Source organism: Citrus sinensis, chromosome 8 (genome assembly GCF_022201045.2).
Source record: "Citrus sinensis cultivar Valencia sweet orange chromosome 8, DVS_A1.0, whole genome shotgun sequence".
Lineage (NCBI taxonomy): Eukaryota > Viridiplantae > Streptophyta > Magnoliopsida > Sapindales > Rutaceae > Citrus > Citrus sinensis.
In genome coordinates this window covers 23,319,984-23,384,082 of record NC_068563.1, presented here as the reverse complement: position 1 = coordinate 23,384,082, position 64,099 = coordinate 23,319,984, and the positions used below count along the sequence as shown (strand labels likewise).

The window sequence follows — 64,099 nt, the reverse complement described above, 5'->3', positions numbered from 1 at the left end:
TTGAACAACATGCTTACTTGGATGACCAAGTCTATTATGTAAAAGACTAACTGAAACATTGCTGGAAGCATGAAAGCTTACTGGAAAACCAGACTTTATTTGCACAGACAAAGGGTTAACACAGGTTTGATGAGAAGAAAAAACTGACACCATAGAACTTGGTTGTTGAACTTTTGAATCAAAAGGAAGAAATGACTCTTCATATGACAGCAGCTTATACAACCCTCCTTCAACAATCCCCTGAGCCAGCAGTGTTCCCTTCACCTTGTCCTTTAGAAAACAGACATCAGATGTAAATTCAATTGTGATGTTACTGTCAACAAGAAGCTTGGAAACACTTATAAGGTTTTTGGTAATTTTTGGAACACATAGGGTATTATGAAGATAAATGCATGAACCAACAGAAGTATGTAAGCATGCATTCCCAATATGTGTGATTTGAAGACCTTGTCCATTGCCTACAAGTAAAGAATTTGTGCCAAAATAAATTTTACCATCAGTTAAGTTCTGGGCTGAGTTGGTAAGGTGGTGAGTAGCCCCACTGTCAAGATACCAACCCTGATCAGCAACTCCCTCAGATGTTGCCATGTAGGCTGATTTTGGTCCCTGATTTGGATGGTAGCCCTGAGCTGGAAAGTTGGGAGCAAAATTTCTATTAAATCTGTCTCTACAATCAGCAGCAGTGTGGTTATACCTGAAGCAAATCTGACACATAACTCCTCCTTGAGCAAAATTCTTTCTATTACCCCCAAAACCACCTCTGCCAAAGCCACCAGCATTAGAGTTTCCATTATTAAAATTACCAGCTAAACCTCCACTGTTAAAGTTACCACCACCATTATTAAAACCACCAGCAAAGCCTCTTCCAGCATTAGGATTTCCATTCCAACTACCTCTTCCTTGACCTTGATATCCTCCACCTCTACCAGCAAAGTTTTGATTCCAGTTTTGATTCCAGTTTCCACCTCCATTTTTATTCCAATTATTCTGATTATTACCATTACCTTTCTTTTGAAAATTTCCAGTTTGAGCTACATTAGCCATATAGTTGCTTTTAGCTTCTTTATTGTCAACAATCTTACTGTTTTCAAGTCTAGCCTCATGTGTCAATAACATAGCATAGGCTTCACTTAGATCCATAGTCAACATGTTTGCTTCAATGTAAACAACTACAGGATAGTGGGAGTGATCTAAGCCAGTGATAAGATGAGTGATTAGATCAATGTTACTTAAAGGACTTCCAGCCAAAGCAAGACCATCAGAAATTGTTCTAAGTTTTGTGAAGTATTCAGTCATAGACAGAGATCCTTTTCTTAGATTACTAAGAAGCATTTTAAGGTGAACCTTTTTAGCCATTGATTCTGATCCAAATTGTTTTTCCAGATTCTTCCATAACTCAAGAGTAGTTTGTGAGCTTACCACGAGACTTAGAATCTCAAGACTCATTGAGGACATTATCCAGCTGAGCAGAAGCTGATCTTGACGTTTCCATGCAACAAAATCTGGATTTTCACGACCTTCTCCACTTGCTTCACCAGATCCAGATCTATTAGGAAGAAATTGCTCTGGACAGAGTTTTGATTCATCGATGTAGCTCTCAAGACCATTCCCACGAATTGAAGAGAGTACTTGTTGTTTCCAGATCGTGTAATTTGTGCGATCAAGTTTGATTGGTGTGGTAAAGGTAAAGGATGTTCCAGACGAGACATGAGTTGAAGAATTAAAGCTTGAAGAAGCCATCACGTGGCTCTGATACCAAGTTGAAGATTATAAAATGTTTGGTTGACAGGAAACTTTCTTAAACTACAGAGAGAAAATATTTCAGACTGAATTCATTTTTACATAAGTTTTGATGACAATCTTGATGATACGTGTTCACTTAATGACAGTTGTTAATGATAAAAAAATCTTTCACATTCCTTTTCATATGGATCGAGTTGTTGGGATTATACGGCGAAGTTATTGATCCAGATCATTTCATTTGTTTCCTTTTTACCAAATCGATTAATTATTCACATCTATGAAGAGAAAAAAGATCTTCTTTTGCGTGATGATATCTTTTGCTTTGTTTAATAATTCACAAATAGTCAAAGCCTCAACTCATTTAACATACACACTACAATACTATGCATGGCTTTCTCTTTTTCTTCATGGTTTTACATTAGATGCTATTGAAACTAAATGATGTTTCAAAATTTGTCTTACAAGAATAAAAATTACACCATTAAATTTACAAGACACAATGGAAAGCAAGTTCCATTTACTATAGCGCTTCAAATTTTGAATTAACAAACGTGATAAGAGTCATCAGAATGATTTTATCTAGTCGAATGATGACAATGAATATGGATAAGGCAAAGTGATTGTCTGATCAACAATATATAAATATAATAAATAAGAGATAAGGGGCAAAAAGATCATGACAAGACAAAAGATTTTCCAAGTTGCTTCGATTTGCAATCAGCATTTTCCTGTTAATTGTCGTTTGTACGTCTGAAAATTTGAAGCCTTGAGCATTGTTAATGGTTCAATTTTTATGTATATTCATCTAAATATCGAACGCGATCCACGGATCACCAAGTTGGATTTGTTTGTTGTTTGTTTGTTTGCTTGCTTAGGACTCGCTTTTGTTATTTAAGATTTGATGCCTAGATTTGTTTTCTTTTCATTAATACTAAATCATCCTTAGCTATTGTTTTATTAGAGTTAAGCTGCGTTACTACGGTCCTAATTCGCGACGGAACTATGATTTTAGTTCGACAGAAGTTGAAATAAACTGCAAATATTGATTGTATTTGTGTCTTGTGAGAGAGAAAAAAATTAGATAAAACAAAAAAAAGTGGTTTATTTTTTGTCTCAATAAAATATGTATATATAGCTTAAAAACCAAAGATGTAAAATAATCATTAATACTACATCATCCTTAGCTTTTTTTTTTTTATTTAATAACTTAATTGAATTAATTTTGATCAGTTAAGTCATTAAACTTGTTTGTTTTTTCTATTTAATTAAAATATTCAGTCATTAAGTAATTAAACTATTTTTTTTAACTTGTTGCTTAATCTAAAGAGTATGAATAATGTCATTAAAGGATATTCTCCGAAATTTCCTTATCTAATCAATTAATTTTCATTCTTACCTCAATAAAATTTAATAATTAGTATTATTACACATTTCTATATAACTTGTGAAAATACGTAGTGGTAGACTATTATTGTCTTTATCTTTTCATTTTTTTCAAATTAGAATTATTTATCTTCATAACTTTTATGAATATTTTTCATATAAAAACGTCATAAACTATAATAAAATTGATTAACATATATAATATAGGATATTAAAGAGTTGTATTTAATTGAATATGATTTACGTTATAATAATATATTATCTTATTTATATTCTTTGATATGTTTATTATTTATTTAAATTTATAATTTGTAAGGATATAAATATAAAATATTAGTTTTTAGATTTTTTAAGTAAAAAACTTAATATTTATTTTTAGCAATTTAGACAAAAAAAAATAAACATATTATTTAGATTTAGACATTCAGGTCTATTCAGATTTTAGACAAAATAAATAAATACCGCCTAAATAAGAAATTTAAAGTAAAAAAAATGACTAAATTACATATGTGTTCAAAATATTACAGGTTAACATTACTAATTTCTACAGGTTAACATTATTTATTTCTTAATTTATTTACTTTATAGGTTACTGTCAAAAGGAATTAAAATTTAAAAAATTAGGGGCGGTCGAGATCAACTTAGTGTTATAAGTGGTTATGCCGCCCATCATAATTCAATTAACCCTAATTCAAGTCAGGTCTCGACAGATATTTGATTGCATGTTAATAATAAAAGTAACAATAAAAGAGAGTGAATTTAAAAAAATAAAAAATAAAGGAAAGAAAAGAATGGTGATATACACGCACATTTCCTCGGGAAGTGCAAGATGCCCATAAACTCAATGATTCATGATCATGATCATGATCGAAGGTGTATGATTGTGCTTGCCAAAGTGAAGAAAGCCAATAAAAAGTTTGAACTGAAGTTACCTTTTTTTATTCATTGACTTTGGCTTGGCATACAGATGATTTAATTTTGTGGGGCACTTTGCAAAAAAGATTGAATGATAAATCATCATTTTTAAGCACACTCAAGACATGCAAATTACGAACGCATGCAAATTTCTCAAGCAAGAATCTGGCCAGGCCTCGCAATAAGCACCGCCCAAAAAAATTTCGGCCGACAAAATTCTCAATTCAATGAAGACGTGTATATTAAGTTTCGTTGTGCAGTAGACAAATGCATCATTTGATTTTTAATGAGTATTAGAGATGTCGTTAAGAGATACTGTCGGTGGGGACTAAAATGTTAGGTTCTGGTTAGGGGTAAATGTTTGTTTAGTCTTACTATTTTGAATTAAAGTGTTCGTTTAGTTTATATATTAAAAAAAAAATTCTCAAAATACTATTTGTTGTTGAATATGTTACACTCTTAACCTTACTTTTTTTTTATATATAATAATGCCCTTGAAATAATATTAGGGGGATATTACTGAAAAGAAAAAATGATAATTTATCACATTAACCTTAAAAGTAATATAAAAAATTTACACAAACTTTTAATTTCTTATTGTATTTTTAGGATTAATTTGGTAAATTAACTTTTTATAAAATAATTATTAGTAAGATTGTTGTAGGAATATTAAACATTTCTTTAAGTTGGCTTACATTAATTTATTTATTAATAAGATTGTTGCACAAGATTCTTTCGTACTGATATTTATTAGTTAATTTACTAATAAATAATTTTTTAATTAATTTACTAATTTATATATATATATATATATATATATATATATATATAATTAATTAATGCAAGAACATTTGTTGTATTATTGAATATATATATATATATAATATTAATGCAAGAATATTGTTGGAATTGTATTATTGAAAAAAAAATAAAGGGTAAAAATACAACATATTTAACTATAAGAGTGTTTTAATCTACTTTTTAAAATATAAAAATTAAATGCACACTTAAGTTAAAATATAGAGGCTAAACAACATTAATCCCTCGATTTAATATTGCTATACTTATTATTTTGTCAGAACTTTTAATCAAAGCCTTCGATTTTGGCTGAAAAATGAATTATGAATTGTTTTACGTGTATACGGTGGCCTTCGTTTATAGAAAGGCTTAATCGACTATTTGAGTTCTGAATTTTAATTTTTTTATTTTTATACACAAGTTCTGAATTTTTAAAATCTCAGTAATTACAGAATTCAGAATCACGAAACTCATAATCACATAATTAGAGAATATCAGGATTACATAACCCATATTTAGTGGTAGAGATTAAAAAAAATCACAATATTGTTGTATTTTCATTTTTAATTTTAATGAAAATGGCCGAGAAATATGAAGCTTGGGAGGTCCAGCTCGGTCCGAAAGGCTTCTGGGACAACCGGACACTTATAGATAAATTGGACCTCATTTAGAAATTTGGTCTATATAACTAAATATCTTCCCAAAAATTTCTTATCATGGGTAGGGCCTTCTAAAGTGGGCCTACACCTGCACTATATGAGAGTGAGAGAATTTGCAAACGAATTTTGTCGCATTGAACATTATTTTCGAGCCACTATTTGAATTTCTCGGACTTTAAAATAAAATGATTTTATAGTCAATTTTTTTCTTTTCGACATTAGCTTAAAAATTCTTTTAAAAATAGTTCTTACATCATGATTATGTTACCTTATAAGTATATCGTATCCCATAGTCTAGGCATCGTTAGATGGTTAGATTTTATTAATTTTTATTGACTTTCTAATTATCTGACAGTGTCCACACTATAATATATGGTACCTTATTAAATAAAACAATTGAACTAACATCTAAATTTGAAACAAATAAATCACTTTGTAATTGGCCTTGTAAAACTACAATATGAGCAACATCACATCTGTATTTTGTGACCCATGAAATATAATTTAAAAATATAGTCATTCGAAATGTTCCAGGACGCATGATCAGGGAGAGAGAGAGAGTGAAGAGTTACACATATCATTTTCAAGATGAAATACACTTGTTATATTAAATTGATATGATTTCTCTATACTTTCTGAAGCAAACTTCAATTAGCTACCTTTGAGAAGGGCAGTATCAAATAATAATAATAATAAGGGAGCCCCTATATTACTCTTCACTATATTACATTTGCCTAATAATAATAGTAGTACTCTTGCAAGAGAAAAAAAATAAAGAGATAAAATGGCGTTATAATTTTATAGATTTAATTTATATATTATATGTCACAAGTATCATGTCACATCTACCTCTTTCGGCACACAAATTAAAGATAGCGCTGCAATATCATGAGTATGATTAATGATAGATATAAGATACTTTGTTTTGTATCAAAATCAATGATAAGTGTTCAAGTAATGATGACATTAATGACTTTAAAAGAAGCATCCTGTGTTAATTCAAAGATTCATTATGTCTTGAAGAATTAAATAAGGAAATATCTGGAGGTTTCCCGTGCCTAAGTAGTCAATTTAATTAGCTAAGGTCATCTCCAATGCATAACACTATTTTGGTGTAATACCAACACAAAAAATGTACCTTTTTCACACCAAATTACTATTTCATCTCTAACCCATTTACGCCAAATTTTACACCAAAAAAATATTCTTCTTTTTATTCCTTTAATTTTCAAGAATTAATTCAATTAACACAATAAATATTACTATTAATATAGATAATTAAGTAATAAGTAATTTTATATCGATTAACAAAAAAATATATAAAAAATAATTAAATTTGCATTTAATTAACTAAATTAGTACATTATGAAAATTAAACATTACATTAATATAGAAAAATACAATAACAATAAATAACAACAATAATATAGTATAATATTCATTTTGGCATTTTATTTTTATTATTAATTTTTGTGTTGAATATTTTTTATTTAAAATATTAGTATAATATTCAAAAATTAAAAAATGAAATTAAAATAACTTAAAATATTATATAAAATAGGACACATATGTAAATAAGATAAAGTAATAAGAATATTTGTGACTTTTTTTCCTAGTACCAAATACGGTGTAATGAATAGTGTTGCACCATATTTGGTGCAATACTATTTATTACACCATTTTGGTGTTGATTTTGGTGCTACATTGGATAAGCATTTTACACCATTTTTTATGTAAAAGGTGATTTGGTGATGGGTTTGGTGTTGGATTGGAGATGCCCTAAGCAATTATCAGTAGTCCTTAATTACCTATAAAAAAAAAAATTAACTGAGCAATTCTCTAGTCACTTAAAGCTCAGGGTTTCCACTAATTAATTAATTAGCATTAAATATAGTGTTACACGTATTAGATTTATTGATAAGCACCTAGATACGCCCATTGTTATCACATACATGGAGAACTCACAACTTTTTGTTTCATTTTCTCATAGATGATGAAACAAATCATTTTGATTCAATGTATTTAATGTGTTTGTCTAAAGGTGCTTGAAAAAAAAAAAGGGAAGTTTAGAATAGTTTATTTTGGACAGAACTATTTTTGTTATCTTAGAGTTTGATTTGATTATATATTTTGGTAATTTTTTACTTAAGTTTTTACACCCTCTTTATATGCCATTATACCCCCATTTTTTTTATCAACATTATTATCATCAATGAAAACTTTGAGATATTTATAGTAGGTTGTTGAATAGGCACTCATTTAACTCAAACAAATTGATATTGTTATTAATTGGGTATTTTTTATAAACCATTACAGGTTTATTTATAATAAAGTGTTTAATAATTTTAACTTCAATTTCATGTCATAATAATTTATACCGCAAGATGACTCTAACCATGACCATTTAATCCCAACTCTTAATCTTTGTATTTCATCTCAACAATTTGTTCAATCATAATAAAACAATCAGTTTTGCGTTCAGTTAGTTTCCTCTAATATGTTAATATTGTTGGCAATAACAATAACAAGACGGTAATTAAGAACTAAAATGAGGATTATGAGTATATATTACGGGAAAAAGGTATTTTTCATGTACTTTTTTCACGCATCGTGGATTGACTTTGGAAGAACAATACACGTATGAGAGATAAAATACCTCATCAATGTTGTGCCTTCTGATAATATAAATTTGCAAAGACTCGATTTCCCCTTTTTTTCCCCCCCTAAAAACAAGAAAAATCTCCTAATTTGCTTCTTATTTGAGCAGTTACTGTTGGAAATTGTGGTCCATGTTCGGTTAAAAAAAGAAAAAGCAAAAAGAGAGATTGTTGGTTTCAATTGACAAGACAGAAGCGGCCCTCCTTATTTACGGGTTCATGCATTCTCTCTTTAAGGGTCAATCATTGCTGGACTAACTCTTTCAAATAGAAAGTTGTGACCAACAAGTTAAAAAAAAAAAAAAAGGCTAGAAAAAGATGCCAAGGCCAACGTGTGAAAACATCCACCATTTATCACTATTATTCTATTAATAATTTTCTGAACTATTAGCTAGACCAATCATGTTGCATTTACGTGCTATAATCTACAATTTTCTATGTATTAAAAATTAAAGTTATTATCATTTCATTATTTTAAAAATTAAAAAATATCAAATGATTACAATAAATATTGTCTCTTATTATTTTCTTACTGTGTCTTTATAAAAATGTCATTTTACTACTTTTTCGTTACAAAAATATCATTTTACTACTTTTCCATTAGTTGACCAATTAGTTGACTAACAAAATACAAATTTACCCTTCATGATTAAAAAAAAAACTTGAAGCTTATTTACAAAATAAGCTCTTCCACATTTATTTGGTCATCCAAGTTTTATATCCAACATTAAGATATAAAAATGGAATCATTAATAAGATAAATTTGTAATTCATATATCATAATTCCAGCAAAAAGAATTATGTTGGTATTTTGTATCCATTTTTATAAATGGATTACAAATTTATCTTATTAATGATTCCATTTTTATATCCTAATATTGGAAATGAAACTTGGATGGTCGAATAAATGTGGAAGAGTTGATTTTGTAAATAAGTTTCTAGTATTTTTTTTTTAATCATGAAAGGTAAAATTGATATTTTGTTAGTCAACTAACTGATCGACTAATAGTTGTAACGAAAAAGTAGTAAAATGATATTTTTGTAAAGATATAGTAGGGAAATGATATGGGACAATATTTCTTGTAGTCATTTGATATTTTTTAATTTTTGAGGTAGTGAAATGATAATAACCCTAAAAATTATGTTTATGTGATTAAATTATGAGCCAAAACAAAAAACCTAGCTTTTGTTCGCGTTTAATTATATTGAACATGAGCATGAAGTCATGAACCCATCACTCTAATCTCGTTTGTGAGGTAAATTGGGGACTCTCTAATAGATTTAGAGATTGAATGATTTGTATGTTCTTATAATTTATGGCAGCATGCTTCTGATGTTACTTGTGGACGTTAATGTTGGAATTTATTAAAGCATACATTTGTTTTTAAAATATGGCTCCTAAAGCTTAGTTAAGAAGATTGCTTTGCGAATTTATCACGCTAGAAGCAAGACCAAAAGAGTTAAAATAAAGAAAAGCTCTTATTCTAATACAGAGAATTAACGGTTTTCTCCATAATGAAATTAATATTTACCATTTATACTCTTACTATTTTTATAATAACCACTATTTTTTAGTGTAAAAATTTTAAAGGCAAAAAATAGTAAATATGTTATTTGCTCAATATTTTTATCTTAATATGTATGCGTGCGTGCGTGTGTATAAATACAACAAAAATGTAAGAAAAATATTTTATTATTAATTTTTTTATTCACATTTTAACCTAGATTTCTTATTTTTAGTATTTAAATTTTTTAGTTTAATCTCTATTAATTTGATTTATTTAATTAATAATAAATATGAATAAAAACGTATTTTAAAATAGGAAAAATATTGTTAAATTATGGTGTCAGAGAGTTATCAATTGACTCTTATAAAAATATTCGTACGGTAAATGATATATATTGATTTTAAGAGAGAAACTAGCAACCTCCCTTCTAATACTATCACTAAATCTCTACCTTTAAATCTTTTTATGGATAATCTTACGGGCACTTTTATCTTATTCAAGGCAAAAGGGTCTTTGAACATCATTATATTTTTCAATAACTTATTTCCCTCCTATTATATATGAAAATCATAGTCTCGGTAGATCAATTTCAATATGATTGTATAATTATATAATGGAAACACATGAATGACACAGTAGGTTTGTTTCACCCAAAGGTTTCTATAATTTTGATAGTGGCAGAGAAGCAAAATAGCATATTAATTACGTATTTATTCAATGCTAAGCTTTTTTTTATTAATCTTTTAAAAATATACAATTGATAGTTATTATACATACACATGTGGCAAAAGATTATAAAGAGTTAAATATAGGTCAGCTCAACACTGGATCCAAATCCATTAATTACATAATCCTAATGTTACTAGTCGTTGTTTCTAACTCTTTTGCTTTGTAATATTGGAAGGTTCTGGGGAGAATTCATGCCTTCCGAACCAGCTGATAAAACGTGGCACATAATAGAAGACTTTTCCTAGAGGTGGTAATTGGTGGGCTTGGGCCGGGCTGGGCTGGGCTGGGCTTGGGTTTTTTTAATTAATTATAATTTTTTTTAATTAAGAAAAAATTTATTTAAATTAAAGATAATTATCTAATACATAATAGAATAATAGTCCAATACATAAAATATTAATAATACAACCTAATAAATAATAAATACTAATACAAAAAATTAAATTAATTTAGTATTTTTAGTTTTTTTAATTAATTTTTTTTAATTTTTAAATTAAAAAAGCTCGGGTCAAGTCCGGACTTTTTTTACTAAGCCCTTGTCCAGGGTCAACCTATGCGGGCTTTACATTTTTTGGGCTCATATACAGACTTGGACTTTAGGCGTCGGGCTGGACTTGGGACGGCCCGGACTTTTTTGCCATCCCTAACTTTTCCCTTCTGCCTTAGAGCTTGTGATGGAGCTTGATTGGTGCTAGGGTTGGCAATGGGACGGGATGGGATGGGATGGGATTTACCAATCCCAATCTCATCCCGTATATGCAAATGGGATAAAAAAACGTCACAATCCCGTCCCTATATTTTTTTTAGGACAAAAATATGTTCCAATCCCATCCCAAAAGAGATGGGATCCTACGGGATCCCATCCCAATTGAAAAAATTTCCATTATTAATTGGTAATGAGACGGGATGGGACAAAATTTGTCAATCCCACTCCCGTCTCACATATGTAATTGGGATAAAAAAATGTCTCAATCCCGTCCTAAATTTTTTTATGGGACAAAAATATGTCTCACTCCTGTCCCAAATGGAATGAGATCCCACAGGATCCCATCCCATCGGGAAAAATTGCCATCCCTAATTGGTGCCTAATTATTTGGCTAGTTGCAAAATAAAGTCAAATTATAAAAGGAGACAATACAACTAATAATCTTCTCGTTTATGGGTCCCAAACATGGCTATCAAACTAAAATGGCTCACCACTAATTGCTGCAATTCATTTATTCACATTTTTTAATAAAATAATTATGAGATAAGCCAAATAAAGGGATATAATGCTATTAGCTAATTGAGAAAATGGACAGCTGATAATCACATAACTCTGCGGGTTGGGTCGGGTTGGGTTGATTGGGTTGGGCTTTTGAAAAAACCCATTTTTATTGTCTAAATAAAAATAAAAAAATAATTAAAAAAAATTAAAAGAAACACAAATACTAAAATTCTTACAACAAATCCAATATTTCAAAATTTAGCAATCAAATTATTAGTACATAACTAATGAAAAAAAAGTACATAAATTTAAAATCTTGTTTAATACAAAACATTAAAGTCCAAAGAGTGAAATTATAAGTCTTCCATACATAGGAAGAGAGTTTTCCCGAAACCATTGCTACACCAACCAATAGGAGTGTAATGAAGATCAGTCCAATGACATCAAAATCCAGATCAATCCAAATTAATGACATCAAAATCTGATGCCAATCTTGAATCTATATAACAATAAAAATAAAAATATTAGGCATATATGATATAACAAATAAATACAAGGAAAATATAAATAGAATAAAAATAAAAATCATAATATAAATATTTACCTGATGTAATTGATTCATAAAATGCCATATCTTCAACCGAAGATGTATCCTCTTCTACGGCAATACGAGAAGAACAAAGCCAATTTTGCCCACATATTAAGCTCTCTACCATTTTAGGACTCAAAGAAGCTCGAAATGGATCAAGAATGCGTCCTCCTGTACTGAATGCAGACTCAGAAGCAACTGTAGATATTGGGATTGAAAGAATGTCTTTGGCTATATTAGACAAAACTTTATACTTCCCACCATTTACCTTCCACCAGTTCAACAAATCAAATGAATCATCAAAGCAATTTTCACAATCATCTAATAAATATTTGTCCACTTCATTTTTCAACTCTACACCATCCTCTTCCAGCTGCTTCTTTTTCCATTTTGAAAGTTTTGCTACCTTGGCTAGTCTATAATCAATAATATCACTTTTTTTCTCTAACTCGGATGGACAAATGACAGCATTAACAGATTGGTTTTGGCTACCACTATCACATCTAGAGTTATTATTTGTGTAAAAATCATACAAAGAAGATAATAAGCCCTTAATCACTTTTATGAGCTCACACACAACATTTTCATCATACAACTCCTCAAAACAAAATTTCACAAAACTCAATTTATAACGCGGATCAAGCACAACAGCAACAATTAACAACTTATTTAGAGTGTTGAGGGAACCCCAATATTTGTCATACTTCTCTTTCATCTTCTTGGCCATTGCACTGAAATAAGAATCATCACTTACTATCAATCCTTTTAAATTTGACTCTATAGAATGCATCTCATGAAAATACAAATGTGATGTAACAGACAAAGAAGCACTAAATTTTTTTGTAATTTCATAGAAATTCTCCAAAAAATTATTCAACACACTTGCATTCACCCAATCTATATGTTCCGGTGGCCGAATCCTTTTTTTTCCACCCTCTTTCTCTTCAAAATAGGATCTATAAAATCCATCATCATCCTCCAATCGTTCAAAAGCTTTTTGATATACAAGAGCACTCTCTAACATCAAATAGGTGGAATTCCACCTAGTAGGAACATCCATCACAACAATACGTTTAGAATCAAGTTTTTCATGCTCAACACATTTTCTAAACCTTACTAATCTAGCCGGTGATGATCTTACATATTTCACAGCATTGCGAATGCTAGAAACAGAATTATTCATCTCTTTCAACCCCTCAGTCACAATCAAATTTATAATATGTGCACAACATCTAACATGAAGGTAATCACCATTCAACACAAGCCCACCCCAATTATTTAGCTTCTTTTTTAAATAAGAAATGACCAAATCATTCGAACTTGCATTATCAACAGTAATTGTAAACACTCTATCAATACCCCATTCAAGCAAGCAAGACTCAATCAATTTTCCAATTGTATCTCCTTTATGATCATCGATCTGGCAAAAGTTTAATATCCTTTTATGAAGTTGCCACTCATCATCAATAAAATGGGCTGTAATAACCATGTAATTCAAATTTTGTATTGAAGTCCAACAATCAGTTGTTATACAAACCCTATACTTATTACGAGCAAACACTTTTTTCAAATTATTCTTCTCATTTAAGTACAACTGATACACATCTCTAGCAACAGTTCTCCTAGAAAAACGATCAAGTTTTGGACAAGCTTTGCTCATAAATTTCCGAAACCCTTCTTTTTCAACAAAACTAAAGGGCAATTCATCAATAATTATCATCTCAATGCATGCTTTTCTAATGTCCTCTTTGCTACAAGATATTGCCACAAGATTACTGCCACCACCAGTTGTGTTATCCTCAAACACCAAGGTTTTTTGTTTTAAATCAACTTTCCTATCAGCATAGGCTGTGCATGCTGCCAAGTGATTCCATAAAGTACGGGTCCCAATAAATCTAGAATGATACGCATACACTTTAGAACAGTAGTTACACTTACATTTTGTATCATTCTCTAATTTTGTGTAATGTTCCCATACTTTTGACGCTTTTCCACCTTTTCTATTGCCTGCATTTGTATTAATAGCACTATCAGTTGTACTTTGAGTTGTTGAAGGTGTAGAGATATTAACTCCTGGATTACTGGATGAATTTGCTTCCATCTACAAGGAAAAAATTCCAGGCCAAGAATATTGTTATTATCCTATTAATAATTAACAAATAATCAAAAAAATAACAAATAGTGGTCACAGCAAGCTTAAAGCTCTTTTATTAATACATTTAACCATGTTTGGATACTACAATAAATAAATATGATTAAAATAATTTTATGAAAAAAAAATCCATCGGAGATAGAATACATATGTGAATTTGAGAGCATGACTAGTTAATAGTAATACTGAATATATTTCTGCAGAACAATGCCCAGGAGATGTTTGTCGAAAAGCTTTTTCCCTAAGATTGTAATAATAACAATTATTTTATTTATGTTAATCCGATTGTTGATTAAGCTTGACACCATCATAACAACCAAAATTTGACCAACTTTTATCAATAAAAAAATATTATAAAGCACCAAATCATGAAATCAAATGACCAACTTGTTTCAAAATAATAATAAATTAGCAAAATAGAAAGAAGAAAGAACCTAAGCATGTGACGATGTGTAGTTTGAGCAATTTGAGCAGCTTTTCAAGAAACGTTGAGTTGTGATGTTGTTGTGTTCTATGCGCGAGCAGATGAGCAGCTGCAGCTGTTCTTTAAACAAGAAAATTTGAGTTTAGGGTTCAGAGAAGTTGCTAAATATATATTCATATATACGGGTTGACGGGTCGGGTTGGGTTAAAAATTTACAACCCGACCCAACCCGCAAACAGTGCGGGTTGAAAATTTAACAACCCAACCCGACCCGTAAATTTTATCAACCCAACCCAACCCGCAAAAATTCATACGGGTTGGGTCGGGTTCACGGGTTGGGCGGGTTGGTGCCCACCCCTACAATCAACCCAACCCGACCCAACCCGCAGAGTTGCAGGTTGGGTCGGGTTGGGTTGAAAAATGTAATGGGTTGGGTTGGGTTGAATTTTTTCAACCCGTTCTATATGCGGGTTGGGTCGGGTTGGCTATCAACCCGAACCAACCCGACCCGTGCCCACCCCTAGTAGTACTAATGTTTTTCTTCTGTGTTACTCTTTCTAGACAATGGCCGAAAATTATGAAAGCTCGAGAGGTCCGGTTTGTTCTAAAAAGGCTTCTGGGGCCGAAATTTTAGCCCAGCCTTGAAGATTCTGACAACTTGACATTGGCAGATAAATCAGACCTCATTTAGAATTTATATGGGGTCTATATCTAAATATCTTTCCGAAAAATTCGTATCATGGGCAGGGCCTTCTAAAGTGGGCTTACACCTGCACAATGTGAGAGTCAGGGAATTTGTAAACGAGTCTTGTCGAATTGAGCATTATTTTCGAGCCATTATTTGAATTTCTCTTTCTTTAAAATAAAATGATTTTACAGTCTTTTTTTTTTTTTTTTGGCATCAGCTTAAAAATTCTTTTAAAAATTGCTGTTACACTATGACCATGATATTTTATGAGTATATAGTATCTCATAGTCTGGACATCATTAAATGGTTAAATTTTATTAATTTTTATTGACTTTCTGATTATCCGACAGTATTCACACAGTAAGGTATAATAGCATGTGCAGTAAGACTGTTGTACTAACACTTGAATTTGAAATAGATAAGCCACTTTTGTAACTGGCCCTTGTAAAACTACATTATGAGCAACATCACATCTGCATTTTTGTGACCCAACTAATATAATTTAAAAATGTAGTCATTCGAAATTTTTCAAGAAACATGATCAAAGAGAGAGGGAAGAGTTATACATATCATTTTCAAAATCAAATACACTTGTTATGTTAAATTTATATGATTTGTCTATACTTTCTGAAGCAACCTTTAATTAGCTTCCTTTGAGAAGGGCAGTATCAAATAATAATAATAGCAGCAGTACTCTTGCAAGAGAGAAAAATTAAGAGGACAAGTGGCGTAATCATTTTATAGATTAATTTTATATATTTTATGTCACAAGTTTCATGTTATTGTCGAGGTCACATCTAGCTCTTTCGGCACACAAATTAAAGATAGCGCTGCAGTATCATGGGTATGATTAATGATAGATATAAGATACCTTGTTTTGTATCAAAATCAAGGATAACTGTTCAAGTTATGATGACAATAATGAACCTAAAAGAAGCATCCCATGTTAATTCAAAGATTAATTATGTCTTGAAGAATTAAATAAAGGATCGCTTTGGAGGTTTCCCGTGCCTAAGTAGTCAATTTAATTAACTAAGCAATTATCGACAGTCACTTAAAGCTCACGGTTTCCACTAATTAATTACATCATATAATAGGGTTACATTAGCATTAGATGCAGTGTTCCATGTATCAGATATATTGATGTTCACCTCTATGCATATTCCCAGTATCATCATGTACATAGAGGTGCCTGATGAATCCAATGAGTATACTGCAAATAAAGCATTTAAGATTTATATCTCTTCTGAATTGCCGCGGCAATTTCAACTTGCCTGGTAGCGGGCTCACAACTTTTTGTTTCATTTTCTCTTGGGTGATGAAAGAAGTCATTTTGATTTAAGATGTATTAATATACTTCTTCTAAAAAGGTTCCAAAAATATAAAATGAGAGGATTTATTTTAGTCGAAACTTTTTTTGTTATCTTAGAGTTTGATTTGATTATATATTTTCATAATTTTTTTTTTACTTAGATTCTCTTTATATCTCATACGATTACACCCCAATTTTTTTTTTATCAACATTTTTATAATCAATGGAAGTTTGAGATATTTGTAGTAAGTTGTTTTATAGGCACTCATTTTAACTCTGACATAAGAAATATTTAGAATCAAATAGAGTTTTAATGATGTCTTTTATAAACTATTACAACAACTTTTAAGTCTAATCTAGTAACTTCTAACTCTAGCATGATATCACAATAATTTATTTATATGGATGACTTTGATTATAACCATTTAATCACAACTCCTAATCTTCCTATGATATCTCAAAAATTTGTTCAATAAGGGTAACACACTGAGTTTAATGATCCATTAGTTTCCTCTAATATTTTAATATTGTTGCCAATAAAAATAAAAACATGGTAATTATGAATTAAAATGAGGATTATGAATATATTTATTATAGAAAAAAAGTATTTTTCATGTTCTTTTTTCATGCATCATGGATTGACTTTGAAAGAACAATATATGTGTGAGAGATAAAATACCTCGTCAATGTAGCGTCTTTTGATAATATAAATTTGTAAAGACTCGATTTCTCTTTTTTTCTTAGAAAAAAGAAAATTCTCCTAATTTTCTTCTCTTTTGATTAGTACTGTTCGAATATCTGATCCATGTTCGGTTAAAAAAAAAAAGTTGGTTTCAATTGACAAGACAGAAGTGGCCTCCTTATTTACGGGTTCATGCACTCCCTTTAGAGTCAATCATTACTTGACTAATTCTTTCAAAAAGAAAGTTGTGACCAACAAGTTAAAGATATAAAAAGAAACAAGAAAAAAAGAAGAAAAAAAAAAAGCTAGAAAAAGATGCCAAGGCCAACGTGTGAAAACATCCACCATTTATCAATATTATTTTATTAATAATTTTCTGAGCTATTAGCTAGACCAATCATGTTGCTTTTGCGTGCTATATTCTACAATTTTCTATATAGTAAAAAATATGTTTATGTGATTAAATTATGAGACAAAATCAAAACCTAGCTTTTGTTGCGTGTTTAATTATGTTGAGCATGAACATGAAGTCATGAACCCGTCACCCTAATTTCGTTTGTGAGGTAAATCGGAGACTCTCGAATAGATTTAGAGATTAAATGATTTGTATGTTGTTATAATTTATGGCAGCATGCTTCTGATGTTACTTGTGGATGTTAACGTTATAGTTTATTAAAGCAAACATTTATTTTTTAAAATATGGTTTCTAAAGTTTAGTTAAAAAGATTGCTTTGCAAATTTATCACTCTAAAAACAAGACCAAAGAGTTAAAATAAACAAAAGCAATTATTCTAATACTAGAGATTGCCAGTTTTCTCCCCGCCACTTATTCTCTTGCCTTTTTCATGATAACCAATATCTCTTTTGGTGTAAGAAATTTAAAGGAAAAAAAAGGGGGGACAAATGAGTGGTTATTTGCTCGATATTTTATTTTAAGAATGTAAAATATATATTTATTATAAGAAAAATGATTTAAAATAATAAAAATATAAGAAAAATATCTTATTACTAAATTTTTCATTCGCTCCTAAACTTATATTCTTATTTTTAGTATTTAAAATTTTTTATTTCAACCTTCATTCATAATGATTTATTTAATTAATAATAAATACGAATAAAACTTTATTTGGAAATAAATATAATATTATAAAACTTATGATGCCAAGGAGGTTATTGGTTATTATGAAAATAGTAGGAATGTAAGTGGTATATATATATATATTATACGAATAAGAAAATTATATATATTATTTTTAGTATTTAGTAGGGAATTGACAATCTCTCTTCAAATATTATTATCAAATCTCTACCTTTAAACCTTTTTATGGAAAATATTATGTCCACTTTTATCTTTTCCAAGGGGAAAGGGTCTTTAGACATCAAATTTTTTTTTTCAAGAACTTATTTTCCCTCCTATTATGTACGAAAATCAAAGTCACAATAGATTAATTTCAATATAATTGAACATAGATGATCATATATAATCGAATCACACGAATGGCATAGTACGGTTGTTTCACCCAAAGCTTTCTATAATTTTGACAGTGGTACATAAGCAAAATAGCATACTAATTACGGATTTGATTAAGTGTTAAGCTGATTTTTTTACTAATTTTTTAAAAATATACAATTGATAGTTATTGAGTAGGATATAAAACTAACTAATCTTAATCTTATATTGTTATACATGCATGTGTGACAAAAGATTAAAAAGAGTTGAGCATTAGTTTAGTACTAAATCTAAATCCATTAATTACAGACACTTAAAATTACTAGTTGTTGTTTCTAACTCTTGTCCTTTGTAATCTTTAGAAGGTTTTGGAGAAAACTCATGCCTGCTGATAAAATGTTCACATAATAGAAGACCTTTCCCTTCTGCCTTAGAGCTTGTGATGGAGCTTGATTGGTGCCTAATTATTTGGCTAGTTGAAAATGAAGTCAAATGATAAAAGGGAACATTAGAACTAATAATCTTCTCGTTTATGGGACCCCAAACATGGCTCTCAAACTGAAATCACCACTAATTGTTGGAATTCATTTAATCACTTTTTTTCTAATAAAAAAAAATTGAGATAAGCCAAATAAAGGGGTATAATGCTATTAGCTAATTGAGAAAATAGACAGCTGAGAGATTGTGACAAGAATTGATGGGACCAGACCTTTATTTATAATCACCTTTTTTGGGCTACACTTATTGTCGATGCACAAATTAAAGGCAGTCTCCACGGATTTCTGGTTGTAAGTAATATCAATGAAATTAGATATGTAATGCAACATTAAAATAGATCTAAAGTTCATATTGACAAATCGAGGATACGTTTGTAACCAGGATTTTGGTTCAAAAAGGGCCGTAATGAAGAAATTACAAATTTGTGGTCAAAATTTAAATTCTGAAATTAAAGGGCTAATTGTAAAAGTTTTAGAAAAATCTAAATTTCAATTAAAACCCTTATCACAGTATAGGTCTGGCGCCCCTACTTGTCAATGTTTTGTTTTTACCAAAAGAAAAAGAAAAAGAAAAATTACTAAAGTGTTAGGTAAGCACACTTTTTATTTAATTTAACGGTGTTAAAGCAATTCAATTGGTAAAATTTTTTTTGTGTGAAATTAATAAATATAAGATTTGAATCTAGTTCACATAGATGCATGGGAAGAAAATTGAGTTGTTGTATGACTAGGATTATCCATTTTTATTTGTTTCTAACCCTACAAATTTACAACAATGATATTCTTTTTATCATCTAATCTAAGCTGTGCTAATTATATTTTTAAAAGACATGTCATGTGTGTATTTATAATAATGTATAGATAAAATAAGTGACACTTAATCTATTATTTTGGTATGTATTGTCTCTAACTATAGATGAAAAGGTAAAGTTATGGCACTACAGTTGTATGGTAACACAGCTGGATCCAGCCATTGGATCTAGCTCACAGTTGTCACCAGAGCTAGATCCAATGACTAAATTCAACTGTGATACCATACAACTGTGGCACCATAGCTGAATCCAAGAGATCTACTAAATGAATAAGAACATTAAAAAATGAGAACATTGAATCTAACCCGAATAAAATAAATAAATAAATAATAAAAAACTTTCCTACTTTGACTTTTGTGTTGCGAGTGCATTATATCGACAACTAATAATCAAACTTTTATAAAAAATAATCAATACAAAAATTAGATCAATACTAATCTTTTGAACATTTAACAAAATGAAATAGATAGACCAATTAACAAATAAAATGAAACAATCTTTAAAACCTTAGCATAGTGGTGGGTTTGTGGCCTTCACTATATTAAGTTGACGGAACATTATATAAGTAAAATTTTTGTAAAAATCAGATTATAAAAGAGATTTTATTAAAAAAATTCAGAATATAAGAGAATCATTCGCTATATCGTATCATTTTTTAGATCTAACTGAAAAAGTAAAAATTTAACTATCAAGACAAAACGCAATTGATTAACGTGGGGCCCCATTGGTGATCGAAGCTTATCACGGGCTTTACGGGTGCGTGCTCTTGAAGAGACACTTGTAGAGTTGTAGTTGTATATGGAGAACCTGCGGGGGCCACAAATTATAAGTGTGAGCTCAAGTTGACGCGTGTAGATGTGCCATTTTGGGTCTCTCTCTTCACGCGTATTTTGAGGGTTGGATTGCTAAAGAATGATATTGAATTCGTGGATTAATTGACAGTGGTACTGTATTATAGATGTATTCAGTTATTAAATGTGTTTAAATTAGTAGAGTTTATTGACATTCAACAGTTGGATGCAACAATTATACCATAGATTTCCATAAATTGTATAATTGTTTAGTGTAGATTTATTGTTACTAACTCACACACTACTAATTAAAGTTTGAACCTATCATATTGAATATTAAAAAAAAATTGCTTTTTACAACTAGAAGTAGACCTCAAATTCTTTATCTTTATAAGAGTGGATGGGGAAGAGTTATATTTTATATAATTAAATTGAAACAAAATGATTATGAAAGAAGTTTAATGTATATCTCTTAAAATGAGATACGTCAAGCTGTCTTCATTAATATGTTGGGAGTGTGAGACTTGAATGCAGCTGTAAGAGTGGGTGAGGAAGAGCTATATTTTATATATTTAAATTGAAACAGAAAGATTATAAAAGAAGTTCCATGCATAATCTCTTAAAATGAGATACATCAAGCTCTCTTTGTTAATATGTTGGTGGGTTTTCGTGCAAATCCACAGTAAAAGCTTTATGTCATTGAAAAAGAAAAAACACTACACTAAAATATTTTTATAGTCATATTATTGAGATCGATTAATTTTATTATAAAGAGATTAAAATGTAATAGAGGTTTAGTTTAAAAATTATTATTTTGATTTAATTATCTTTATTGTAAGTAATATAGAGGCAAATACATTAATAACTAATTAATTGAGAATGTCAGTTCCATGAAACCCTAAATATGCTTGAGAAACTAAAAATATTTTGGTTTTAACAAGAATGTGTACATACTGGCGAGTTATTATGTGCTCGCAAGTTTAAAAATGTGGTAACAACTCTAAAGAATAAGTAATTGTTTCAAACAATTTTATAAAATATATTTTTTTCATGCCAGACCTTTAATGTAACATATATATTTTACTATGTACAAAAAATTATTATTATGTGAAAGCAAATTATTTAAGACGAGATCCAAAAAACATATAACTTATTATAATGTGGAGCTTATTTTTATTTATTCAACCGGCTCAAATTGGGACTAAAGTTCTTTTATAAGTATATTGAAGTTATTCTTAGATAAAATATCACTATAATAAAGAGATCTTACTGTATTTGAATAATGTTAAGAGAAGAATACAGTGAAATTTGTGTGCCGTTATCCTTACACTCATCCAAACCCCATTGCTTAAAATGCATCCTCTTGTCCACCCGATGCCTAAAATGCATCCTTATACAGTTTAGATAGGTAGTATTTTGTTTTCTCATTTGAATTCTAAATGAATATAAACTTGACTAAAATCAAAATATATCTAAATGTATAATTATATTATATGAATAATATCTTAGTAAGTGAGTATCTCAAATAATAATTAACAAGAGAATAAAATAAAAATTAAGTCTAGTAAAATTATAAAAAGCGATGCGAAGAAATTATCTTATAAATTTAAAAGAAAACGAAATTAACCTTGTGTTATGATCCTTCAATCAAAAATTGAGATCTTGCCCCCAAATTTAATACACAACCACTATCGTCCCTTCCTCTCTTGTCTTTTTCTGCTACTTTTATTAATGCGAGCCGCCACTTTTTCTTTTTCATATCATGCACTTTTCAAAACCGATATTTAATGAAAAATTGCATTTAACCTCTTCAAGTGTTCTTTAATTATAATTTATGTGGACTTTGGGCCAACTACATGACTTGAACCCAACATATGTTTATTTTTATTTTTTCATATGTGGAATATATGAAAAATACTGTGTTAGTTTACGTATTTATACTTAAAATTAATAAGGTAAAATATTATGGTTTATCATGGTAATAAATAATATATGCATCAAATTAAGTGTTACAAAAAAATGACTTAAATTTTATGTAAACACATATTAAGGTAAAAAACATACTTAAAACAATTTAATGACTAAATTTAAATCTTATTAAGTGTTCAGTGAAAAGCAAGCTCTTAGCATCATGTGTGGAGAGTCTTCTCTCATGACCTTGTGTTATCATTTTAACTTTCAAGAAAGGCTATTATATGCAAACTTTGTAAAATTTTCCGTGTGCATGGGATTGGTATTTTGAAGTACCCAAACGAATTTTACTACCAATGGAAGGAACCCAATCAATTTTCATAGTGTTAGGCTTTGTTAGTATATGAATATATGAAGAAGTAATATTAAACATGCAAATTAACTACTCACAATATCTTCCATATAATTTTTGAACGAGTAAATATTAAAAAATCATTTTTATGATTACCACAATACACATTTTTATTGCATTGTTTTTTCACATTTACTTCCAGTTCGTATAAATGAGTTTGTACATTTAGTTTCCTGTCTAGCCAGCATGACAATTAATGTTTAAAAAATCTAAATCTTACAAAATCAACCAAGTACATGACATGTAAAACATGACAACAATTTATTGGATTACGTATTATATGCATCGAATTAGAAAAGTACTGGAAAGCTTTACGTGGGATATGCTCTCACCAGCATCCCCACATCATTTTATAGCACAAGTCTAATAAAATGTTATCATATACCCATTCAAATCAATCAATCAATACGCTGATGTTATCATATGCACATTCAAATCAATCAATATAAAGCATGCATAGTTCTAATGGACTACTCTCACAGCACCGTCACACGTAAGATTATTGTTTATTTCATCACAATATACAGCGGCCTATGACCACGCAAGTAGATTGGCGGGGTCATGATACGTACTGGTGGGATATAATAAGAATTGTTGGCAGTTGGATGGGTCCTATTACAATTGAAGCCAACAAACTAACAAAGATAATTAATCTTACGTTGATGGTGATTGTGAGATATCTTTCTATTAATGTTATTAAATAAAGAGAAAAGAATCCGTCACAAAGTTGAGGATATCTTTCTATTTGTGCGGTAGAGGTCTCTGCTCTTTAACACTAATCGGCACATATTTTTTAGTTACACTTGATAAACCTTTGAATTGTATTAAGAGTCTTTGAGTTCAACACTTTAAGAGATTCATGGAAAAGTCTTGGGTAGTTTAGGAGCTTTTTTTTTTTTTTCTTTCACTCTTTGTTATGTATATACTTCAATCAATCATGATAATATTTATGCACATATTACAAGTAGTGAATAAATAAAGAACAATGCTCCTAGAGTGCTAAAGACTCTCTCTCTTAATTATAATATCTGTAGATTATAACAATCTGAAAATAAATAAATTGTTAGAGGGTGAACCAGAATCAAGCATGACAAACAAACGGCATTGTTGAGAAAGATAATAAGTCAAAGACTACATGTCAGCTGAAAGCATAATTGAAGTGTATGACATGATTCTCATGTCAAATGAATTTGCTAAGTAAGCCATGTGACATGCCACATGACTACTTAACCCATTTAGGCTCAAATCGACAAGCAATGTGTGTCGTTTTGATCATTTAAACTTGCACATGTTGTGCACATGGGAGAAGTCTGTTAAAAGCCGTTATGAAAAGCAGGAAATGTTCTAGATTTGTTGCCAACAAACCTAGAATCAGAGGCTGATTTCTAAGCAACCTTTCCAAAAGCTTCTAGGACTATATAAAAGTCATTTGTGACTGTGATTAGTTGTATTGAATTCACTGTAATCTCAAGAAAGCTTGCATTTGATTCTCTGCATTAATGAAATCAAGCATAGTCTTGATTCTCAAGAGGATATAAGCTATGAGAGGCTGAACCTCTATAATTCTATTTGTTATGATTTCTTCTTTATCTATGATTTCAGTTTATTTTGTTCTAATATTCATTAATCAATCATTCTTTATCAATATATCAGTGTGTGATAGTGTTCTTAGGGATTGAGTTTAGGTTAAATGCTGATCTTAGTCTAACAAATTGATATTAGAGCTTACATCTCTAATTCTTGACTCAAGGATGGCAACTTAAAAGCTTGATGTGGAAAAATTCACAAGGGAGAATGATTTTCACTTGTGGAGACTCAAGATGAGGGCTTTATTAGTACACTAGGGCATTGAAAAAGTCTTGGAAGAAAGCCAAAGTTCCAAGAGGCCAAGAAAGATTAAAGATAAAGATCTTCAAGATGCCATGGATAAGGCACACAACACATTAATTATAAGCCTTGGTGATAGAGTTCTGAGAGATGTGGGAGATTAGAAGACAGCTGCCAGTCTATGGAAAAAATTGGAAGATTTTTACACTAAAAAATCTCTTACTAAGAGATTGAGCACTAAGAAAAGATTATACACCCTTCAGATAGAGGAAGGAGGTTAATTATCTGCTCACATTAATGCCTTTAACAAGATCATTTTATATTTGAATGATATCAATGTGAAGGTTGAAAATGAAAACAAAGCAATTATATTGTTGTCATCTTTACTACCATTTTATGAGTGAAAATGAAGACAAAGAAATTATATTGTTGTCATCTTTACCACCCTTTTATGAGCATTTTGTTGACATTTTACTATATGAGAGGCAATCTTTAGCCATGCAGGATGTCAAAGAAGCTTTAAGCTTAATAGAAAGTTCAAAGAAATCTAAATCAAAAGATGATGAAGGACTGACAGCTAGATGAAGATTTAAAAAGGGAGATGACTGGAAAGACAAGAAGAAAGGAAAATCAAAGTCTAAGAACAAGACTTTAAAGTGCTTTCAGTGCCACAAGGAAGGACACTTTAAAATAGACTGTCTAGAAATAAAAAACCAGCGTAAGAAGGGCAAAGACATGAATGGAGATGCTGCTGTTGTTTTTGATGAGCAGGAAGATGATTATGACTCAGTTGGTATTCTTGTGGCCTTAAGCAATCAAACATAAGGTAAATGGGTACTTGATTCTGGTTGTGCATATCATATGTGCCCAAACAAACATCTTTTTACTATGAATCAGCCATATGAAGGTGGTAAGGTAATGATGGGAAATAATGCATCTTGTAAAGTCACTAGGATAGGCTTTATAAGACTTAAAATGCATAATGGCATAATAAGAGAACTGCCAAATGTCAGGCATGTACCTGAACTTAAAAGGAATTTAATCTCCTTACGCATACTAAACGAGGTAGGTTGTTCTATCAGAGTTAAAGCCAGTGTGTTAAAATTCTTTTAGGGCTTTATGGTATTGATGAAATGTGACATGTTAAATGGTTTATAAATATTACAAGGTATAACAAAATCAAATGATGTTAATCTTGCTGAAAATTAGAAGACATTGTTGTGGCATTTAAGGTTGGGGCATATGAGTGAAAATGAGTTAAAAGAACTTGAAAGACATGGAGCTTTAAGGAAGGATAAAATAAGCACTTCGGGGTTCTGTGAGAAGTGCATCCTAAGTAAATCCTCAAGAACCAAGTTTAAGACTGAAAGTGTTTTCAATAAAAGACACTTTAGATTATATACATGCAGATTTGTGGGAACCTTCACAGACTGAATCTCTAGGTAGAGCTAGGTATTTTCTGTCCTTGATTGATGATTACTCTAGGATGGTTTGGGTTTATCTATAAAAGAGTAAAGATCAAGCATACGACAGCTTTAAGAACTGGAAAATGTTGATTGAAACATAAACAAACAGGAAAGTTAGAGGCCTCATAACTGATAATGGTCTAGAGTTTTGTAATAAACAGTTTGATGAACTTTGTGCAAGAAATGGTATCCTAAGGCACAAGACAATTAGGAACACACCCCAACAAAATGTATTAGCAGAGAGAATGAATATGACCCTAAGTGTATGTTGTTTTATTCTAAGCTGCCAAAGCCATTATAGGCTGAAGCTTTAAATACATCATGTTATCTTGTAAACATGAGTTCCTCAACAGCTTAAAACTTTAAAACCCCTAATGAGATATGGCTAGGAAAACTTGCAAATTACTTAAATCTAAAAGGTTTTGGATGTATTGCTTATGCACATACAAAACAAGGTAAACTTGAACCTAGAGCCTTCAAATGTGCTTTTCTGGGGTATTTTAAAGGGGTTAAGGGCTATAAACTTTGGTATACTAACTTATAGCCATTAATATGTATAATCAGCAAGGATGTGATATTCATTGAGACTGAAACATTGAAATCACAAGCATCTACTGATAAGAATATACAATAAATTCCAGGGCCTGATGAATCACAGTTTGAGGTGGAGCTAATTAGGAATAAGGATACATATGATAAAGATAAAAAAGAACTAGAAAATATAGATACATATGAAATTGTTCTTCAAACAACAAGATAGACTTCCAGATTATTAGCTCACACGAGATAGGCAAAAGAAGACATTGAAAGCACCTGTGAGGTTATGATATGCTAATTTAATTGCATATGCCCTGACAGTAACATATGAATTGGAGAATGATGAAGCAAAAACCTATGCAAAAGCTATTGGAAATCAACACTCATCTCAGTGGCTTAAGGCTATACAGGATGATATGGAATCCCTTTAAAAGAATAAAACATGAGAGCGAATTAAGAAACTAGAAAGTAAGGAGGTTGTTGGCTGCAAGTGGTTTTTCAAAGTCAAAGATGAAATACCTGGTGTTGAACCCAAAAGGTTCAAAGTTAGGTTGGTTACAAAAGAGTTTACACAGAAAAAGGAGATTGACCTCACAGAGGTCTTTTAACCAGTTGTAAGGCACACTGCAATCAGAATAATTATGTCACTTGTTGTTGTTGAAGACATGCATCTTGAACATATGGATGTCAAAACTATTTTTTTACATGGTGAGCTCGAAGAAGAGATTGTAATATCTCAACTTGAGGGCTTTCTTGATCACAATAGACCAAATTGGGTCTGTTTACTAAGGAAATCACTTTATGGCCTAAAACAATCACCGAGACAGTGCTACTTAAAGTTTAACAGTCAAATGCAGAAGTTGGACTTTTAAAGGTGTAGCTTTGATTGTTGTGTTTACTTCAGGCGGAACAATGAATATGATATACTATATTTGATACTCTATATGGATGATATGTTATTGGCCTGTAGAGATATGAGCCAAATAGAGTTTTTAAAGCAGCAACTGAAGCATGAATTAGAAATGAAAGACCTTGGCTTAGCAAGGAAAATACTTGGAATATAGTTGATCAGGAACAAAAGGTATAAAACTCTGTTTCTATCTCAGGAGAGTTACATCATTAAAGTCTTGGACAAATTTAGAATGATAAACTACAAGATAGTACAGACACCTTTGACAACACATTTCAGATTATCAAGCCAACAATGTCCAGTTGCAGATCAAGACAAATCTGAAATGTCAAAGGTACCTTATGCAAGTGTTGTAGGCTGCCTCATGTATACAATGGTGTTAACAAGGCCAGACATTGCTTATGCTATCAGCATTGTCAACAGATTTATGGCTAATCCTGGTAAGGAGAACTGAAGGGCTGTAAAATAGATATTGAGGTGCCTAAAAAGAACATTAAGCTATGGTTTAACGTATGGAGGTAAAAAGCAAGATGAGAGCTTGGTAGTAGGATATGTTAACTCAGATTATGTTGGGAATCTTCACAATAAAGGCTCTCTCATATGGTATTTGTTTACTGTCAATAATTGTACCATTAGCTGAAAAGCTACATTACAAAATGTAGTGGCTCTATCAACTACAAAAGCTAAGTACAAATCTGCTGCAGAGGCATTCAAGGAAGCAATATGACTGAGAGGCATGTTAAGTGAATTGGGGCATCCATTATCTTCAGTTAAATTCTTTGGTGATAGCCAAAGTGCTATATATTTAAGCAAGAATCAAGTTCATCATGAGAAAACTAAACATATTGACTAAACACATTGATGTCAAGCTCCATTTTATCAGACTTGAAGTCTCCAAAGGCATTATTCAGCTATTAAAGATTCATACCAGCAACAACATAGTTGACATGTTGACTAAATCAATTCCAAGTGTTAAGTTTGAGCTTTGCTTAGATTTGGCATACATCTATAGAAAGTAAAGTTGCAGATGGAAGAGAAGAATGGACAACAAAAATGTATAGATTCAGGTTCAAGGTGAAGATTGTTAGAGGGTAAACCAGAATCAAGTATGAGAAACAAACGACATTGTCGGAAAAGATAACAAGTCAGAGACGACATGCCAGCTGGAAGCATAATTGGAGTGTATGACAAGACTCTCATGTCAAACGAATTTGCTAAGTAAGCCATGTGACATGCCATGTGACTACTTAACCAATTCAGGCTCAAAACAACAAGCAATATGTGTCGTTTTGATCACTTAAACTTGCACATGTTGTGCACGTGGGAGAAGTATGTTAAAAGCCATTATGAAAAGTGTGAAAGGTTCTTGATTTGTTGCGAACAAACCCAAAATCAGAGGCTGATTTTTGAGCAACCTTTCTAGAAGCTTTCAGGACTATATAAAAGGCCTTTGTAACTGTGATTAGTTGTATCCAATTCATTGCAATCTCAAGAAAGTTTATATATGATTCTTTGCGTCAATGAAATCAAGCATAGTCTTAAGTCTCAAGAGAATGTAAGCCATGAGAGGCTGACCTCTATAATTTTCTTTGTTCTGTTTTCTTCTTTATCTTTGATTTTAGTTTATTTTGTTCTCATATTCACTAATCAATCATTCTTGATCAAGATACCACTGAGTGATAGTGTTCTTGGGGATTAAGATTAGGTTAATGCTGCGTTTGCTTTTTAGATTGGAGTGGGAATCCTGAGGAGTGGGAATCCTTGGATTAGGAGTGTGGAGTGGGAGTGGGAGTAGGGTGTTTACTTAGACTAAATAAAAGTATGGATTGTCAATCAGAATCCGAATTATTTGTTTACTTTATCTTAGATTGGAAGTAAATTATTTTAAATTATAATTTTATCCTTATGTATAGAATTATAATTTGTAATTAAAAAACTAATAAAAAATATATTTGAAAAATAAAATAAATATTTTATTATATTTATTAATTAATAATATTCTTAATTATGTAAATCATAATTTTTTATTAATTTTAATTTAAATTATGTGAATAAAAATTATTAATAATAGCAACACAAATGAAATATTATTATTGATAATATAGTACAAAATTAATATTTTTTTAGAATAAAATATTTATTATTATTAAATAAATAAATAATTAATATTTATTAAAATTAATGTTTAATATTATTAATTTAAATATAATATAATTATTAATGTTAATAAATATGATATTATTTATTTATTTTAATTTTAATTATAAGGATAAAATGGGAAGAGGGGGGAGTGGATTCCCACTCCCACCTCCCCCCATGGGAGTGGGAATCCCACTCCCCACTCCAAAATTGAGTGGGACCCACAGATTCCCACTCCCACTCCCCTCTTTTTTAAGGTAAGTAAACACTGGAGTGGGAGGAATCCACACTCCACACTCCCACTCCAGTAATTAAACACTACATAAATCTTGATCTTAGTCTAACATAAATAAGGAGTAAAGAAAGAGAATTTAAGTGGGCAAGGTATTTGCGATACTAGCTAGGCTACTAGCTATGGTTGCTAGGGTTCGTTTGTGGGCGATGTTAATGCATTTTGAGGGGCCTATTAATTTGGAGAAAAACCAAACAAACCACGCTTGCGTGTTTAACGGGGCTTTCGGTGAGAAAATGACATCTATATTGACCCACATTTTGTAGCTAATCAATTATCAATCCAACTTCCCCTCATATCCTCCAATGGCGCACTCGCTGCTTATATCGATAATATCCAAGCGTGTAAAACTACTCTTCGTTAGTTAATTTTTTGTCACCTTTATTAGTGGGGTCCGGCTACACGACACTGTCGGCAAAGATTATACTCATTTGAAATTCGTAATACATATTGGCTTGTGTAGTATATATACAGTCTTGTTACAAGTTCATGATTTCATCATAGAATTTCTAAGTATATTTTGGTATGAATATTGGCATGATATCTTAATTATCTGAAGTTTGTGGAGAATCAAAATATATAAATATGTATGGTACAGTCCAGTGGTCTACTGAAATCAATTAAAAAATTCGTTTCCACTAACATTTACGGAGATTTCTAATCTACCCACATATGTGGAAGAAAAAAAAAATTGAATTCTTATGATAAATGCAATACTAAGCCAATACATTAGTGACTAGTTCATGTTAATAAGGCAGAAATCAATCAAAGAGATGAGATAATTGACAATTTCACATTATTTATCATAAAATGCGCACTAGCTAGCTAGTAGGAGATTATTCCATTTGATGGGCGCGTACGCTTGAGGTGGATGGGTGAGCAAAAAGGCAAAGGATGCGATTGATAATGCAACTTCGATGGGGCTCCAGATGTTCCCAAAGAGTAAATTGACTTTGGGCACTTTTGTGGACCAGTTAACGATGATATTTTAGCCACCATGCAAAAGCAACTCACTGCATTGGTTTATTTTGGTTGGATAAGGGTTTCAGTCACATCCATAATAGTGACCTTACAATCGTCGACACTAAGTAAAAATTAAAGATATAAAATAAGGCAGCCTACTCCTTCATTCCTCTCACACCATAATAATTTATGGTAAAATCTCTAAAGTAGGTCCTTGATCTCAAAACAAATGAAGCCACGTTTGTTGCAGTGACTCTGCTTGCCGAGATAATTTAAGTTTTGCATCAACGATTTCTCATTTTTTTTGCAAGAGTATTCAAATCATAACTATTTTCAATCCTTTGTATTAGAATTTTCAATTTTTTATAACAGATCAGATTTTATGTTAAATAATAATTAATGTCTTAGTGATGTTGCTGTCAAAAATAGATCAGATTTTTGTTAATTAACAATTAGTGTCTTAGTGATGTTGCTGTTAAAAATAGATATTAGACTAAATATATAAATTAGAGGTAATACGCAACTCATGAGTTAGCTTTTGAGCATAAATTAGGTGTAGCTCGTATATAAGTATGTCCATGCTATATTTCTTTGTGACGAGGATAGGAAAGGTGTTAATTAGATAATCTAATATTGGTTGAGAATAAATTTTGAATTGAGAATATAAACTAAACAAGATAATCTCATATTAATTCAGAATTTTATTTCCAAACACTAATTAAGTCTATATAAGCTAACAAGACAAAAATTTAGCTTGCAAGAAAGTCTTATATTGACTAAGTATTGATCTTAGCTAGACATATAAACTTTATGTCAACCCTGAACTGATGAGGTTGATTTTGAGTATGAATTATGTTTATATACACAGGTGAAACTTGTAACTACGTAAAATTTTTAATACAATATTTAAAGTTCGTAACAAAATTATAACAAATCATGGCGATACAACATTATAAATATCGATCGGGATACGTTATCATAAATGTTATAAAGTTCTAGTTGCTGTATATACTTCATGGTTGGGTAATTTGTCGCGTATATTTAGGCAAGCTCTTTTTTTTAAAAAAAAAAATTTTTTACATACAGGATGCACGATAAAAAGATTAGTTATAGTAGTGATGAGGCAGTGAGAGAGATTGGTAAAATGTTATTAATTTATAAAGACTGGCCTCACTACAAAGAGTCCCAGCCTGTACCCATCGTGGCTATCTAGAAATGGCTTTAATCCCTTCTTTCGATCATATTTTTTAATCTCTTTTCCACTAGTTAGTTGATAAGGTGTCCATAGTAATTAAGGTTAATAAAATAGTTAACAATGATGATAATTATCCAAGTGGAAGCACACTTGTCACCTCTGTTCTAAGCTAACCCATCCGACTTACATCTTTTTTTTTATTAATAATTGATTCTGTCAATGACGAATGACTTGGTAATCTCTGCCTTTTTATTATTGTTGTAATTATTAATTTCGATAACTTGTCGTATAATGATAGGCAGCAGAGCCCTTACCATCAAACGAAAGAGACTGTAATGAATGGAGTCCTTTAAGAGTGGGAAACTCAATGCCAATTATGGTTTAATAAATTGATCGACATTTATTTTAATGGAACCCTAGAGTCTAGATTGAGATTTGAGAAGGAGAAGCTCATGTTAACTAGGTGCCAGAACTCGTGTCAATCTAGTATTAAATTTGGGAAATTCCTCTGTCATATTGTTAGCATGTAATTGATATATAGTCTTATGATTGGTTAAAAAAAATGAGTAAAAAAAATTAATTACATTTTTGTAGTTAATAGTTAATTAGGATTCTCTCGTGTTTTTATTTTAGTGAATACATAGATGTAATTGATCGTTATAGAAAAAGAAAGTAAGTAATGAAGTAATAAATCTTGATTATGCATGAACAATATAATGTATTTATAACACTAAATTTTAAACAATTATGGAAATCAATTTTAGATTAGGAGGGAATCCTGATCTATGAATAAACAATCTTTGATCTTTTTCCATGTATTTCTCAGTTAATAAATCTAAATCTTGCACATAAGATTTAAAGAACATTAATTAATTTGTGATTTAAATAAGATTTTGAATCTAATGCTATTCGAAATAAAGATTTTATGCCATGTGTTCCCATTTTTTATTTTGGAAAAAAACTCAGCGGTAATGAGGATCACCAATGTACACATTAATCAAAAGATTACTATTATCCTCATTAGATTAAATAAATGAGATGTTATTAGTTTTTTTTTTTAAACTTGCCTAAGTTTAAATGGAAGAAATGAGAGGGGAGCGGAGAAATGAGAAGGAGAGAGCGATAGAAAAAATAAGGAAAAAAGATGGTCAATATAAATTTCATTATTTAGTTTGATATATTCATCTCATCTCCCTTTATGTCTTTACTCTCTTTTCCTTTCATCTCTTTTTTTTTCCTTCAAATCAAATTAAAAAAAATGCCAAATCATCCATGCATGTTAATTAAAAAAATAATTAGCGGTTGTCATAATCAGGATTTTAGCTAGCTTCACTCGAAATTTAAAAGATAGCGTTGTACGAAAACATACAAAAATAAAAATAAAAAAAATAAAATAAAAACTAAAATATCTGCATGACTGAAAACGATTGCATGGCTGTTCTTGACTGTTGTGTGATGTGTATTGGTGCCTGTGATTTCAAGATTGTGGCATTTTTTCTGTGCTCCAAATGCTTTATCTTCAAACTGTTACATCCAACCACACAAAAATCCAACATTAATAAATTTTAAAAAATTAAAATAAATTGTAGATGCAAGGCGAAGATTTATTCATAAAAGAGCTGTAATTAAAACTAATCTACTCATCTCTATTATTAAACCCTCTGGTGGAAGTAGACGTTTCCTCGTTTTGCAGCTGTCTGTTTGTTCTCTATTGACCCACTCAATAGTTTTTATTTTAATTTTAATTTTAATTTTTATACATCTTCCTTATCGAACGTGCCTGCATCAAAATGATTTGAAAAGAAATCTCAAATCACTCGAATTTTCCAGCTAGCTTGTTAATTTTCTTTTCCACCACATCGCAAGTACCTAACATACACAAATAGAGATAATATATGAGATTAAAATAATAATAATAATAATAATAATAATATAACGAATTTATGAACAGTCAATCAATTTCTTTTCTTTTAACTTTTTACAAATAAAAGAAAAAAGATCACCAAAGCACTGTTATCATTTTTGGACTCTTTTCAATTTTAACCTCAACCTCATCTGCATCCTCTTTTATATATTATCATTTTCACTTTGAAGAAAAATATGGCTGCAGAAATCAGCTCTGACAAGATCGGCAGCAACCCCTCAATCCCAAAAAGATTTCTGCCTCGTGTGATTATTTTTCCATAATTTGACATATATATGGTACTGTACTTGCACCCAGTACTCTCTGCAACTTATTATTATTATCAATTCCCTTTTACGGCTTTCTTTTCCATTATTTTTATTTTATTCATTCATTCTTCATTTGTAGCTTTCAAGCAATTCTCTTTCACATTTTTAGCTTAATTTTTAGAATTTTATGCTCTTGTACTTTTGTTATTGGTTTCTGAAAAAGAGAAAAACTTACATGGAACGGTCGTCTAATTTGTATTTTTGTAGATTATGCTCATGCAGAATCAGTTTATAGCAACGAGATAGCTGGGCTTCTGGGTATTCCAATTCAAGCTTATTTGAGATAAATTATTATGGCAACGTACTTTCATTTGAACCCTTCAGAAATCCAAGCTGGTGATGGCGGGGGGATGCAAACGCTGTATCTCATGAACCCCAGCTATGATTACACAACGTCCCTTCCCAACAACACGCTCCTTCTGAACCCGGTAAACTTATCCCACGCGCCGCCGTCTAACGATCACCAGCAGCAGCAGCACCCGCTCGTCGGCATACCACTTCCGCATGCTGCATCATCATCTCATGATCATCAAGACAACATCCCCGGAGGAGGTGTTCACTACGACTTATGGAGCTCAATAGATCAAAATTCATCCCAAAATAACCAAACCCATATGGCTTCTTTAGCTGCTGCTGCTGCTGCTAGTAACTCTTCTGCTCCGTTGGGATTGCTTCGGCCGGTGGCGTCGGTGCCAAATAGGCAGCAGGGCTTGTCACTGTCTCTTTCTTCACAGCAAGTAGCAGCTTATAACAGGCCAATTAATAATAATAACAATAGTATTGAAGTTGATGATCTTCATAAAGGGCGAGGACTACAGCAAGGGCAAGTTACTGAGAGCTCTCCGTCTTCAGTTTCTGTTGTAACATCAAGTGGAATTAACTCGAGTACGCAAAGTGCTATTCTGGGGTCTAAGTACTTGAAGGCTGCTCAGGAGCTTCTTGACGAAGTTGTTAAAGTTGAGAGCATGATTATAAAGGGTTCTGATCATCATCATCATTCTGCTAAAGCTGCTCAGATTAAAGAAACTATGAAAATGAATAGAGAATCAATTGATGGTGATCAAGAACTGAATGGTACTGGTGATAGTACTAAAAGTTCCTTTGAGTTAACTACTGCGCAGAGGCAAGAGCTTCAGATCAAGAAGGCAAAACTTGTTAACATGCTTGATGAGGTATGAACATATCTAATTTAATTATTATCTGCTTTTGTTCTTTATTAGAAAATAAAAAATCGTCGAAAGTTTAAGACATGAAATGGGATGTTAATTTCTTGGATAGCTAATTAAGAAAAACTGTGAATAATTTGGACATAAGCTCCTTGGAGTTTAGAGTCTAGGAAGTTTCTGAAGCATTGTTCCTTATTCATTTACTGTTTGCCTAATGTGTATAAATAATATCACGACTGATTGAAGTGTGCAATGGAAACGTTGAGGAACATTAGTTAAATCAATTATAAAGGTGAAAAAACGGAAACAAAGAACTGTCTACAGACGTCTTTTTGTCCTCCATACATATACTGCTTATTGTCAGTGAGGTTAGTTGCATGTCGATTGGGTCCATATGCCTAACCGAAATTCATTTAAGACAAAACATTGATAGCTGTACTAATTTTTGCGTATTATTAATTATTGTCGTACACTTGAAGGTTGAGCAACGGTACAAGCAGTATCACCACCAAATGCAGGTAGTGGTCTCTGCATTCGAGCAGGCTGCGGGTTTCGGATCAGCAAAATCGTACACAGCACTCGCCTTGCGGACAATCTCAAAGCAGTTCCGGTGTCTCAAGGATGCAATCTCCGCACAAATCAAAGCAACGAGCAAGAAACTAGGCGAAGACGATTGCTTGGGAGCAAAAGCTGAGGGCTCGAGACTGAGATTTATTGATCATCAGATTCGGCAGCAAAGAGCACTTCAACATCTGGGAATGCAACATCATGCTTGGAGACCCCAGAGGGGATTGCCTGAACGAGCTGTTACCATACTCCGTGCTTGGCTCTTCGAGCATTTCCTTCACCCGTAAGCAAATATAGTTACACACACACACACACACATTTTTTCTTTTTATTGGGCTTCATTTGTAATATTCTTTTTCTGATTCAGGTATCCTAAAGATTCAGACAAACAGCAGCTTGCTAAACAAACAGGGCTTACCAGGAGCCAGGTAATTAACCACGCCTATGCTCGTATTGTGTTTGTTTTCCATCATCCATAACTGCCAAAATTCTCTCCTGATACGAGCCTTTCTGGATAATACAACTATGTAACTCATAGTTATTAAATTTGAATATGAAATTAATTAAGTGCACATATGAGATTGCAGTGGATTATCAAATAATATCACTTAATCGAGGATGTACAGTATATCAAATATATTTAATTTGCATTGTTCTCTTGGACTTAATCCATGGGAGTAGATTATCAAATGAATGATTTTTTGAGAATCTATTCCACAATCCCAAAGAAGCACTAAATGTTAGTCCTATATTATCTAGTTTGAAGAGCTTGTATGACGACAGAATTAATTATTCCACAAACACTTAAAATTCAAGTGGTTATGAGTTTACTTTATTTGAAATGCATGCAGGTATCAAATTGGTTTATAAATGCTCGAGTTCGTCTTTGGAAGCCAATGGTTGAAGAAATGTACATGGAGGAACTGAAGGAGCAAGAAAAAAATGGTAGTGCCGAGAATATAAGCAAAACTGAGAGCAAGGAATCACCTCAACTATTGGAACAAATAAAATCTCTCCAAGCTAAAGCAGAAAAATCCGCAACCCAGATAGCTCCTACTGAACTTTCGAACTCAACAATGTCGACATCCCCCATGGGAGGAAATTTTCGGCAGCAAACCGGGTTCAATCTCATTGGACCATCCGATCATCATCTCGAAGGATTTGTTCAAAGAAGCCAGAAGAAACCAAGGAATGCTGAGATGCAGAATTCGCGGAGTAGCATTAATGATCCTGGTGGTGGATTTGGCATGTTTTCAATGGGACCTGAAATCGGAAGGTTTAATCCTGATAATCACCATCATCATCATCAGCTTGCTGCACCAACATTTCATGGCAACAATGGCGTGTCTCTCACTCTTGGCCTACCCCACTGTGAAAACCTGTCACTATCAGGATCCCAACACAATCTACTCTCATCAGGGCAGAACATCGAACCTGATCATTTCTGCGGAATTGAAACCCCACAACATAATTCTCATTCGGGCACTGCCTACGAAAGCATTGACATTCAAAGCAGGAAAAGGTTTGCTGCCCAATTGTTGCCAGATTTCGTGACCTGAAAGAGTCTTCCGTACACCGATCGAGTGTTTGCAGGAATCACATGGAGATGTCAATCCGGCTTGCAAATATGGTAAGAATCATCAGTACCAACATGCGGCAATGATCTAGACCATTTTGTACATGGCAGAATGACATCTTTATGGATACCAAGTGTAAGGAAGTTTTTTCCGGTTAGGTATTCGATCTACATATGCCCCAACTTTTCATGTAATATTCAAACATTGCAAGTAGATATTTCAGTTAAATGACTCCAGTATAGGCCACAGAGGAAGATGTGGAGAATTATTAGTTCTTCTAAGACGTTGTAATCAAATTTCTGCTGGTGACTTCCAGGAGGAGAGGAGATGAGAGGATTCCTAGGAAAGAGAAGAAATTAGTATAGGTTAATTTACACTCTTACTGGAAAATAACTCAATGCCCTTACATATATATAACTTATTATTTTGAGTGTTGTATATTTTGGTGGTCCTTTATATATACGTAAATAGATAGCTCGAAAGTTTCTAGGAATTTGTAGAACTTTCTTTTGTAATTTGTATATGGGTATAATTTGGTAGGTTATAAATTTCCGTACGTGAAAGTCTTAATTTTATTGAAATTCGAACCAAAAACTAACGGAATGGAACTCCTGTTACGTAAAGTTGAATAACTTTTATCTTCCTCGTCTTAGCATTCCTGCTCCTTAGCTTTTAATAAAATTTATTATCATCCGTATTATTGCCATGTATGATGAATTAAGGTGAGAATCTTGATGCCTTGTAATAACATTTTGTGTTGAATATTGGTCGTGGTTTGTTTGAAGTGTGAAGATCTCACATAAAAAGGTTTGATTATGTAGTTAAAAAGAAAAAAAAGAAAAAGAATCTATAATATATTAGAGGTACCACATTATCTGTATAAAGTATAATAAATTAAAAAAATTCTATTATAATGTATTCATTTACGTAGAGAACAACTATATAAATAAGATAACATCTTAGATGTTTTGTGATCAATAAGGATGGACCCAGAATCTTTTATCAGATAGGCTAAATTAAAAGTTTAAAAGTCTTAACCTAAAAGCAACTTAATTATAAAAAGTATATAAACTATTTTAGAAAAAGTGAACAATTCTCATAATAACTAAAGATTAAATTAAACTAGGTAAATATTTAAGAAAAAGTGAATTATTCTCATAATAATGAAGTTAAAACTATAGGGACCTTAAAGAAATTTTCTTGAGCTAAGGTCAGCCAATGATGTTTTTGTTGGATTCTTGCCACGTGTGTATTCCTTTTTTTCTTGGGATAAAGTAAATAATTAATGATATTCACACCTCAATATCCAGTTTCATCCCACTATCTAAATTATATAGATGCATATTTATTTTAACTTACATTTCTTATGCAAAACTTTTGATACAAAATTCTTATAGATTTCTTTCAATTTAATGATAAAATATTTAAAATCTTAAAAAAGATACCTAGTATTGATGTGGTTATTTCAATTTAAATTTTTTACTTAAAATTTAATTAATTGTTTTTAAATAATCTAATGGTAAATATTAAAAATTAAAATAACATTTAATAATGATTATTAATCTAACATCAAAATTTTTAAAATTAATGAATCAAGATCTATATCAAAATTTTAAGTCAAAAATTTTGAGTTTGAATGTCCTAGTGTATTTAGTAAATGTAGTAGAGACTAGAGATGAAACTACATTCATTTCAAATTGGGTTAAAAATTGGGCCAACTTCGCCCGACCCATTACTACGTTAAAACCCATTTCTAATTAGTAGTACAGTTACAGCACCCTCTCTCGTTCATTTTCTGAGAAAAATTTTCTCGTGCGGCACAAAATTCTCTGATCTAATGGAAAAGCCAGAAGCAGAACAAGAAGAAACCAACTGGAGCGAAGCAGTGGAAGATCTGGTGGAAGCAGGAAACACAGAAGCAGCCATCTCTCTTCTCGAATCCACAATTTCCAAGCTTGAAAAAATCGAGCAATCACAACCCACAAAAGAATCGCTCAATCTCCAGTTAGCTTCAGCTCTTACTAACTTGGCCAATCTCTACTCCTCCAATGGCTTCTCTCTCAAATCCGACCACCTCCTCTCTCGCGCTTTCCAAATTCGGTACATTCACATCAAAATTCACGCACCTTTTTCTTCTTTTTTTTTCCCTAATATCTTTGTGTTATTATTTTTTCATCGGGGTCCCTGATTTTTTTATATTCTATTTTCAGTGATGCAGCAGCAAACATTGCAAAGAAAGACTCGAAGGACACTTCCAAAGATACTGCCCGCAATAGTTCCTCAACTGATGGTAATTTTATTCCTATTTTTTATTTTAAATAGTTTTTGGTGAAGTAACTTGTTAATTTTGATGGGTAATTTATCAGTGAAATCGTTTGGTAATGATAAGTTGCCTCAAGATGGGTCTTCGGATGACGGTGCGTTGCTTATATAAGTGAGGTTCATGTTAAGTTTTTTTTGAAGATTATTATTAGCAAGAAGATTGATTATGATTTAATTTGATGATGATGTGGATGTCTACAGATTGGGAAGCAATGGCTGATCGTGACCCGGATGAGTTACTTTCGTCTCAGGGCTTACCTGAAGTATCGAAGCTGTCATTGGAAGATACGGGTGTAAAAGTTCAAGCCCCTAAGCGGCGTGGGAGGGGAACATTCTCATATAAGAAAAATGAGCTCTATAGTGATTGGCAAGATGATAAATCTATTGTTGAAGATGCAGAGGTTGATGATGATTCAAGTCTTAGTTCAGAAAGCAAGACAGAATTAAGACATTGTAATTCCCTTTTTTTTCTCCAGAGTTCAATTTTTCTTGCCCAAATTTACTAAACCTTTGTCTACTTGTTTGTGTTTGTATTTATATTTCTACGTGTTTAAAAGGGTGTGCAATGCTATTTATTGCAGTATTTTTCAGTTAGCTCCCCACTGTTACTTGGAATTTGAAAAGATAGTTTAAGGAATAGTTTAGATATGACAAAAAGTTATATTTATGGATAGATGTGAACCTCCCAATGTATTTTATTGGCACTTTCAAAACTTGTAGTGACAGTTTTAGTTCAGAAAACTACTGATTACTTACAGGAGAGGATAAGCCAACGGTGGCTTTCAATGCTTATTTATTGTTCTAATAGAGCATGGTCTCTGACTGCATCTGATGTAGATAATGTGTTGTTACATCTTGATCGAAATTGATTTCAATTTGTGCAATATAAGAGATATGAGTAGAAACTTGTACTAGAGACTGTAATAATGGAAATGTACTGAGGATACAGAGTTTGGTTGCATTCTGAAGATGCATATTGTGATGTCAGCTAATTATGGTACACGCCATGTCCTTGTTCTGGCTGACTTTTCACCAAGTACTAGGACAACAGACCTGGAGAAACTTTTTGAGGACTTCAGAGATCGTGGAGTTTCTATTCGCTGGATCAATGATACAACTGCCCTTGCAGTATTTCGGACACCAGCAATTGGTAATTATGTTTAAACTAATTTTTTCAGTCTTGCAATGCTAAACTGCATTAGCGCAATTGAATGTTAGATCAGTATCTGCGAAGGCTTATACCTTTTGCTAACCCTTTTAGATTTATGATTTTCTCTCTTGTTTCTATTAATATATTTCTAATCTTTCTTATGGTTCTCGATAGTTTGAACTCTAATCTGGTGCTGATTCGTGTATTAATAGATAGTTAGATACAGCTCCTCTTTTTTCTAGTCGAGTACTAACTCATCCTTTATCTCTAATTAACATCCTGCATATAGATTCAAAAGGAGTAGTAATTTCTTTTTCAACAAGTCTTGAAGACCTTTACATGAATAATTAGTGTTTTGACTGTTTTATTCCTGCACTTGTCAAGCCAACTTTCTTTTTTCAGCTTGTCTCCATTCATAAACTTTCACATGTTTCATCTCACTCCATTTTGATTACCTATTTATGATTTTAGTAAATGTTTTTTGTCTGTGGCTATGATGCCAATGCAAAGGAGGAAAGACACCAAATAAACCCTAACTCTTTGCAGCCACAAGACCTACCAATTAAACCAATTAAAGAAGTTGTACATAAGGGAACTTTAGTTGGTCTTGGAGGAGGATGTTGGGCTTTTTACTTATGTAGGGGTGAGTTTTGTTGATCTTGTGGACAGTGAAAGCTGATTTATATTCAACTTACTTCTGCATTCTTTTACTTTGCATCTCTGTGGAAATCCCTGATATGACTTTTTGACCTCTGATCTTAGGATAGTGATGGAATCATTTATATTGAGCTAAACTAGGGATAACAATCACAGAGATGGGACAATGTTGAAATTCTGGCTGGCTTTGGTACAGATGATTTATGTTAGTTGGCATAAGACTCAATTGAAGCCTTTACCTATTAATTTAAAGAGATCACAGTCACTTTAAATATAGAGTTAAATTCACTTGATGCCTGATGCTCCGGTATTTTCTGTGCGGAAAAAGTTACTGACTGTTCTTGTTGCTAGATGTATAGCTGTTATGTGAGTCAATGTGACATCTGAACTCTTCTAATCTTTTAGGTGCATGTGATCTCTCTGTGAGATGAATAGGCTAAGGATCAAAAAACCTTCAGCTGACTTTAAGGTTTATGGTGCCAAGGATATGCTGAGTAGGAGATGATGTTATGTATGTGATTTTTTTTTTTTTTCTTGGGTTGGCAGAGTTGTCCTGTGACTTGTAAACTTCTGTCTAGCAGCTGCACTGGTGCTTTTTTTCATTCATCATTTTTGTCGTCATTGTTTTCATCTTCTTTTTAATTTTTGTTTTATAATTTGAATTGATCGTTGCTTTTTAATTTGTCATTAGAGTTAGCATTGCAACTCCAATGTTACTGATTCTACAATCTTGGGTTCTGCTTTAATGTTTGGTCTTCACCAATTAACAATGTCCTTTTGTTGTAGCACTGGAGGCCCGCAACCACATCCAGCTTCCCTTCAAAATGCGTATACTTGATGAGGATGACATCATTTTGGCCTCAGTTTCTCCAAGAGGTAAATTATATACGCTCTGTTTATAACTATGATGAAACTGCACCGCATGTAATATTTTGCCTCTTATAAAATTCTATTTAATTAGCTTCGGCTACAGGTTACTGTGACGGCTACCATCCATGGTAGTCAGCTTTTGGGCAACCACAATAACAAGGAATTTAACATTTTGATTAATAAACTGGAAGAATAATAATAATTATTGTTAGTCTGTTTCAACTTGATCAAATTTTTAATGGAAGCCCAAGGCTTTTGTGACACCATGCAGAATGGCATCCATTGAAGATGGATAAAATGAGAATCTTCCACGCTTATTCTGACATCAGTTGCAAATTAAAGTTGTGCCATCTGTTGAGTTCTAGGATTTTAATTTCGCTTGAACTCATATTTGTCACTCTTTTCCTTTATGCTCTTGTGGGAAACTCTAATAGATCCTCATTCAGTTGAAATTTATTTGTTTTTCCCTATTGACTGTTTCTGAATCCTCCTAAATTAATGTGCTCATTTTGGCGGATTATGAAAATCAAAATAATCCAAAATATTGTTTTTCTTGAGATCAATTGTTTATTTTGTTCCTGCATGCAAAATATTTATACCCAATTGCAATGTTCTTGTTCATAGCTGCCTAAAATAGCAAGTTCTCTCCACTTTTGGTTTCCATTCTCTGAAAGCATTGCATTGCTATTCATTTTCAGATCTGGAACCTCCACGTCAAAGGCCACAGACATCAGCACGAACTGCACAAAGGTTAATTGCTCAGAGCATGGGATTGAAGTTGCCTACAACATTTGGTTCTAAAGAGCTGAAAAACCAGGAAGAGGCCAGAAGAAATCGCATTCAGACGAGGCAAAAATTGAGAGATGATGCTTGGGGTCCGGATGATGTAAACTAGGTTGTATAATCCAATTTCACAGTACTTCTTGTTCTTATTCTTCGCCAATCCATAGGTTTTCTGCGTTAGTATACAAAACAAGAGATTTGTTCAAATGGAACATGTTATGCTGTATGATAATGATACAAGTATAACCATACAAGTATTTTAACGGTCTTTTACCATTGCTCATTAGTTGCATTTTCTGTTTCTGTTTGTAAACAATGTTTTCGGATTAAATGGCAAAGGCCATTTCTCATGAAATTTCGTTTTTAACTGATCTTTATTGAGTTTCATCTTTCATGTGTGTGCAGTGTTGCTGTAGGCAAACCACTAATAAATCTTTATTATTCATTTTCTAAGTTTCTCACCAATGATATGGCGGCGTCTGTATTCCACTCGTCTGTCCTTTTCCCATTACGTCACCCTTGCAGTTTCCGACAAAATAATTGTGTGATTGTTGACTCGAACATGAACTTCAAAATCTTTACCTTAAGTCCTACGCAAAGCCCTACCAAAGGAAAAAGGTGCTGGACGAAATGGTACAAGAATCTATCAAATAGTAATGAGGTTTGATGAAATAGTTATGATGGTTTGAAGAAATAATTATGAGACTGTCTTATTTTTAAAAATACAAAGGGGACGAAACCACAAAATGATCACAGAAATTTTATGATCTGATAGTTTGTCGAAATAGTCAGGGACCTTCTTGTTGATGATTACCTAGACTCTTATTGATACTGTCATGGGCTCGTAGGTTATTCTTAGGCTGATTGTTCATCATCTCCTCACCGTTTCAAAAATGATCTTCTATTGCAACCTAACTAATGGAGAATCTTCCTCTGGATGTAGCCCTTGACATATTTTCAAGACTGCCCATCACAGCCCTTGTACGAACCAAGTGTGTTTGCAGAACTTGGCAAGCTTTAGCCCAAGACCCTCGTCTGCCTATCATCTACCATGCGCGAGCAAGCACTAGGAATCCTTGCCTGATCCTTCACTGTGACTCTCCAATTCAAAACAAGCTGTGTTTTGTTAGCATCAATGGTGACAATCCTGATCAAGACGGCAGCAGAGTCAGAAGAATTGATGCAAGGGTCAATTCTATTATGGCTGAATACCAGGTAGTTGGTTCTTGTAATGGCCTTTTGTGTGTATCTGATGCACTGTATTTTAACCCCATAATTGTATGCAACCCATTTACTGGAAGCTATTTAGAATTGGCTAAGGCAACTCAGCATGCACAAGAAGAGTTAGCTTTTGGGTTTGGTTGCAATTCATCAACAATGGAATATAAAGTTGTGAGAATTGTATTCAATTTCAATACTTATCGTAGTTTACGCGATAGAGGATGGCCTAGAAAATCAGATGTTGAGGTTCTTACTGTTGGTATTGATCATACTTGGAGATATTTAGGACCTGTTCCCTGGAGACTTAATCCTGGTGCATCAGAGGCCTTGTTAAATGGTTCTTTACATTGGGTGACCATGCGTTATAAGAATAACCCAGGTCCACGTTTAAGAATAATGTCGTTTGATCTAGCGGAGGAGGACTTTGGAGAGATTGGACTGCCTGATTGTGGCAGTCTTAGTGTCTGTAATTTTCATCTGGTGGTTTTACGAGGGTGTCTATCTGCGGTTCATTGTTTAGATGATAAGGGAATGGAGATATGGATCATGAAAGAGTACAAGGTGAGAGAATCATGGAGCAAAGATTTTATCATTGGGACGTATTTGCCAGCTAGCCTCAGGGAAAATGCTCGGCCACATGTGGAAATGTTGAAGAAGTCAGGGTTGGGCAGAGGCGCCAGTCAGGTTGTATGCGATTGGAAGAATGGAGAGATTTTGTTGGAGTATGCAAATGGAGCCCTGGTTTCATATAACCCAGAGAATGAGGAGCTTAAAGATTTGGTGATTTTTGATCCGCCAAAACGGTTTTGCTCTATTGTTCATGTTGAAAGTCTGTTTCTAGTCGAGGCAATTCTGGGAATTGGAGCATAAAGGATTGAAAGGTGATACTATTCATGTAATCCTCAACTGTTTAATAACTTTTAGTTTTCTTCACAGTTTTTTTATGAGAACTTAAGTGTTATGCGTATACGCAATCCTTAATGTTTAATTCATTTGAGAGCCTGATTGCTAGTCTGGATTCAGATAAGTTGTGGCCATATGAAAGTGAAGGAACTTTTTATAGCCACCGTTAACTGTTATATATAAGATTGTTCTTTCATTAATATATAAGTGGCAGGGGAAGGCTATAAAATGCAAGAACATTACTTCAATTGAAACTATGGATTCAGTTGCATCTTGACATTTGTGCTGAACTTTATTGCCTTACCTGGCCTCAGTCCATTGTTGCTGCAACAAGCATGTTTGTGCTAACATTTGAAATCCATTCATCATGTCATGATAATCAAATTTGGAAATAAGTAATCTACGTCATATTGTCAATCGAGTATGTCTTTTAAGGTTTGTAGAAGTTAGAAATCTTACCTCATAAAGAACAGGTCATACACTCCTTCCGCACTTCAACATTTATAATTATTTTGATCACTCAAAAATGTATCACAGTAAGTAATACTCTTCTTTGTTGCAGGTTCATTTTTTTTTTTTTTTTCATCCATAGATTGTGGATAGAGACTTGAAAATGGAAATATGCCCCTCGAACAAAAATTCAAACTCTGAACACGTTGTACTTGGAGCTACACGCATTGAAATTGAGTATTAATGAGATGCATTATAAACCTCTTCTTTGCAGTGTCGCCCAATATCCTGAAATCTACGAGCTTTTCACCTTATATTTGCTGTAATTCAGTGGTTTATTAGGTTGTAATTAGGGAAGTTTTCTAAACAAATGTAGAGCATATTTATTAGATTTGAAATTAAGTTGATCTATTATCACTTGCATGCTGATTCATTGCTTTATGCTTACTCGTCTGAGCCGAATAATTAACTTTTCCTCCAGGTTCTGTCGCATAGGCATTTCGTCAAACATTTTTGGACTTTCACCAAACACCCGATGCTTTCAACACAAACAAAATTTCATGATTATTTTAAAATAACAGCCGAACTAAACAAAGTTGGTTATCCTTCATAAAAATGTCCGTAACCATTGAACAAGTTGAATCATGTGGTTATAAGTCCTTCTAGTAGACCATGGAATTGGAAAAGCCTTTGTCAATCTCAATTTTTGTGTCTTTGAAAAACAAATGTTTATACTATTGCAATTATCGCGATTCGCGCATATATAGTAACCAAAAAGATAGAATACAAACCTAATAGGTCCCTACCAAATATTAGTGAAGAAATTTTCAAAAGTGTATAGCATGATGTCAAAAATTGACAACTTTGTCTTCGAACTTGACATTATCGAGATCATATGTATGTATCTAGCACAAAGTGGTTCACCAACAACCATTTCATTTTTGGCTGAGCAATCTGCCATCTAATACCTTTCAGAAGCATTAATCCTCCCAAGCAATTCAATGGGGAATCTTCCCAAAGGCATAGCGCTTGACATACTTTCAAAACTACCCATAACATCCCTAACACAAATCAAATGCCTATCCAAAAGTTGGCGAGCATTGCATTAGCCCTGGACCCCCGACTGCCAAGCTTACACCAAGGGCGAGCAAACGCAGAGAATCCAGGCCTCATCCTTCACTGTGACTTTCCAAGTTCAAACGAACTGTACTCCGTAAACCTTGAACAGTATAACAACCAGATCACGAGCATCAATGCAAGACTCAAGTCTAGTATATCTGAATACCACATTGTTGGTTCATCCAACGGCATGTTATGCATAGCCAGTGCACTTCATTCCAAGCCCATATTTGCATGCAACCCATTTGGACGAGATTTCATAGAATTGCGTGAGCCATTTAATTATCCAGACCAAAAGGTTGCCCTAGGGTTTTGTTACCATCCGACAACTGAAGAATGTAAACTGGTGTGGATAGCATTTTTCTTAAAACATTATCGCACAACACGCTCTAGAGTCTGGTCTTGGCGATGATGCATGGAGAAGTTTAGGCCGACCTTTAATCCCTTGGAGAGTTAATCCTGGGCCATCTCAGGCATTGTTAAACGGTGCTTTACATTGGTTGAGTAAGTGTCATAATCAGTTTCCTTCTCGTGCATCTCCTTGTTCACGGATTTTATCATTTGATTTAGCAGAAGAGAAATTGAAAGAGATTGGACGTCCCTCTTGTGGTAGCCTTGATTGTTGTCGCTTTCATTTGGTTGTCTTGCGAGGGTGCCTTTCTGCGGTTCATTGTTCAGATGATGAAGGAATACATTATGGAGGAGTCATGGAGCAAAGAGTGTGTCATCAGGACTTATTTGACAATAAGCATAAGAGAAAAATCAAGACAATTCTCAGAAATGTTGAATATTTTGGGTAGAACAATTAAGGCTGGGTGCAGTTTGAAGAATGGAGAGATTTTATTGAAGAATGAGAATGGAGCCTTAGTTTTATACAATCCAGAGAGTAAGGAGTTGAAGGACGTGGTGATTCCTGGGGGGCAAAAATCTTTTCGGACGATTGCCCATGTTGAAAGTCTCTTCACAGTTAAGGAAATTCAGGGATGCCAAAATGAATCATTCAAATTAAGGCGATAGCATGATTTCAACCCCCCAAGTTTTTTGTTTTGTTAACAAGAATTTCCCCATCAAAATGGTACACGAGCAAAATTCGAACTTATTTTTTCTATTTGAATCTAACAGTCTTCTTGTAACTGCCCAAAAAAAATTTACTAGTTAAACTTCACATTCTAATCCTTCTTGTCTAATAATATATGAGTATCAATTTGATGTTTCTCATGTCTCAACTTTGTATTTCTCGAATTTTAAATATAGGAAAAAATTCAAATGTACACATCCAAAACTCTTTGTCAAACCTGGTAACTTTGAAAGTCCTTGGCCAGAGTAGGAAACATTTCGACCAATTAAGGCTGTCTTGTTTAGCTTCACTGCACCAGTTAAACTTTTTCTTTTCTGCATTCGAAAAAAAAGGGGGGGTACCATTTTCCTCCTGAACTCATTGATAAGGTCATAAAGATCACTCTCCACTGTTCGTAATAATTATGCGATCACTTTTCTTCAAAGAAAAGCATAAGACCAGCATACAATCAACAATAACCACAATTTGACAGCATTTATGTTGTATTTACTTGTTGGAGTGGGAGTGAGGAGGGTGGATTCCTCCCACTCCAGCGTTTACTTACTTAAAATGAGGAGAGATTGGGAGTCCCACTCCGTGGACCCCACCCATTTTTGGAGTGAGGAGTGGGAGTGGGACTCCCATTGGGGGAGGTGGGAGTGGGAATCCACTCCCACCTCTCCCATTTCTACCTTTTTTATTTTATTTTATGTTTTATAATTAATAAAATAAAATAAATAATATTATATTTAACTAAATAATAATTTACATTGATTCTAAGTTAAAATTATTTTAAAATAATATTATTATATTAATAGAGAATTAATAAATATAATATTATTATATTTATTTTAAAAATAATAGTACTATATTTATTTAATATTAATAATAATAAATACTTTATTATAATAAAATATTAATTTTGTACTAAATAATATTATATTATTATTTTATATAATAATAAATTTAATATAATTATATTAAATAAAATAACATTTCATTTTATATTAAAATTAAAATTAATAATTTATTGTTCATAATTAAGAATATTAATAATTATAATAAATTTACAAATATAATAAAATAAATATTATTCATTAAATATTTTTTTATTAGTTTTGTAATTAAAAACTATAATTCTTTAAATAAAGATAAAATTATAATTTGAAACTATTTACTCCCAATCCAAGACAAAGTAAACACATAAATTGGATTCTGATCTCCATTCCATGCTTCTATTCCAGTGTAAGTAAACAATCTACTCTCACTCCCACTCCACACTCCCAATCCTAAGATTCTCACTCCTCAGTATTCCCAATCCAATCCAAAAAGTAAACGCTACCTTAGAAAAGTTGGGTAAGAATGTTCAATTCCTCAAAGCTGTTTTGTAAAATTATGAAAGACGACTACATTTAATAATCATTTGCAAGTACATTGTTGAAAAAGGCCTCTCATCTCCTTTGCAATAATAATGTACCCTAACCAACAAATTCTGTAATCCAGAACTTTTGTCTCTATTTACCCAGCTGACAAAACTGCATCAAAATTTCAAGACAACGGGGCTTTGGAAACCATAAGAGTATCATCCCTTCCCAGTTGAAGCAGGGCAGCCCTGAGGTATGTCTATTGTAAATAATCATGAAAGCTTTCTAGATAGGTTCTTATATCCACATCCCACACATCTAAGGATGACAGTTCCTGTTGATGGATCTGGCATAATGTCAAATCTAATATCCAGAAAATCGAAGATGTTTCTAAGCGTTTCAATTCCGTATGGTGAAAGCTTTCCAACACGAACCTTTGAGACATCTGGTTCACTTAATGCACAAAGCAAAAACAACAAACCCTGCAAACCAAACATAAAAGCTATCAATAATAAAAATAAATGGGAGGAATAAGAAACTGATTAACAGCCATTGTCACCCCAAACTAAGGAAAAAAACCACAAGCAAAGAATGAAAAATGAAAAAGCTTTGTTCGGTACTATCATTAGAGAAAGAGATGCTCCCACAGAGATATCTGTGTTGGCCCCAGTAATAGGAAGCGTTATGAAGAGAAGGGAAAGTCATTATGTGCATTCTTCAATAAAACTGCTTAAACAATTTCTTTCCCGGATTCTACATAGATCATATAGTTTTTAGAAGTACTAAATAAATTAAATTTAGTGACCCCTCCAGAGATGTCACAGAGATAACATCAGCAGAAACAATTTTGCCGATTGTCAAGTTTTGGGGCAAGAAACAATATAAGCAAAGTTAGTAAAAAATACACTATATTTACCGCATGGTTTCAATCAAACAAAGACGGGGGAGGAAGGAAGGAAGTTGGGAATATAATCCACCGTTACAGATGATAAATTGTGAGGCTAATGTTCAAAGCATGTTCAAAAATCTTAAACTGTATAATTTCAATCAATAAGCAAATCACAGAGGGGGGAAATAAAGCCATCAGATTGTTTAGTTAAAAGTATAATAAAGATGAAAGCTGAAATGGCTAGACCTAAGTAGTTTGATGACTTAAAACACAAACCTGGTGTGTTGAATCCACAACTCCTCCTTTCGCAATCTCTTCAAGAAGACATGAAGCAATTTGCTCACCAACATTATCTGGTGGCATCAGCTCTCTCTTCTCGTCATATTCAATTTCATCCACTTCACCTCGTGCATAAGAAACTGCAGTGTCAACCGAAATGAAACAACCAGATGTAGTTTCTGCAACGAGTGAAATTCCATAGCCAGGAGACCTGCCATCAAATTGTTCCTCTTAATTTTTTTTTAAAAAAAAATTGTGCCTAGAATACAGAAAAAATAAAGTGGACAGCAATTCACCATTTATTTTCAAATATATCTACAAAAAGAAAATAAAAGATATCTACAGCAATTAAAGACCATACTTTCCAGCTTGTGGACCAGCTCTATGATCAGTAAAGATGTGAACATCGGGAAGCAGGCGATTAAAGATTCCACGAGCAGCATGAATCATACTATTTTCAAACTGAGAAGACACTCTGGTTGAAAAGGAAACACCTCTAATCCTCTTAACCATTCCCTCATCGAGCCAGCGAACTGCCTGCAAATCAAAAACATAAGAAACAACATAGAAAATAAATGAGCTACCATTACATCCTTTTATTCATATTATTTTCCAAATTTGTAGCTAGTTTCTGCTTTTCAATATCTCTTGCTTCTTTCATTTATCTTTCAAAGTTTCAAACGCAAAACCAAAGACTCACCATTAACCTATCGACAATTGGGATTGTCAAAATAACTTCACCTCCACCATCAGGTGGCGAACCACGACTCTCTATCTTCAATTCCAATCCTTCAGAAGGAACTCCAAACCTCTTTAACAAGGGTAAGGTAGTAGAACGGAAAGTATCCACACTTGGATCCTTAGGATCATTTGTAATTCCTAAAACAAAGACAAATCAAATGCTTTGAATATAGACACAAAACAGGACATGATCTAATTAGGTGCAGTGTCAAGACCAACGGCAATGCTTCCAAAACAGTTTCTTTTTGTCTCTGAAATGTGAAGATATGACTCAAAACAACAAAACTTTAATCAATCTAAATAGCTACAAATAGCAAAATATCACAAGGCACAGGCCACAAGAAGTAACTACCTCTTAGCCTTATGCTAATGGGTTTCTTAGCAAACAATCCAACAAGAATCAGTGGCTCCAAGAAATACCCAATAGACCGGCTAACGCCGCAGTCATGCACTAAGTTCCTTCCTCCCATCACTATTCCCGGCTTGTACTCCAATTCCGTGCCTGCCCCATTCACACGTTTAATAAGTGAGCAGAAATTTTATTATTAAAAAGTTAAGAAACCCAAAAGCGCAAATTTTCAAAGAGAAAATAAAAATAATAATAAAAAATTCACCAGTTTCGTTAATTTCGACGACGCAGTCATCGCAGATTCTTTCGAGGAGGCGAAGAAGGGAAATCTCGTGGGGACGGAGACCGGGCATCGTGTCGTCGGCGCGGATGTCGTCTATGAGAACAGGAGTGGAGGCGAGCGTAGACAATACCAGTCTCTGCCTCAGGCTCTGGCTTCCCTTCAGTCTCTTGTACGATGTCTTCTTCCCCATTTTGCTTTGCTCGATTGCCAAAAGCAGTTTCTTTGCTAAACCCTAAACCCGTGAACTTAGCCGAAAGAATGACCACGGAGAGCGTCGTTCTTTCACCATTCAATTAGTTCGGATTTGGGTTGGGAATTGGATCAATTTGGGTTTTAAAAACCAAACAAGCAAGCCCAAGAAACAAAAATTCCGGGTTCAGGCCGAGTTTCATAAGCCTGTGTCGGATCTGACTCCGGCTACTATGTTGTTTAATCAAATACATTAAATAATATCCGAAATTATAAATTTATAGAAATAATATACAACAGTAATATCAACTTAATAATAAAAATTAAAAATAAACAATAGGAAAAGTTAAGGATCATTGTGGTCTTTATAAATACAGCGTACAAATTATGATATGTAATTAGATAATGGTGTCGACACCACTTAAGACTTTCTCTTTATTACTTATGCTTCTTTTATGTGTTTTTATTTATATAATGATTTTGTTGTATTAAAAGTAAAATTAACCATGGAGGGATTTTACAATTGTATCGGCATTTGTTTTGCTCTCTCCCTCTTTTGAGTTTTATATATCCTCACTCCAAAAAACCCTGTTACTGAAGCATAGACAACAGTCTTTATCAATTCACGTTGCCCACCAAGCAATTAAATTAAACAAATTACAGAATCTCATTGTATTACTCAGCCGTAGATTATAAACATTACCTAGTTTCGGCAATATATGTGACCTTGAATTTTTTGCCTTATTTAGTTAAAGTAAACAAGCAGATGCATTAGGCATGCAAGAACATCACATCAAATTAGTAAACATAAATCTTGAATAATTCTTGTACAAAGCTGACTTCTGAGAAACTCTTCACATAAACTAAGTTATTAGCAGCTAAAAAAGGGATTAGGTGCAATAAGCTCACAAGATTAATTAGTATTTAATTGCAATTAATCATATATACTTGTATTGCAGTATGTCCTGGACTGTGAAGAGACTTTGAGCATGGGCAATCGTCCGAAAATGATTGGGCTGCCCAAGAATGAGTAGATCCTTAAAAATCCTCGGTCTCAGGATTTCACAAACCAAAGCTTCTCTCTCATACTCCAGCAAAATTTCTCCATTCTTCAAATTGCACACAGCCTTAATTGATCTGCCTGACCCGAGGCAGAGACTAGTGTCCAATACTTCTGAGTCTTGTCTTGATGATTTTTCTTGCAGGCGACGGGGTAAATATGTTCCAATAACAAAATCCAAACTCCATGATACCTTCACAGCATATTCCTTCATGATCCAAATATCTAATCTTTCATAATCCAAACAATGAACCGCAGAAAGGCACCCTCTTAAAACCACCAAATGATAATAACGGTTATCAAGACTTCCACAACTCGGACGTTCAATTTCTCCAAATTTCTCCTCAGCTAGATCAAATGACAATCCGCGAACATTGACCCGCAGGATACTGATAATTATTATAACGCTTAATCACTCAATGTAAAGCTCCATTTAACAAGAAGGACTCCGATGATGCTCCGGAATCAACTCTATCTGGAACCACAAGCCCTAATCTTTTCCATTCATAATAACTATCGCCACTACTGCCAAAAGTAAGAATTTGAACATCCGATTTCCACGTCCAGCCTCGAGATCGGATTTTGCATTGAGTTATGTCATCACAAAATGTTAATCTAACCGCTTTATATTCCTCTAACCTTGGGTGGTAACCAAACCGTAGGGCTACCTCTTGGCCACCAGGATACTTAGCTTAAACGGCTTAGGCAATTCTATCAATTGTCCAACAAATGGATTCCTCACAAATATGTTGCAGAATTGGGATGTAATATCGGATATGCATAACACTCCATTACGAGAACCAACGAACCGGTATCTGGACCAAAGGGTTTTGAGCCTTGGATTGATTCTTGTCGCCTCAGTGCTGTTATATTGTTCAGGTCCGTTGCTAGGGCTAACGAAGCACCGTTCTTCGTGAATCAGAAAATCATTGTAGAGGATGACTGGATGAGGCATGATTACTAGCCTTTGCTCGGGCATTATACATTGCTAGGCAGACGTGGGTGTTGGGGTAAATTTCGCCAACTTTTGCACACCCATTTCATTAGTATTTGGTTAATGTCACAAGTATGTCAAGGGCTACGTAGCGGGGAAGATTTTCCACTAAAGATTGCTCAGATGAGAGAAATGAAATGGTCGTAGTAGTAATTTTTTTTGCTAGGGATTAATTATGCAATTCCTTAAAAATAATCACCCCCACACACGCGTGAAAATTACCAAGGAGCTGTGACGGATGTTACAGCCTCAAAAACAATTTGAGAAAAAAAATAGCTAAAATTGATTAATGGCTTTCCCCAACGTCATGTTTTGATGTAAAAACGACCAGATCAAACGGAATAAATTTGTATGGTTAGCCATATTACCATTGTTTTGATATACATTGAATTTTAAATCTTTACCTTTTTGTTTTAAACAATGTTTGGGTTGGATACAGAATCTCACTTAAAATTTGTGTTTGATTATAATTCAATTAAGATTTTTATGACAAAAATTAAGGGCGAGCCTTTTGACACCCATCAAACTAAGGGTAAAAGCTCATTTAGTCTATGTATTTTAAAATTATAATCCATTTAGTCCATGTATTTTTTAAAATGTCTCGAAACATCCCTGTCATAAAAGTTTTGATATCCATACCGTTACTTTTTATTTATTTTGGCTTATTTTTATAATATTACCCTTTTATAATAATTTTTTTGTTTGGACATTAATAAAAAGAAAATAATTAAATTACCAATTTAACCCTAAAAATAAAATTAAAAAATTTATATTAATTTTTAATTGTCAAAAATTAAATTGTCAAAAACTGTATGCAAACTACCAAGTGTGCAAATGGTGCTTGCAAAAAAAAATATATATTTATTTTATTTTTTAGGGTTAAATTAGTAATTTAATTATTATATTTTTACTAATGTCCAAAAAAAATTATTATAAAGGGTAATATTGTAAAAGTAAGCCAAAAGAAATAAAAAATAATTGTAGGGGTATCAATACTTTAACGATAGGGATGTTTCGAGGTATTTTTAAAAATACAAGTACTAAATGAATATTAATTTTAAAATACAGGGACTAAATGAGTTTTTACCCATCAAACTAATTTATTAAACAAATATACAAATAAACCTATACACCCGATATACTCTTTTTGAGGAAAATTATTATGAAACCAAAATTGTGTCTCAAAACTTAAATTTTTCGTACTTTTTATAGCTAAAAGAGAGCACAGGGATAATAATGTCCGTAAGTACGATGGTAGGCTATCCAAGCCAATTAACAGGGGTAAGCTTATGTTACATTTTGTGTAAGTAACAACAACAACGTCATCAATTGACCAACATAAGAGCAACACGTGGCGATAAGGAGCAATATTAAAAACACGTTGAAACCGATTGGAACCAGTTGCAAAAAGTGTTAAAAGTAAAAGTCAAGGACTCATTCCTTAGAATAGCTGGTTGAATATTAGCGGCATATCATGAAAATTTCAAAAACAAAATTTAATTTTGAAATTTAATTTTTTCCATCATGATTGAAATGTGGCTGTCAAACTTTTGGAATCCATTTTCTCTTGCTCCGTTTATTGAAGGAAGCAAAATCTCCCCTCTCTAACATTATCAACGAAATATTCATAGTTTTATATTGGAATTTATTAGTTAAAGGCTGAAAAAAAACAAGAGATCATTTCTAGGTCTGTATGTTACTATTGATTATTAAAATGAGGAGGAGATGCAGTTTGAGAAACTATGAAGGTTTTTGAAAATTGTCAATTTGTTTCTTTAGCCTTAAATCATACGTTTCACTCCAACTTTCGATTACAGCCTTAAACCTTACACTTCACTCCGGCTTTTGTTAGGGTTGATTTTAGGAATTTTTTCAAATAAAGGCATTAAAATAATAAGGAACCAGTCATAGTAATGAATCATGTGTGTGGAATTATTTAGTCGAGACAACTTGCGAAGATGAGGTTTCAAATTTTACCATATTCAGTGATATTCAGGTGGCTTTAGCTTCGGTTTTAGTGAGCAGCTATGTGTTAGGTTTCTAAATTTAAGTGAACTTGCAAAATTGAAAGCGGAACCTTATAATATCGTTTGGTGCTACTGTTATTTTCCCTTCTTTCAAACCCTAATTACTCCTCATTTTTCCCTCTCCTATTTTTCATACCCAAAAGATGCGCTCATCACTTTCCTTCTCCCTCTATCAATTTCATTACCCATTACCCCGTTAACAGCAATTTTCCAGAACCGTTTCGGGAGGTTGCCCATATTTGCTTTATAATAATCGTTTGACCATTGCACGTGTACCTCATTATATGTTAAATTTCTTGACATCCGTTGGATTTGAAAAATTACAAATCCAACGGTCCATATCATCGGAATGTTTGCTGCAACAAATGTAACATAGGCGCTGCCAATTAACAGACATCCACAAACTTTTTTTTTTTAATTTTTAAATAAATTAGTAATAAATTTCTGGACTACCCTGCAAATTTTCCTATTATGATATACATTTGAAAATGAGAGAAAGTGAGAAAGTCTCTATAATGAAACAATCAAAGTCAAATATGTTGGATGCATTTGCAAGTTGTTATATTAATTATACATGGAAATATTAATTTTAGTTGCTTTCAATTTGTTTTCTAGTTTTTGGCATACATATAGAGTCACACTTTGCAGTATATCAAACTCAATGCAGCTAAAAACAAATATGAAGCATAAAATAATAATCCAAGAAAAATTAAAGGTCCAAATAAAATATACTCCACGGACAACATAACATATATGTTACTTGATATTTTAATTTGGTCATATTATTATTTTCAAAGTTTACTCTCACCTTATGATTATATTATATGAATGTAAATCTATTAATACAGAAAGGCCACGAAAATTTAAATTATTATGAATGAAATAGTCCTACTAAAATTTAAAAATGTCTTATTCTCCATCATATAATCTTTAATTTGAAGAGAATACTTGCAGAGAAAATTTCAATATTCGCCATTGTATTAAATAAAAGTTTAATTAGACAGTTTTATTTTGACTGGAATTGAAGCTTTACAAAAGAACTTAGAGAGCGGTGCAATACAATACGTGTCGTGCACTCACTGGGTACCCAAAGTCAAAGTCAAGATCATATGCCATAATTGCCGCTCGCATTATGGCCTGCATATCAAATCATACTCATACTCACGACGATGATGATCAGAAATGATTCATATCCCATATTTGAACTATCTTATTTAGCAGCTGTTGTAATTGAAATATTAAATAAATTAAGAGATTCTTTCTATCATTTAAAAAAAAATAAAAAAAATTATAGAGGTGATCTTTTAATTTATTGTGAAGAACGAAGAATACCAAAACCCTTAATTTACCACAAGAATCATTTATTAATTGATTAATGGAACTTAAATTCCTAAAATATTGCCAATAACTTTTTAGTTAAGTTGTTCAGCACCTCTTCCCATTATTTATGAAGTAAATGATTCGAATTTTTTATAATAGTGAGAGCACAATTTTTTTTTAAAAAAATATTATATGTAAAATACAATAAAATGGAGGGTTTGAATTTCCCTACAATTATAATACTAACAAAGCTTAGGCCTGGTGGTAACGGGTGCCTAAATAATTTTGTATCCTTATTATTATTCTAAACTAATTTAGAAAAATTACAAGATTAATTAGGTATAAGACATTATCCCTGTATCACACAATAACATTTTCTCTTTTATTTAAATTAGAAAAAGATTAAAAGAAACTTCTAGATAATGTAAACATGAGTTGTTATCCAATGAATGTCAAATTTTGAATTTTTTTAATAAGACAATATTGTTGACAGTTAATATAGCATGATCATTACACCTAAGATTAAAGCTTTTTTTTTTGACAAATTTTGTATTAAAATGACAATAATACCACACGAATACATGCAAATTTTCTGTGATCGAGTTGAAACAATTAAAATGAAACGATCAGTAATTTTTTCATGTTAACTTATAAATTATTTGTGTCATATATATTCGAGTCAAAAGACCTCAAGCTGTGAACCCGTTTATGACACGAATAATTAATTGTGTCCCTTCAATTTATTTATTAACCAATTTAATGATATTAGACATATTTATATGTTTTATATATGTTTTTTTTTTTTTAATTTTAGACATGTTAAACAAATCAACGCGGTTAAACGTGTTAATTTATAAACTGGGATGTATTACTAATTGCCATGGACACCTAAGTAAGAGTCAATTAATCACTTCGTTTATTTATCTTTGATAAAGATTGACAATTAACTTCACCTAAAATATCAATCTTAATAAACGAAAAAATAAAAATCCAGCACGTCTAATTAAATGTTAAGAGTATATCAAATGCAAACATAATTTGAAAATGATTTTTTTAAGATATATAACCTTTTATTTCAATAAAGTATTCTTCTAGAAGAGCAATATTTTAGTACAGGAGAAAGCTTGACCTGCTGGCCGCTTCTATTTCTTATCTTATCTTATACTTTTATTTGGACTTGGACTCCAAATGTAATTTGTTCGTATCCTTCGTCTCCATTAAGAAAGATGCTTAAAATTCATATACAATTACATTACTTGACTCCAAATGTAATTTGTTCGTATCCTTCGTCTATACATATTACATTAATTATTTAAAAAAACAAAGAAATTATTATTATTTTTTTCTCTTTTGGAAACATAGATTATATGAATGAAAATTCTGGCTTACTTTGAAAGTCTTTTATATAAGTACACATTAGATAATATTTCTCAATAGAGATTTTACCTTGAACAATTATAACAAATTATTATTATTTTTAAATAAAGACAATTAGGCTTGTTATGTACAAACATATTTTTAATATTTATTGACGAACTTATTTTGAAATTTTTTCTTACCTAATTACATACATATTTTCACATGTAAGCAACTTTTTTTTAATGCAGTTTATTTATTTTTAATGAAATAGATTAATTAAGTCTTATAATATCGCAGCATTGTATGACAATATTGTTGACAGTTAATATAGCATGATCATTAATTACAAGATTAAAACTTTGTAATCTTTGACAAATTTTGTATTAATCATAAATCCAAACTAATTACGTACTCTGTTTAATTTTGAAAGCAGTAACAACTTATTTTGATCGACTAATGTCCATCAACGGTTATGAACTTTCTTTCGTATGACAACTAAATGATTTTATTTTTATAAAGTATGTATGGTTTAACATTTTTAGTCAACAGAAGCACTGAAACATTCACCGCATGAAAGTTTCGAGTCAATTCTACAGATGGTTTGATTTTGGCTGCTGCCCGCGTACAAATGGTTCGTGTTTTTTTCTCACATCGCACAGGAATTAAATTTGTTCCGCGCCGCCCACAGCATTTACCACGTTACATTAAGTGGGTCCACTCGCGTCATTTTCAGCCAAGTAGTTCTCGCCAAGTGGCAGTCAACGGTCAATGAAAGAAAAGCACAGACGTGATTTACATGGTTATTTTATGGTGTGTTGACCACCGCCCTAGAACGGCTGGCCAGTCCATTCTCAAAGTACGACCGGTAAAAGTATACATGAATTATCATACAACTTAACATGGAAATCAGATTTAATTCATGCGTAGAATTTTCTTTGTCGCGTTCATTGTCTTTCTTTCCGTTATTTTCCCATAAATAAGCAGCCACTTTCATTTCTCCTAGCTGATACAACACCGCATCTCATAAAATTAATTGAATCATCGACATAAACATGGACGAAATTGAGGTGCCGCAATATTTCATCTGTCCCATATCGTTGCAGATAATGAAAGATCCTGTGACAGCCATCACCGGCATATCATACGATCGAGAAAGCATCGAGAAATGGCTAAAGACGGCGAAGGACACGACGTGCCCGGTGACAAAGCAGCCTTTGCCTAGAGACTCTGGGTTGACATCAAATCATACGCTGCGTCGTTTGATCCAAGCTTGGTGTACACATAACGGAATAGACAGAATCCCTACCCCGAAATCTGCTCTAAACAAGGATCAGGTGCGTAAACTCGTTCGCGATCTTGATTCTGGTCATTTGCGTATTAGTACTCTGAAGAAAATGGAAGCCCTAGCTATGGAGAATGAGAGGAATAGGAAGAGCTTGGAGGAAGCATTTGTCGTTCGGGCTTTGGTTTTGTTGATTATAACAAGTTACAAGGGCAACAAAACAACCGGCCTCGAAGAAGCTTTAAGGATTCTTTCTCTTGTTTGGTCTCCATCAAATGAAAACAAGGCTCTTGTTGATCATCACAATCAAGATTTGATCGGCGCGTTGATGTGGGTTTTACAATGGGAGACTAATGACCGTCACGTCGCAGTGAAGACCAGCGCAATGATAGTCTTGAAAATGGTTTTAGAACTTGCAAGCAAAGGCCTATTGGAGAGCACACTAAATCTTGATTTTTTCAAGGAAATGGTAAAATTATTGAAAGAAAATATCTCACAACAAGCTACCAAATCGGGGTTGCATGTTTTGCTACAAGCATGTCCCATGGGGAGCAACAGAGTGAAAATTACTGAAGCCAATGCAGTTTTTGAACTCATTGAACTTGAATTATCGAAGCCCGAAAAGAGCACCACAGAGCTTATCTTTAACCTCTTAGCTCAACTGTGTTCATGCGCAGATGGGAGATTGAAGTTTCGAGAACATGCAGGAGCCATTGCCATGGTGACTAAAAGACTCCTTAGGGTTTCCCCAGCAACAAATGACCGAGCGGTTCATATTTTGTCATCGATATCGAAATTTTCAGCAACATATGAAGTTGTTTTGGAGATGTTGAGCGTGGGGGCAGTGTCAAAGCTTTGCATGGTGACTCAAGCAGATTGTGAAAAGTACTTGAAAGATAGAGCAAAAGAGATCCTCAGATTGCACTCTAATGTTTGGAATAATTCTCCTTGCATTCAAGTGTATCTTTTAACCAGGTACCAAGGATAACAAGTTAAATAATAACTTGATGTATATTTTTTACTTGATTTTGTTGGAAACTTTCATGCTTTTTGCTGTAATTTTAATAGTAGTAGGTAAGAGCTGACTTTATTCAATAATGTATAGAAGATGAAGAACACGTGAAAGAAACTCTGAAAAGTGAGAATTGATAATGTTTGGAAGGTTCGAATTAAAAAAAAAAAAAAAGCACACATCCGTCCACAATTGCAACCTATATAATTTTACATAGAGGTGTTTCTCCATTTAGTATTATTGAAAACTTTAATAAATCGCTTTTAATTAGGTTTAACCTTATATGGCAGTTTGCAATACATAATTATTCATATATAAGTCAAACATTAAATTAAGGATCCAACAACACTGGATTAAAGATACAACAATCTCCCACTTGACTATATGTGTAACCTTATAATTATACTTTACAAAAATAATCGTAGGAGCTCAACTTTATTGTTATTACTGAAATATATCTACAACCAATCCTGTCTATCAATTTTACCAACGTATGATCAAAGTGGCCTTTATCGCAACCTCGTAACTTGACCCATCAATGGTCACTATGCCAATACAACTAAATGACACGGATCATGATGTGGATGTGTAGCATGGAAATTTCATGCAATGTGATCTTAACATGCCTATTTCCAACTAGTCCACCTTAACCCTTAATAAGATCAAATCATACTAAAATCATAGTATGAATTTATTTCTATAGAAAATAACTTGAAATATCTATAAACTGAAATAGCTGAAAAATATCTATATCATAAGAGTATTTAAAATCATAAACTTCGATCCCACTAAAACTGAAGATCCTTCAGTGACATGACACCCATACAAGCAACGTGCTCATGAAACATTTTAGATGACAATCCTTTAGTAAGTGAATCCGCAATCATAGAGTTTATGTTGACGTGCTCTATAGGCAACTGCTCACTCTAAACTCTTTCTTTAACAACTAGGAAATTGGTGTCTATATACTTTGACTTCGTTGAGCTCCTATTGTTGTTGGAATGCAGCATTGCTGACTTACTGTTACAAAATAACTTTAGTGGTTTGTCAATACCATCTACTAAGTGCAGCCCCGTGACAAAATTTTGCAACCATATTCCATGATTGGATGCCTGATAACATCTATTGAACTCTTCTGCCATCGTAAAAGAGGCTATAAAAGACTATTTATCACTCTTCCAATAGAGAGTACCTCTAATTCTAGATAGATGTAGCTCAATGTAGACTTCATACTATCTTGACTTCCAGTAAAATCACAGTTAGCATGCCTAATGATCTCAAGCTAATCTGACATTCGATAAATAAGCATATAGTCTTTTGTTCTTTGTAAGTATTGCAAGACTCGTTTGCCTACTTTCCAATGGTCTACTCCGTAATTACTTAAATATTTGCCCAATATTCCAGTGACAAATGCAGTATCTAGTCATGTACAAACTCGAGCATACATCAGACTTCCTACTACTAATGCATAAGGAATGTTTTGCATTTTCTTTTCCTTAAATTCATTCTTAGGGCACTAATGGAGACTAAACTTTTCTTTTTTAAACATAGGGTGTCATTTGGTTTACAATCTTGCATGTCATACCTCTAAGAACTTTCTTGATATATCTCTTTTGCGATAATCTATGTCAAATATAAAAGAAGGGCCACTAATATCTTCATCTCAAAATTTTTAGCTAGAAATCTCTTAGTATCATACAATAAGCCTATATCGTTGCTAGCAAGCAAAACATCATCGACATATAAAACTAGAAAAATATATTTGCTTTCACATAACTTATGGTATATGCAATCATCGACCATGTTCATCTCAAAACTAAAAGAGATGACCACTTGATAAAACTAAAAATACTATTGTCAATATGCTTGTTTAAACACATAGATGGATTTTTTAAGTTGCAAACTATATTCTTTGGGCCTTTTAATACAAATTTTTCTGACTGCACCATATAAATTGCCTCTTCAATATCAATATTAAGAAATGTCGTCTTCATCTCTGTTTGAAGTAACTTAAGATTGAAATGTGCCACTAAAACCATTATGATCCTAAAAGAGTCTTTCAAAAAACCCGAAAAGAAAGTCTCTTTATTTTCAATGTCTTCTTTCTACGTAAAGCCCTTTGCAGCAAAATGCGCCTTGTATCTCTCTCGGTCTTAAATATCCATTTGCATCTAATAGGTTTTACACCTTCTGACAATGGACAATATCTCATATCTCTTTGTCCTTCAT

The 64,099-nt window shown here is 32.4% G+C and overlaps 6 protein-coding genes across 8 annotated transcripts; 4 read left to right on the top strand and 2 right to left on the bottom strand.

Moving 5' to 3' along the window:
- Positions 1-11,887: 11,887 nt before the first annotated feature.
- Positions 11,888-14,880, bottom strand: LOC112496788 (zinc finger BED domain-containing protein RICESLEEPER 2-like). Its single transcript, XM_052432486.1, has 3 exons — positions 14,775-14,880; positions 12,204-14,289; positions 11,888-12,098 (listed from the first exon to the last, which is right to left on the bottom strand). The coding sequence occupies exons 2-3, from the start codon at positions 14,287-14,289 to the stop codon at positions 12,055-12,057; spliced, it is 2,130 nt and encodes a 709-aa protein (XP_052288446.1). The 5' UTR covers positions 14,775-14,880; the 3' UTR covers positions 11,888-12,054.
- A 19,802-nt stretch (positions 14,881-34,682) lies between these two features.
- LOC102607525 (BEL1-like homeodomain protein 1) lies at positions 34,683-38,628 on the top strand. Its single transcript, XM_006494832.4, has 5 exons — positions 34,683-34,850; positions 35,088-36,052; positions 36,526-36,896; positions 36,981-37,041; positions 37,465-38,628. Exons 2-5 carry the CDS (start codon positions 35,174-35,176, stop codon positions 38,170-38,172), a joined length of 2,019 nt encoding a protein of 672 aa, XP_006494895.1. The 5' UTR covers positions 34,683-34,850; positions 35,088-35,173; the 3' UTR covers positions 38,173-38,628.
- A 1,328-nt stretch (positions 38,629-39,956) lies between these two features.
- LOC102607047 (uncharacterized) lies at positions 39,957-44,327 on the top strand. 3 transcript variants are annotated; one of them, XM_006494830.4, is made up of 7 exons: positions 39,958-40,290; positions 40,401-40,480; positions 40,557-40,607; positions 40,714-40,965; positions 41,501-41,662; positions 43,106-43,195; positions 43,888-44,327. In XM_006494830.4, exons 1-7 carry the CDS (start codon positions 40,028-40,030, stop codon positions 44,082-44,084), a joined length of 1,095 nt encoding a protein of 364 aa, XP_006494893.1. In that variant the 5' UTR covers positions 39,958-40,027; the 3' UTR covers positions 44,085-44,327. The 3 variants fall into 3 exon arrangements, with proteins under 3 accessions (XP_024950018.1, XP_006494893.1, XP_006494894.1); XM_025094250.2 differs by lacking the exon at positions 41,501-41,662 and having other exon boundaries at positions 39,957-40,290; XM_006494831.3 differs by lacking the exon at positions 40,557-40,607.
- Positions 44,328-44,574: 247 nt separating this feature from the next.
- LOC102606753 (F-box protein At3g07870-like) lies at positions 44,575-46,965 on the top strand. Its single transcript, XM_025094249.2, has 2 exons — positions 44,575-46,074; positions 46,659-46,965. The coding sequence occupies exon 1, from the start codon at positions 44,891-44,893 to the stop codon at positions 46,061-46,063; it is 1,173 nt and encodes a 390-aa protein (XP_024950017.1). The 5' UTR covers positions 44,575-44,890; the 3' UTR covers positions 46,064-46,074; positions 46,659-46,965.
- Positions 46,966-49,918: 2,953 nt separating this feature from the next.
- On the bottom strand, positions 49,919-52,939 carry LOC102631349 (probable RNA 3'-terminal phosphate cyclase-like protein). Its single transcript, XM_006494828.4, has 6 exons — positions 52,610-52,939; positions 52,348-52,497; positions 51,955-52,133; positions 51,616-51,791; positions 51,252-51,465; positions 49,919-50,568 (listed from the first exon to the last, which is right to left on the bottom strand). Exons 1-6 carry the CDS (start codon positions 52,815-52,817, stop codon positions 50,359-50,361), a joined length of 1,137 nt encoding a protein of 378 aa, XP_006494891.1. The 5' UTR covers positions 52,818-52,939; the 3' UTR covers positions 49,919-50,358.
- A 7,545-nt stretch (positions 52,940-60,484) lies between these two features.
- LOC102631041 (E3 ubiquitin-protein ligase PUB23-like) lies at positions 60,485-62,010 on the top strand. Its single transcript, XM_006494827.4, has one exon. The coding sequence runs from the start codon at positions 60,629-60,631 to the stop codon at positions 61,844-61,846; it is 1,218 nt and encodes a 405-aa protein (XP_006494890.1). The 5' UTR covers positions 60,485-60,628; the 3' UTR covers positions 61,847-62,010.
- The last annotated feature ends 2,089 nt before the right edge of the window (positions 62,011-64,099 follow it).

Excerpts from the sequence above, each read along its gene's own strand:
- LOC102607525 (XM_006494832.4), top strand. The coding sequence starts at position 35,174 with ATGGCAACGTACTTTCATTTGAACCCTTCAGAAATCCAAGCTGGTGAT. Across the intron at positions 36,053-36,525 it reads TTGTTAACATGCTTGATGAG|GTTGAGCAACGGTACAAGCA; the intron begins GTATGAACATAT and ends GTACACTTGAAG. Across the intron at positions 37,042-37,464 it reads CAGGGCTTACCAGGAGCCAG|GTATCAAATTGGTTTATAAA; the intron begins GTAATTAACCAC and ends AAATGCATGCAG.
- LOC102606753 (XM_025094249.2), top strand. The coding sequence starts at position 44,891 with ATGGAGAATCTTCCTCTGGATGTAGCCCTTGACATATTTTCAAGACTG.
- LOC102631349 (XM_006494828.4), bottom strand. The coding sequence starts at position 52,817 with ATGGGGAAGAAGACATCGTACAAGAGACTGAAGGGAAGCCAGAGCCTG. Across the intron at positions 52,134-52,347 it reads CATTAGCATAAGGCTAAGAG|GAATTACAAATGATCCTAAG; the intron begins GTAGTTACTTCT and ends TCTTTGTTTTAG. Across the intron at positions 50,569-51,251 it reads TTGTGGATTCAACACACCAG|GGTTTGTTGTTTTTGCTTTG; the intron begins GTTTGTGTTTTA and ends TTTGGTTTGCAG.
- LOC102607047 (XM_006494830.4), top strand. The coding sequence starts at position 40,028 with ATGGAAAAGCCAGAAGCAGAACAAGAAGAAACCAACTGGAGCGAAGCA. Across the intron at positions 40,481-40,556 it reads CAATAGTTCCTCAACTGATG|TGAAATCGTTTGGTAATGAT; the intron begins GTAATTTTATTC and ends GTAATTTATCAG. Across the intron at positions 40,966-41,500 it reads CAAGACAGAATTAAGACATT|CTAATTATGGTACACGCCAT; the intron begins GTAATTCCCTTT and ends TTGTGATGTCAG.
- LOC112496788 (XM_052432486.1), bottom strand. The coding sequence starts at position 14,289 with ATGGAAGCAAATTCATCCAGTAATCCAGGAGTTAATATCTCTACACCT. Across the intron at positions 12,099-12,203 it reads TTATGAATCAATTACATCAG|ATTCAAGATTGGCATCAGAT; the intron begins GTAAATATTTAT and ends ATTGTTATATAG.
- LOC102631041 (XM_006494827.4), top strand. The coding sequence starts at position 60,629 with ATGGACGAAATTGAGGTGCCGCAATATTTCATCTGTCCCATATCGTTG.